Source organism: Chiloscyllium punctatum, chromosome 19 (genome assembly GCF_047496795.1).
Source record: "Chiloscyllium punctatum isolate Juve2018m chromosome 19, sChiPun1.3, whole genome shotgun sequence".
Taxonomy (NCBI): domain Eukaryota; kingdom Metazoa; phylum Chordata; class Chondrichthyes; order Orectolobiformes; family Hemiscylliidae; genus Chiloscyllium; species Chiloscyllium punctatum.
In genome coordinates, this window is record NC_092757.1 from 14,391,588 (window position 1) to 14,463,676 (window position 72,089).

Genomic DNA, 72,089 nt, shown 5'->3' on the forward strand with positions numbered 1-72,089 from the left:
CACTATCTCACTCAATCCCCCACTGTCTCACTCACTCCCACGGTCAATTCCACACAATTACGCTCACTCCTTCATACACGACACCACTTTCACGCTCAGTCCCCTCATCACTCCTCCACCATGTTGCTCAATCTCCTGCACACTAACACACCCTCAGGATCACTCAACCAGACTCTCCCATCATCACGCTAACTTCACCACCCACACTCCAATCATCACACTCACTCCCCTGCAGACCACACCACCGGTCACTCGCACTCACCTGCACACTACCCCAGTGTCACAGTTACTCACAGAGGCGCCCACCATCATGCCCACTACTCCACGCACTCCTGACCATAAAGCTCACATCCCCACACACTCCTTTTGACCCAATCTCACACTCACTCCTACAAATACTCCCCCACCATCGCATTTGCTCCCCGACAATTCCCTAATTTCACACTCATTACCCGCACACTAACCACTTTCATACTCACTCCCATGCACTCTTCCCCCCATTGTGCTCAATTCCCCGTACATCACACCTATGTCATACTCACTCTCCTGCACACACTCCAAATTCATGCTCACTTCATCGAATAACCACCACCATCATGCTCATTTCCCTTCACACTCCCCCACCCTCACGATTACTCTACCACAAACACCTTCGCCATCACTCTCACTTCCCCACACAATCCCGCACTGTCACTCTCACTCTCCCATCACTCCCAAACCGTCATTCTCACTATCCTGCACACTTCCACATAATCACTCTCACTCTCCCGCACACTCCCACACCATCACTCTTACCCCACCACACACTCCCGCACCACCTTGCTTACTCTGCTGCACATTCCCATACCTTTATGCGCATGTGGCTCCTCACTCCCCCGCTGTCATGCCCATTCCGCTGCACACTCCCCCACAGTGACACTCCCTCCCAATACACACTAACTTCTCTGACATCATCGCGCTCATTTCTCTGCACACTCACCCACCACTATGCTCACTCTGCCGCACACTCCCCCACTGTCACACACACACCCCCGCACAAGACTACCATTACGCACACGCTCCTGTACACTTCTCTGCTGCCATGATCACAGCCCTGCACACTGCCCTACTGTCAGGATCACTCCCCCAGACACTCGTCCACCATCGTGTTCAATTTCCTGCACACTAACGCTCCCTCACACTATCTCCTCACACACTCCCTCCTGACCACGCTCACTTTCTCGCACACTCACCCATCATCACATGCACTCCCCTGCACACCTATCCAAAGACACACCCACAACCCCACACACTGACCTACCATCACGCTCACTCTACCAGACACTCCGCCACTATCACTCTCACTCTCATGAATACACATCCCATCATCACACTCACTCCCCTGCACAATCCCTCACTACCAAGCTTACTCTCTATTACATTCCCTAATCTCATCCTCACTGGCCAGCACACTTGGCCACTGTCATCTCACTACCCCGTATGCTTCCCTTATCTCACTCTCAGTTTTTGAAGACTCACCAATGTCAATATAATGATGTGCCCACTCCCCCATCGTGATGCTTCGTCTCCAGCAACACTGCTTAATTGTCATGCTCACTCACCAACACACAACCCTACTGTCACACGGACTTGTCCGCACGCACCTCCGTTGTCACGCTCACTCCCCTCAACACTGCATCATCATCATTCTCACTGCCCCAAACCACATCCCAACTCACTCCCCACACACTCTGCCACTCATTGCCCCACCATCGTGGTCCCTGCCCATCATACACCTCAATCGTTGCACGTACTACCGCACAATCACACTCCACCAGCGTTACACTCCCTGCACTCACGGCACCGTCACACGCACACACCAACAAAACTCCCGCACCATCACAGTCACTCTCTCACACCCACCCCACCATCACAATCACTTCCTTACACCTATTAAACTGTTTCACCCACTGCCGCACACATATTCACGCCATCATGCTCACTCCCACACACGCTCACCAGCGTTACACTCACTACCCCGCACACTCCTCCAGTCTCATGACCACTCCTACACCCACCACCCCACTGTCACATTCATTCCCTCGCACATACCACCACATCACACTCACTCCGCCAGACATACCTTCCGCCGTCGCAGTGACTCCCTGTACACGCCCTCACCATCACGGTTACCCCTCTGCATACTCTTCCACGGTCATGCTAACCCCATGCCTCACGCTCTGCCATTAGTCTCACTCCACCTCGCACTCCCTCACCATTCAGCTCACTCCCCGCAAACACACCCACTATCACACTCATTCCCAACACTCTCACCCAGCATCATGCACACTGCCATGCACACACCGCACCGTCGTGCTCACACTCCTGCACACACGCCAGCGTCATTGTCCCTCCCCCACACACTTCCCCACCATCACACCTGTTCCCTTGCAAAACTCTCCCACTGTCATACTCACGCGACCACAGACATCGCATGTGTCATGCCCACTCATCCACATACTCAACACTGACATGCTGACTCGCCCTCACACAACTCCACCATTGAAGTCATCCTCCACCCACTCACCCAATGTCACAGTCACTCCCCCGCACACTGCCCCACTCTAACACTCACTTGCATGGATTCTCTTGCACCATAATTTTCTTTGCACCACACACTCCACTGCCATCATGCTCAATCCCACACACACATCCCCTCTGTTACACTGTCCCCACCTCACACTCCTCAAGATCACAATCACTCCACACCCTCGCCCACGGTCACACTCACTCCACCAGACTCAGATCCACCATCGCACTGACTCCCTGCACTGTCCCCTACCACCACTCTCACAACTGTGCACACACTCCCACTTTCCAGCTGACTGCTCGCGCACTTCCCCACTTTGACACCTGCTCTCTGCAGACTCAAAATCTACTACGTTTATCAAACTGCACCCACCCACCGTCGTGTTCACTCACCTGCACATTCTGGACGTTTAATGTCACTCACCCACGGGTTTCCCCACCGGCACAGTCACTCCCCTGCAAAAGTCCCTCTTGTACTCACGCTCGCACAGACTCTGTAACCATCACGCACTCTCCCCCACACACTCCCACCCCATCGAACGCATTCCACTACACACTCATTCACTGTCACGCTCTCTTGCTCACACACTCGCACAATGTCACTTTCACTCCCCCACACTCTCCTCCACTCTGATGCTCACTTATGTGCCTAATCCCCCACTGTGTAGCTCGGTCCCCGCATACCAACACACCATCATGCACTCTCCCCCACGTACTTACCCACTGTCACACTCAGTCACCTTCAAAAAATTCAATCATCTCCATCAGGCCCCTGCACACTTCCCCACCTGCACAATAACACCACCATCATGTTCACTCCCCTGAACTCCACCCCACTGTCACACTCACTTTGCACCCACAATCTTCCAGAGTCATGATCTCTCCACTGCACATGAACTGCACAATCATATTCACTGCCTCACTCACTCCCCCATCATCACACTCATTCGCCTGCACACTCCCCCACAGTCACTCTTCCTCCCATAGACTCCCCCACGTCACGGTCATTCCTGCACATAATCCACTACAATCAATCTTAATTCCCCCGACATGTCCCCACCATCACTCTCACTCCCCCGCATACTCACCCAACCTAATACTCACTCCCTCTCACACACGACCACTATCACACTCACTTCCCCACACGCACTTCCACCCTGACACTCACTGTTCTGCACTATTTCCCACTATCATGCGCAGTCTGCCACACAGTCTCTGATCATCATGCTACTCCCCTACACGACCCCACTGTCACACTCAGTCACCCACGCACTCCACACCTGTCGCACTCACTCTACCACACACTCCCTCACTGTCAACCAACTTATCCACACACAACTAACTCCCACACTTACTCCCTGCACACTCGCTCACTGTCACAAAAACACTCCTGTACAACTCCCACCATCACGTTCACTCCACGCACAAGACCCCAGTGTTGCATTCACTGTCCTGCACACACACCCCAACTATCATTCTCACACCACCGCACAACATTCCACCATCATGCTCATTCCACCACACTTTCCCATTGTCACTCTCACTCTCCCTCACACTCCCACACCACCATGCTTACTTCCCGCACTCACCATACCATTGCCACACTCATTTCCCTGCAGACTCTCCCACTGTCACTCTCACTGCACTGCAGAAATCCCCACCATCTTGCTGACACCACTGCACACACCTCTACCATCATGTTTGCTCTCCCACACACTTCCCCACCATAACACCACTCACTGTACATTCGCACATCATCCTCCCTTCTGCACTTACACCCCCACTGTCGTGTTCACTCTTCCACAGAGCTCCCCAACCCTCAATTCCACTCCGCTGAACAGACGCCCACGTCTATCTCGCTCCAACGCAAAATCCACTGCAGTCACTCTCAATGCCCCAACATTTCCCCAGCATTGCACTCATTGCCCCACACTCTTCCCCCCTAACGTTCACTCTGGTGCACACACAGCCACTGTAACAGGAACTCTCCTGCACCCCATCACTCTCGCTCCACCATATGCTCCACCATGGGTTGGCCATCCCTCTACACAATCCACTGCTGTCACTCTCAATACACCGACATATCCCTATAATCACTCTCACTCCCCCGCATTTTGCCCACCTTAAAGCTCACTCCCTCACACACTTGACAACCATCACACTCATACCCCACACTACCCACCCTCATGCTCACGCTGCCCCACATTTTCCCAGAGTCATGCTCGCTCCTCTGCACACTCCCTTCCATTACGCTCACTACACATCACACTTGGCCACTGTCATGCTAACTCTCCCCGCACTCTCCCCCATGGTCATTCTCTCTGCCCTGCACAATCCTCCACTGTTACACTCCTCCCATTGAGCACTCCTCCACCATCATGATCAGTGCCCCACACATGCGTCCAGTATTACACTCACTCTCCCACACACCTCACCACCATCTTCCTCACTTGCCCACACGCTCCACGACTGTCAAACTCACCTCCCTACACACACCCGCACAGTCATACATGCTCCTCTGCACTCTCCCCTACCGTCATGCTCAGTGCCCCGCGCACAGCCCCACCTTCACACTCACTATCCCACCATCACCCACCGTTACACTCACAGACCTCACAATCTGCCACCATCACACTGACTCTAACACACACTCCCCCACCAGCACACTACCCACGTACTCCTCAACAGTCACATTCACTCCCCTGCACAATGCCCCACAGTAATGCACACTACCGCGTGCACTCTCCCATCATCACACAGTCCCATGCACGGTCCCACACTGTCACGGTAATCGCCCACACAGTCCCCGTCACCCTCACCCTCCCGCTCAGTCCCCCACCAACACAATTTCTTCCGGGCACACTCCACCACCATCACACACATTCCCGTCACATTCCTTCACCATCTACTTACTCCCCAACACACCCCGCCAGCCTCACATATATTTCTGTCACAATCAACAACCGTCACACTTACTCGGGGCGCACTCACCAACCGTTAGGCATACTCCACCACACCCACCCCTACCGTCATGCTCATTCTGCTCAGGAGTTCAGGACCTAGTGCCATCCCCTTCCCTGAGGACCAGGACTTGGGGCTGAGTATATCTTTCTCCAGCTCAAAGCCTTCAACAAAAAACAGACAACAATGCCGTTCACTCTGCTCCGCTGCACATTTTAATGAACACTTTGTAGTTTACAAATTGAAGTGATGGATACCGTCAGTGCGAACCTGCTTTTTCTCACTGATCCCGAAGTTGAGAGAAATATTGAAATGTTGTCCTGTAACCAGCTGCGGATTGAGGTTGGACAAACCAGAGCTACGCTCAGTTCTGTTACCATATCGACAACCAGCTCCATCGCTGAAACATTAATCTCAAACAAGTCAATGCTGGATGGATTGATTGATTGATTGATGAATTTGGCAAAGGGCTATTTCAGCACATTCTTCATTTGCTATCTGAATCTAGTCTGAGTCACGGCATAAATTGCGGTGTTTGTGCAGCAACTGAGGAGCTGCAGCATGAAGCCCAATTACTCCACAAAGTAATGGAGAAGCATAGGGGTGTCCAAAGTCCACCACATCCGGTACGATATAGAATGTACAATTAATGTTGAACATAACAGGATGTAATTGGATGAGATCACAAACAGTAAAACGATGGCTTGTTTTGTTGTTTTTTTCATTTCTGTGTAAGACTGAGCGTCCCCATTGCGGTGAGCCCGGAGTCTCCTGCGGGCTCTGCTGGTCACTAAAATGTGTCTGACGATGGAAACATTGAGCAGCAGAATCAGGAGAAATGGGAGAGAAAGGGTTAGAATGTTGTGGAGGATCTCGATTATGACCCAAACACCGAAGAAATCAAGACCTCATGTTGCATAACAAAATCAGGGGGCGTTTCCCAGCCGATACCAATCTGTGAACACAAAATACCAAAAAATGTTATTTAAACATCTCAGCACAGTCACTGCTCCCAGAACCACAGCCGCCGTTTTCACACTGCATTATATGCCTTTCAGCTTCTGACAACAAACGGCCACAGATCGATCAAAGATAAAAGCGACGGTGATCCAGATATAATAGCCAGTGGCTGCATGAAGCAGGATGGCATGGATATTACACACGGGGAACTCCATCGGGAAATAAAACTGCTCCAAATAAATCATGGGAATTTATCTGAGTGCCAGATCGAAGATAATTACCAATAGATCTGCTCCAACCATGAGCCACAGGTAACATCTGGCACACAAAAACAATCCACGATCATTATAAGTCAGGACGCAGATCGTCACTACGCTAACTGTGAAGAAGTAAAACAAACATATGATACATAAGCCTGGAGGGAAAATGACCAGTTTGATTGAGGACAGAATGACATTTGCAAATGTGTCACTGCATTTAGAGATTTATTAAAATAATTGGAAATGGAATAGCAAATGCGAAGATCTGAATTACTGACAAAAATGTGTCATAAACTACCAGAAACACTTCCTCCCCAAACACACAGATACACACCCATAAGAACAGATGGATTCTATAGCATTCCCACACACTTCATCGCTCAAACGTAGACACGGGCCACTTCACCCCAGTTCCTAACACGGAGGGTGAAAATGTTGCTGTCTTTAAGGATTCTCTCCCAGTTCCTTGAAGACAATCCCGAGGTTGGAAATTTCTGTCTTTTCGACTAAATTGTGGCTAATCCTGTGTCACGAAGAATTGGACACGCAGATAAAGCGTTTAACTGCCTGATGGGACTTTGGAACAGTGTCTCCTTGCCCCTGTAACGACATCACTTCCCTTGGGTCTTATCTTTTGATCAATTCAATGATGTCCAACCGTTCACAAATTATTTCAGGGATAGGATGTTCCAGGGAATAAGGTAAACACAATGACTGCAGATGCTGAAAACCAAATACTGGATTAGTGGTGCTGGAAGAGCAAAGCAGTTCAGGCAGCATCCAACGAGCAGCGAAATCAACGTTTCGGGCAAAAGCCCTTCATCAGGAATAAAGGCAGTGAGCCTGAAGCGTGGAGAGATAATCTAGAGGAGGGTGGGGGTGGGGACAGAGTAGCATAGAGTACAATGGGTGAGTGGGGGAGGAGATGAAGGTGATAGGTCGAGGAGAGGGTGGAGTGGATAGTTGGAAAAGAAGATAGGCAAATCGGACAAGTCAAGGACACAGTGACTGAGCTGGAAGTTTGAAACTAGGATGAGGTGGGGGAAGGGGAAATGAGGAAGCTGTTGAAGTCCACATTGATGCCCTGGGGTTGAAGTGTTCCGAGGCGGAAGATGAGGCGTTCTTCCTCCAGGCGTCTAGTGGGGAGGGAGCGGCGGTGAAGGAGGCCCAGGACCTCCATGTCCTCGGCAGAGTGGGAGGGGGAGTTGAAATGTTGGGCCACGGGGCGGTTTGGTTGATTGGTGCGGGTGTCTCGGAGATTTTCCCTAAAGCGTTCTGCTAGGATGCGCCCAGTCTCCCCAATGTAGAGGAGACCACATCGAGAGCAACGGATACAATAAATGATATTGGTTGATGTGCAGGTGAAACTTTGATGGATGTGTAAGGCTCCTTTAGGGCCTTGAATGGAGGTGAGGGAGGAGGTGTGGGCACAGGTTTTACAGTTCCTGCGGTGGCAGGGGAAAGTGCCAGAATGGGAGGGTGGGTCATAGGGGGTTGTGGACCTGACCACGTAGTCACGGAGGGAACGGTCTTTGCGGAAGGCGGAAAGGGGTGGGGAGGGAAATATATCTCTGGTGGTGGGGTCTTTTTGGAGGTGGCGGAAATGTCGGCGGATGATTTGGTTGATGCGAAGGTTTGTAGGGTGGAAGGTGAGCACCAGGGGCGTTCTGTCCTTGTTATGGTTGGAGGGGTGGGGTCTGAGGGCGGAGGTGCGGGATGTGGACGAGATGCTTTGGAGGGCATCTTTAACCACGTGGGAAGGGAAATTGCGGTCTCTAAAGAAGGAGGCCATCTGGTGTGTCCTATGGTGGAACTGGTCCTCCTGGCTACGCCGTATTTCGCTGCTCATTGGATGCTACCTGAACTGCTGTGCTCTTCCAGCACCACTAATCCAGTGTTCCAGGGAATGTCAGTTATCGAATCTCTGGTACAGAATGCACCAAGTCATTTCAGTTGCAGAATGCTGGGTGCAGAATGTTCCCGTGAATGTCAGCTATGGAATGTCATATGCAGAATGTTCCAGGGAATATCTGTTATAAAATGTTGGGAACATAATGTTCCAGTTATCTAATGTCAGGTCCAAAATCCTCCAGAGAATATCGCTTATAGAATGTTGGGTACAGAATGTTCCGAGACATGTTCTACAGTTCAAATAGCACCACTCATCACCTTTTCCTCCACCACATCGACGTCTGTATCGGCGCCATGCCATGCTCACTTGAGGCGGTTGACAGACCATCAACGTCACCAACACATTCCACTCCGACCTCAGGCTCACTTGGACCATCTGGGACATTTCCCTCCCCTTCCTGGACAATATCAATTACTTCCATCGCCTAGCTTGACAATCTCAGACACCACCCTCCCCTTCCAGGCCGATATAGGACACCTGCCTCCCTGCCTCCCTTTCCAGGACTGACACTGGCACCTCCTCCCTTTTTCAGATCATGACAGATACCTCCCTCCCCTTCCCAGATGATCTCAGACGCTAACTTTCCCGCCCTGAACTATCTTGGAAATCTCCTCCCATACCGGAACATCTTGGACATATCCCTTACATTACTAGACAACCTCAGATGCCTCCTCGCCTTCTCAGACCATCTCAAACACCTACCTTCCCTACCCAGAGCATCTCAACCATTTACTTTCCCATCCTGGACCATCTTGGGCACCTCCCTCCCCTTTCTGGGCAATCTTGGACATTTCCCCCACTTTCTGGACCAACGCTGACATCTCCCACCCATTGCCGGATAATCTTAGACCCATCAGTCACCTTTCCAGGTCAGCTCAGCAGCTCCCTCCTCTTCTTGGGCCATCGTGGCCAACTCCCTCACCTTCTCAGAACAACTCAGACACTTGCCTCCCTTTCCCAGACTATCGCGGACACCTCCCTCCCCTTCCTGGATCATCTCCAACAGCTCGCACCATCCTCTGGACCATCTTGGACACATCTCCCCCCTTACTGAACCATGTTGGATACTTTCTTCCGCTTCCCAGGCCATCGCAGGAACCTTCCCCGCCTTCTGAACAATTTCAGTTGCCTCCCTCCCATTCACAAACAATCTCAGGCATCTCCTTCACTTCCTGGACCATTGCAGACACCTGTCTTCCCTTACCATACAATCTCAGACTCCTCCCTCCCCTTCTCAGACCATCCCTGACAGCTTTGCTCAATTCTTGGTGCACCTTGGACGGCTTCCCCCATTTGCTGGACAAACTCAGACACCTCTTTCCCATTCATGGGGCATCTGTGGCACCACCCTTCACTTCCAGGACCACGTTAGGCACATCCCTCCACTTTGCAGGCTACCTCAGAAACATCTACCCCTTCTTGGACCATTTCACATACCTCCATCCCCTTCCTGATCCATCTGGGACACCTCGTTCACCTCCTATATTATCGCAGACACCTAACCTCCCCTTCCTGGACCATGCTAGACTCCTCCATACCATTCCCCGACCAACCCAGTTATCTCCTTCACCTTTCTAGAACATCTGCAATACACCCCTCCCCTTTCAGGACCATATTAATTATATTACCCCCACCCCCACCCCCAGGCTTCCCAGACCATCTCACACACCTCCTGCTCTTTCCCGGACAATCTCAGACACCTCCCTTCCCTTTCCAGAACATTTTGTACTCCTCCATTCTCTTCCTGGACAATCTCAGACTCGTCCCTCGCTTTCCTGGACCATTTGTGACGCCTCCCTCCCCTTTCAGGAACATGTGTGACATCTCCCTCCTCTTCCTGGAGCATCCCTGACACCTTCATCTCCTTTAATAATTTCGGAAACGTCTTCCTCGTTCGTGGTCTTCTTCGTCTCCATTTCCGGCGACGAACTGAACACGGAAACCACTACTAAACACACCGACTCCCACAGCTACTTCTTCCTACCTTGCCTCATACAGAAGCGCACTCCTTTATACCCAATTCCCACACCTGAGCTGCATCTGTTCCCAGGATAACCAATTCCACCTCAGAAAGGCACAAATGGCTTTCTTCTTCTAACACTGTAATGTTTAATCCCACTTGGCCCGCGATGGCCTCGAGCACATCTCCTCCACTCCCGCAACTTTGCCTTCGATCCCCACCCTTCCAGCAACAACAAAAGCTAAACCAAAGCCCCCTGGTCCACATCTTGCTCCACACTAACCTCCATATACTTTGCACCTTCATCCGCCACTTCCACCACCAACAAATAGAATCCACGAAAAGGGATTTCACTACCTCCCCGTCAGCGGTCCAGAGAGACCATTCCCTCCATGACTCCCCCCACGCCACCCCATCAGCACCCCCTACACGACCTGCACCTTCCCTTGCCACCGCAGGAATTCGAAAACCTGAGCCCACTGCTTTAGCCTCACCTCCGTCCAAGGACCTAAAGGGATCTTCCACACCCGATAGAAATTTACCTGTACCTCCACACACATCACCCAGTCAATCTGTTGCACTCGATGTGATCTCCTGTAATGCATGGACACCGGAAACCAAGTTGCAGATCGTTTCAGTGAAGATGTCTGAGACACCTGCACGAACCAATTCCACCACCCAGTGGTTGTACACATTACCTCAACCCCACACGCCGCCAATGATATGCAGGTCCTGGGACTACACCATTGCCAAACCCGCCGCCTGGAGGAATACCGCATCATCTTCCGCCATGGAACATCGCAACTCCAAGGGGTCAATGTGGATTTCACCAGTTTTGTCAATTCACTTCCCCCCACATCATACCAATTGCTCCAGCTCCAGCCCCCTCTCATTCATCTCTCACCCTCCCGGCCCACAAGGCCTGTTTGGAATCTCCCACCAATTGTGGCTGCAGGTACTCACCATCGCCTGGATGTCCCTGTATATTCTCAGATCCCTGGCACTGGTGCCGACTTTAAATGGCCGATGGCACATGGTTGAGCTTTCTCAGTTCAGAGCTGCGCTGCAAAGTTTAACCCGACCAAGGCACATAATGGGCAATTATAGCACGGATATGTGGACAGATGCACGGAGATTCTGGTGCATGGGATCGTATAGAGGGGAACCATTCTTTTCGCGGAAGTGTCCACAATGCCAGACTCGCCAAGCGTGGTCTGAATTCACCATTCAGCTCAGTGTAGTATCTGTGGTTTGAAGAAATGTCCAGCAATAAAGGACAAGCATTAATAACTTTCCCAGCTCTGCCAGCATAAGGGTCACCATCTGCTCTCTGCTTCCTCACACTCACTGTCTATCTTTTACAGCATCGATCCCCGAACAAGGCTCATGCTCCTCAACTCTCACTGCAGCACGCAACACATTCCCTCTCTCCCTCTCTCTCCCCCCCTCCCCTCTACTATACCCCACACTTATAACACTGCACAGATACAACATTATGGACTGACACCCTTCTGGCCCCTCACAATATCTCCCCCACCAGCAGGAACAGCATGGCCACCGAGTCCCACCTTCACTCCCTCCGTCTGTTTCTCCCATTTCAGGAGACAATTCCTGGAATAGGACAGGCAGGGTGAAGCCAGATTTTGGACAGCCCGTTCTCCGCATCAGGGCCTCCCGCTGCAATGTCGGGCGGACCCTGGTACGAGCCAAATATGTTCGGTATGCCTCGTATGGAGATTCTGAAACATTCACTTCCCACCAAGCGAATAAGGAGCAATGTTTAATGAAGCGTAATTCTCACTTTAAACACTCTGTCAGTGACGTTTCTCCACAGTAAAACTAAGAAACAAAAGGCCCTGATATAATCTCTCTTCTGCATCGAGCTGGTAGAAACTGAATCCCACGAGGGTGGGCAGGAGGGTGGGCTCAAAATACATTGTCTCTGCCACCTCTGAGGAAGGGAGCATGGACACTCCATTCTCCACCTCCTCTTGTAAACAGCTCAGATACTGAAACGACTCTGCGATATTCACTGTTCTCTGCACTTGTCCTGACAACTTCAATAATCTGTGCTCATATTTGACTAGACTATGAAGCGAGTTGAGCTTTTCTCTGCATTTAGTTTCCATTGCCAGAAGGGCTGAACGCCTTGTCCTACAATTCCTTTGTCTGAAAATGTGTGTCTCTGTGTGGAACAGGTCTGACAGTCTCTGCAGTGCTTTAACTAATGCAATGACACTCACTGCTGGACTTCCCACGCCACTGGGCAGACATTCGCAGAGGTTCATTTATAGAAGGAGATGGGGAGACCAGGTGCTCACACCACCATCCACACTGATTTCCTATCCATGCACTGGTCTAAACGACTTTCAATCGTTGTAACTGTACCTACTTCCTACAGTTCCTTTGGAAGTTCATTCCACAAGGAATCTTCAGTTGAACCTAATTGCCTCTCACGACCTTTGTGAAGCTTTGCACTCTCATCTTAACGTATGCCCCGGCTTTAAACCACCACTCAAGAGAAATGACAACTGCTCTTCAACTCTCCCGTAATCCTCGTGATTTTACAAGCCTCTGTAATTTCACCCCTGAATCTCATCCTCTCCAGTGAAAAAAAAGTTTTAGCCTATCCAGCCAATCCTTATAGCTCAATACCTCCATTCCCAGCAACATCCAGGTTAATTTATTCTGAATTCTCTTCAGCATAATAATATCAAAATTATTAATATAGAGTTGAATAGTCAAGGTCTTTTCTAAGAGTAGGGATGTCCAAAACTAGACGGCATAAGTTTAAGGTGAGAAGACAAAAATTTCGATGTGACGTAACGGGGAACTTTTGCACCAGAGAGTGGTTTGTATATGGAATGTGCTGACAGGGCGACGAGAACATGACAGTGTTCCAGAAGAGAACCTCACCAATGTCCTATACAACCTAAACATGACATCCCAATTCCAATACTATAATGCTGACCAATGAAGAGAAGTGTACTAAACGCCTTCTTCACTATGCTATCTCTATGTGGTACAAATTCTAAAGCCTTATCCTGACGGCCGAGGTCTCTGCTGTACAACACTACCAAATACACTAATTTTAATTGTACAAGTCAAACTCTTGTTTGATTTGATAAATCCAATACCTTGCATTAATCCAAAAGAAACTCCATCTGCCTCTCCTCAGCCCAGTATGTGATAATACCGCCTGCTCACTCTCTCCCTTCAATATTAAAAGTACCCAGCTCATTTCAGGAAACCTGCTCACTCCAGCCTTGATTTTCACACAGGTCCTCAGCCTGGTTTGTCTTGCGTGGTTGGGTGAGGAGCGACAGATTGCAGGCACAGTCAGTCGGGAGGAGAAGCTGGACAGTAATCAGTTGCCTTGTAAGGGTTCGTGGTTTTGGGAAGAGTGAAGTCACACACCAGCGGCTGGAAATAGTGAATCCGTGATTTGGGGCCAGAGATTATTGTCTTTCTTCGTGTCTGGTGATCAGTAAAAATATCTCGTCAAGACCCTTGATTGTGCAGATAGTGTCTGCAGGATTTTCCTTTAATATTTAAATTACAGAAAATAGCGATTTACGATTGAAATCATAGCCAAGAAATTAAAGATGATCGTGTTTTATCTCGGTGGCACAGCACATGTGCTCACATCCGGTCGTTGAGAGAAATACCTTACATTTCCTTAACAATTAAAAACAAATTCGTTTAGTTCAGTAATGTTAAACAGAGTTTAATAAATCCACGCTGAGCTGAATGTTGGCACGTAAATGGTGATCAATTTCTCGGCATGGTTAAAATCTTGTGTCGTGGGTAATGTCCTTGCCTCTGAGCCAAAACTCTGGATTTGGTATGAATTACTGAAAATGAATGGTATTCTGACCAGCTAAAGGCCAGACGATCTGGTGCTGCATGTTGTGGAGGTGTCTCACAGCATGTCAGAACAGGCTGATGAACAAACACATAAGAGAATAATATTGCATTTTTAGGGGCTATTGCCGAGTAGTGGCAGTGTCCCGATCTCCGGGCAGAAAGTACTCATTTCACATTCCACAGAAGTGTTTCATACTATGTCATAAAAAAAACTGATGGAGAAGTAAATGTTGTCAGTATTGAATTTCAGATTTTAGGCCCAGGGTGACTGAAAGCAAAGTCATTCGTATTGATTGGAGTCACATTTCGCAGCAGTGGAAGTTCATAAATTGAGAAAGTTCATAGATAAGGTAAGTAGGCATATTTTTTCTTTCCTAGGATCGGGACGTCCAAAGCAGGAGGGCATTGGTTGAAAGTAAGACCAAAAGGATATGGAAGAGGCTTCACGGGGCAACTTTTTCATGCAGAGGGTGGTGTGTGAATGGAATGAGCTATCAGCGGAGGCTGGTAAAATTACGGCATTTAAAAGACATCTGGATACTGTCAGAGTTGTTGACCTTTTCCAGCAATTTCTGTTTTTGCTAAAAGAAATGCATCATTTTAATTCGGGTATTCTGAATATATTAAATATGTTATTTTTAATTCACACAGGCACCAATAAACACATCTTCAAATCGAGTGGGGCCATTTTAAGCTAATGAAATGGCGCTGTGTATGACAGCAGTAACGATGCACCTACATAGTGCAGGGAATGTGACGGAGTCATAGTGTACAAGGAGATGTCACATCGTCCAGTTTGGGAGCAGATGTCATTATTGTGTGTTTGAACGCAGAGAGGAAGAAAATGTAATCTGCCCGAGAAGGGATGGCCTATTTTACTCTCTCTGCTTCCTTGTTCCTCTTCACAGCAAAATGTGAGAGCTAGAAAAAACTCCTCAGTCATCTTTACGTTTTTTTTTACAGAGTCTCTACAATGTGGAAACAAGCCCTTCGGTTCAACAAGTCTACACTAACCTTCCGAAGAGTAAAACTCCGAGACCAATTCCTCTGTTCTATCTTTATCCTTAAAGCACCTAATCCAGAAATCCCTGAACGCTCTGGACAATTGGACATGACAAATCCACTTAACCTATGCATCTTTGGACTGCAGGAGTTAACCGGAGCACCCATTAGAAACTCACGCAGATCAGGGGAGAATATAGAAATTGCACACCGACAGTCGCCTGATGCATGTCCCTGGCGCTGTGAAGCAGCAGTGCTCACGGCTGAGTCAACGCGCCGCCCTCGTGTTGGATTCCTGACCAGAATTCATTGTAATCTCTTTGCTGACGAAAGCAAATGGAATTCAGCCATATTCCGCTGTTTCAGGATTAAGTCCCATTTGCGAGCACCTTGTGTGAACAGAATATCTTCAGAAGTAGAATACCATTTTAGACAATCTCTCAATTTTTCCTTTTGTCATGAGCTAATATTTGGACAACGTTCTTTGAAGTTAAATTTGCAGAGATTTTGTAATCAGTTTGTCTGTGTGCATGTATGTGTTTTTGAGAAAGAGAAATATGATTATATATTTTCATAATCCAAATAGTCTGCCATTCATGTTTTCATCATAGTTTGAATGACATTGATTTAGATCATAAATGTGTTGCTTTTGGAGATTAAAGACACCAAACGAATTTGTTCCTAGATCTGACCCTGACCCATTCTGAGACCTCTACCATTGGCCATATCACCAACCTGTTTGCTTTTAACGTTTGTTGTGTGCAGTATAATACAAGGACTAGAAAAGGAAGCAGTAACCCAAAAAATCCGGGGGACGATAGACCGCTGAGCCTGATGACAGTGATGGGTAAGTTGTTGGAGTTTCCCTGAGGGTGTGGTTTTACTTGCCTTTGAAGAGGCAAGTGCCGATCAGGGGTGGTCAACATGGTTTACAACGAGAATTCATGTCTCATTACATTGAATGAGTTTTGTGAAGAGGTGACAAAGAAAGTTGTTTAATGCAGTTTTGCAGACGATATGGACTTCAGCAAGGTTTTCATAACATTTTGGTTGGTCGACAGATTAGTATGGTTAGGTCACATGGCATACATAGGAAGCCAGTCAATTGAATTCAAAATTGGCTTGAAGGAAGAGGGCTTTTTTTTCAGATTGGAGGCTTGTGACCAACAGTGTGCTGCAAGAATCAGGACTGAGTTCATGGGACTTCATCATTTAGAGAAAGGAGTTGGGTGTGACCATCGGAAGCATAGTTAGTAAGTTTACAGATGACAGTGGTGTAGTGAATTATCTCAGAGCAGTACGAGACCACAATTATATGTGCCAAAGGGGCATGAAGTGGCAGATAAATTTTATTTTCCTAACCATGAGGTTTTGCATTTTTAAAGGCAAATCAGTTCAGGAATTATATCAGTGCAGGTAAGGTCCTGGGGCATCTTACGGAACCAAGAGAACGAAGGCAGCAGGCGCATAGTTACATGATAATGGATCTTTGATAGAGAGTGTTTTGGATGGCCATTTCGCTCTCCTCCTCTGCAGCAATTTTTGTTGGATGGCAGTTGGTCTCCCTCTAAAGTTCAAAGTACCGGGTTTATATAGCCCCATGACACTTTAAATTATCAAATGTGATTAGTTTCGAGATTTTAAAGCAATTGCATGCAAAGTCCATTGGCTTCTGTTATCCTGATCATTATTTAAACTGTTGGGTTGTATTCAATTGTTGTCAAAACAGCAACCAAAACTCAGGTATCCATTTAACAGCCACTTCTTACATTTAGAACAGACTGTCCACTATCTGGATACTGCGGTTGTACTTTATCTTGAGCAAAACACTTGCAGTTTTAACGCGACAAGACATGCTTTCAGCTTTATGACATCTCCCCCACTTCAGATAGAAAATAAATAACTATCAGAGTGAAGATTAAGCTTTCCCGTCTCTAATTCTTAATCCCATTACAATGAATTAGCTATGTCATTAATCTTCATTATACCTTTCCCATTAACTCTGCACAAGGACATACCATTGGGATAAGCCAAATCTCTCCAATACTGTTTCCATTAATTCCGCGGTAACTCATGTGCTTTCACATTTTACGAATGCAACATGTACATTTTGCAATTTGAAAGCACGTAGCAGAAGGCTCCAATGAAATATTGTTATATTTCAGTCTTCATTTCGTTCCAAATTTGCGAGCGGATTGTCATTATTGGACACAACCAGCTCTGACACTGTGCTTGTTACATGAACATTAAAATGTTGTCATGCCAGTCCCAAATTCAATCATTCTTTATCAATAGTGGGTTTTTTTTTCTGGCAGATTTGAGTTTTTTTTTATCAAGTCGCCAATGTGCCATTTCATTCAATCATCATCTTCCTGTATCAATATATCTCCAACCTTTACATCGCTAGCATCAAACGCCATTTTGAAGGGTTTCAAAATATTTAGTGAACTAAAACTGTTGCAGTGGATAGTATTGATTTTAAATTCTCAACTGCCTCTGGGCAGTGTTCTGTACATCAACATTTTGTGTTCTTCTTTAGTTAATCCATCAATTGCGACACAACACTGTTGAAGTTTGGAAAAATCTTCCGATAGAACGTCAACTCTGTCTTTGCAAATTCTGTTGTCTTGCTCTGCCAACTGTTTCACGTAATCTTTCAATCAATCAGTTCGCAAGATCACTACATCATACAGATAAGCTGCACAATGTGTTCATCTGAGCATAACATTGTTCATTAGACTTTAAATGTTGCTGGTGTATTATTCATTCAAAGGAGCATCACTTTGGATTAATGCAGCCCATTTGGAGTTACAAACGCCACAACTTCTTTCACTTTCTCTGATAATGATGTCTGCCAATAACCATGCTGTAAATTGACATTCGTAATGCGTGTAACATTTCAAAATTTCTGTTTGCCGTCCGCCAATCTTGGTGTTGCATAGGAGTCTGATTTTGTTATCATGTTAACATTCAGATAGTCCTCATAAAGTTGTTGAGTTCCGTTAGGTTTGGGAACTGACACGATCAGCCAACTCCACTAGTTTTGACTCGGCGATGATATATTTGTTGAGCATCACATCTCCTTCCATCTGGACCTATGTGGCTTTGAGAGGATTAATCTTGTAGGGTTGTTGCTTTATCAGAGCAGCACCCCTACTTCCACCTCATGCACAGTCGTGACATTTTTCCCATCTTTTTTGCTGGATATGTCCTCATCTTATTGCAACAAACAAGAAATTGCGTTCTTTGCTCCTGCAACATATAGCTCACTATCTTCTCCATCGGCTCAAGATCTTCCTTGTTATTTAAAGTATTTTGACGCACATCACACACCATGACAACTGTAATTTATTCCTCACTCTGCGGGGCACTTAGCAAACACTTGTTTCTCCATTCCCCTGTCTCTATTAGAGTAAGGCTTCAACATATTCTCATAACATATCAGACAACCTTTTGGTAACCGGTATATTTACGAGATAATTTAACTGACTCAACTTGTTTTCAATTCGGAAGCGACCACTAAACCTTCCTTTGAAGGGATTTCCTTCCTGTGGTGACAATGCTAATATATCATCCCGGCGAGAAGACGTCAAAGTGCCAGACTTTTTATCTGTCACATGCTTCATTTTATGCTGCATCCTCTTCATGCACTGTTCAGTTAACTAAACTACTCGATCTTATCTCTCTCTCAATTGCAATGGACCTCTCAGTACTGGTACGATTATTAACTTGAAGGGAGAAAACTGAGTAGTTCCCTTTGGGCATCTCTAATGTCGGACAATTTTATGGGATACCTTTATCCCAATACTTCGGGCAATCTTGACAGTACGCTGTTAACATAGTCTTCAGTGTCTAATGCCAAATTTCCAATGCTCCCTGGGATTCAGGATGGTGCACACTTGGTTTGAAGTGTTGTATGACAAGCTATCCATGATTTAGTTAAACAGCTGAGCAGCGAAATGAGACCCTTGGTCTAATTGAATCGCTCTGGGTAGTCCATACTGAGTAAAGAAAGCTACCACCCCTCCACCAACGTTATGACATAACACTCTGTAATGAAATTGTCTCGAGAAATCTGGTTGAAACATCCATTATGGTCAGCAAATAATGTTTTCGACTTTTATTTTAGAAAATGGACCAACCGACAGAGGACTTGGTTATTACCCGCGTGAAAGTCTTGTCATATGAGGAATTCGCGAGAAAGGTGTTGGTTTTATTATTGCATGTGGTTTACCTAATATTTGGCATGTGTGGTATGTACGAAAGAAAGAAACACGTTAATGCGCACTCCAGGTTGACAGATTTGCTTTTGTACCTTCGCCTGAGACTTCCTCACAACGAGGTGACCTCCTGCAGGTAGTTCATGTGCAAGCCGGACCACTTCCTGTATGCTACTGGCAAAACAATCTGGTGCACTTCTGCCCATTTCCCTTCTGCACTCGCCTGACATGGTCTCCATTTTCATTTAGAATTCTATCTTCAGGTTAATAACACTCGACAATATATTCTAATTCCTGACATACATTTCTGCTGTAAGGACTGTCGCCTTTCAGGGCTAAACATGTCTGCCTGACCTGCCTGATCAGTCTTTCTTTCCACCGTTATATCAAACAGGATGTCAGCTCATTCCTTTTTCTTTTGTTTTAGTTTTTCCTTCTTGCTGTAAATTATTACAGTGGGTCGTGTCATTAGACAGTCTGGAAAATTCCTGGATATTCTTCTTTTATCACCTCAGTTACCTGGTCTTCATTTGAATTCATCACCACAAGGGATGTCAACCCAACTTGGGTCCTGCTAAATTGTTCCGAAAAAAAACTTCATTCCTGGAACTGGCACTCTGTCACTAGCACTCATTATTACTTCCTCAGACTTGACTTAGATCTCCAATATGATGTTACACAAGGATTGAAACATTTCTTTCCCCATTCCACAAATCATCACCCGCTCGAGTAACATGTCAGAAAGCGTGAAAATACCTTTGTCTCTTACTATTAGAGGCTGAGAGAAAGGGAGGACTGCAGATGTTGGAGATCAGAGTTGAAAAGTATGGTGCTTGAAAAGCACAGTCTACCAGGCAGAATCGGAGGAGCAGCAGACTTGACATCTCGAGCACAAGCGATTTATCAGAATTGTAGGCGTGGAGGGGAAGGGGAAAGGGGGCTGAGGGAATTAATAGATGGGTGAGGGTGGAGAAGGGTGAAAGGTAGCTTGGGATATGATAGGTGGATGTAGTTGGGGAAGATAATGATGTGCCGGAGGGGAAGGTGAAGTGGATATGTGATAGGACGGCTGGGGCACTCAAACCACACGGTGCCAATGTGGACTTCACCAGTTTCGAAATCTCCCATCCCACTACGATTACCGCACTTAGTTTGAAGTAGCATTTCTCGTAAATTCTTTGAGCACTCAGATTGCCCAGCCAATTTTTCAAATGAATTAAAGTAGTCTACGACAAATTTCTCATCAAACTTTGGAATAGTTTTAACATATTTCTGTACATCACTATCTTCTCTCTTCGTCTCCGTCCTGTGCTCTTGACTTTCCTGACCAATTTGCAACTTCTGAAGTTCAAATTGTCTCTCCTTATCTCTTTCTACTCTTTTCCTCTCTCTTTCTGCTCTCTCTTTGCTCAGTTAAGAATCTTCCCTCTCCTTTTCCTCTCTCTTTATCATCTAACTCCATGTATTTCAATTGCGATAAAACTTTTTCGAAGTCTAATTCTGTGATACACCGATGTGCTTGTCAAAATCGGTTAAAATTTCAAATTTCCTTTTCTTCCAGGTTAAACCCAACCTATCTGCTCATTCTACAAGTGTGCCCTTCCTCCGTCTTTGTCACATTTCTTTGCAAATCTTCAAACCCCAGAACTTCTTTCACAATGTCAAGATCCACTTCTATCACTTTTTAACTTAATCATCCACAAGTGTCCTAAATTAAACACATTTTCTTACCTAACCTTTACTCAACGACCCAGGACAATAACTGCCAAGTGTTGGATCTGCTGGGATCTTTTGTACCACAAGTCTGTTCACATCTGTCTAAATCACGATAGGCCTCCAAACAGTTATGACGTCAATGCCGAACCTCTCTGAGAGTAAAAACCAAACACCAAAAAAGCTCAGCTCGCCTCGTAAGCTAGTAAACATTGAGTGACAGAGAACTCCCAATGTCCACCATTAAAGAAAAATGGTGGATCAATTTACTTTCTGAAGTCGAATAGTAACAATAAACGGCGATTATTCACAACTCCAAGCCCCCTTTGCTTAACTGATTACTATCTGACTCCAAATGTTTAAAATACGCTGTTCCAATAACTCATTTATTAAATATTACATTAGATTAATCTCAACACCACACAGTCTCTGTCTTTCTCCCTGACTTCAATATTCCAGCTGCTGGTATTCCTGCATAATGTTATTTATTTTATTTTACTGCAAGTATGTTTGACATGAGAATGTATCTTTGATAGACTTTTAAAAATTTTAGTTAAGACCAAGATGTTAGATGGCCAATTAACTTTCTTTCTTTACAGCAGTTGCTCTTGCTGTAATTTTTCAAAAGATCCTGTTTAAATTCTTCCCATGACACATTGAGTTCTGATAATTCGACTGGTTTCAACGTGTTAAATCAATAAAGTTCAGCTTCCATTTGCTTTCTGATATCCTGGGCATGATTAAAACTAATTGGTTAAATTCGACTTTTTTTGGCAATGCAGCAACGAAAACTCAGGTATTCATTTACCAGCCAATTTTTACATTTGGAACGGCCTGATCTGTAGCTGCAGATTTCCATGAAATTCAGCAAAACCCATTGTGTCCTCACGTGACCAGATAGGCTTTCAGCTTCATAAGAGTTGGGTATGCAGGAGTTTACGTGCTCTAAGAGTCGATGACTTGAAGACCCCTGGATGTATTCTCTTTCGTGTTTCAAGACCAAGGTCCTTTAATAACCTCACAGCATTTAATCAGTACAAAATGAGATTTATGCTATTTGTTACCCACATCGAAATCATGCGTCTACTTTGCAAATTGCTGTTGGACAATAATGATCCGGGTGATAACCCGTGAGTAACGGCTTTCAGTCAAGAAACGAGAGTGCTTCCTTTAATGTCTCCGCGAAGAACTTCGCAATCCATGTAGTATATCAACATTTTCTCATGGACTTTCGCTCACCTGTCATCAACCACGTCGAAAGTATTCTGCTAAATCAAATGCACCCCTTGACTGAGTTCTCATTAGTGGACGCCTCAACTGCACTGGTTTCCCAAAGATTATTTCCCTTTCCTGAAGATAAGCTGATTCTGCCAATTCATATCTTGACTCCGCAACTCTCTAGTTATCACATTCCTTATTAATGTTTACAATAATTTCGTCAGCACTGGCATCAAGTTGTCCAATATTTAGATTTGATTTTTCCACCCTCTCCCTACCGTCTTTAACATTTCGGTTATTAAAAGGTAGTTTGCAGTCGGCAAGAAGTAGAATTTTCAATATAAACAGTTTTGAAGGAGATTCAATAATGATTTCTTGTGGTTACAACACTTAAAAAAACATGAAAATGAAAGGTTTGGAGGTATATGGGCCAAGCGTCGGGAGGTGGGACTCGGTTAGTTTGGGATTATGATAATCTAAGGAGAAAGTTAGGACTGCAGGTGCTGGAGATAAGAGCTGAAAAATGTGTTGCTGGAAAAGTGCAGCAGGTCAGGCAGGATCCAAGGACCAGGAGAATCGACGTTTTTCCTAAATTAAACCGGGAGTGAGATTGAGACTGAGATATTACCATGGTGCTAATGGATAAGAATAGTGAATGGAGAGGATATTGAAATTTTAAATCTGTTCAGGACTAAAAGGGTTCCGGAGTTTGAGAAAAGTTTGGTTCATCATCGCATATCGGTGAGTAATTTGTAAATAGTAATTTGCCAGTACTAATTGCAAAGAATTGATTTTTGATTGGAACTGAATTATTGACATCCAACTTTCGAAATTTTAAATAATATAAGCAGCAATTCTCTTCAGCCTGTTTTAATAGACAGATGGAAGACGTACCAGGCACACCAATTATAGCAAGGATGGGATCGTAACCACCTTGAATAAGCATCAGCACACTACGAATCCGGCATGTTAATTGTATCAAAGAATCATGCCCATTGCTGGAACATTCCAGTCTATTGTTTTAAGATTCTGAACCATTGTTGGAACTTTCCAGTCGAATATTCTCAGAATCAGATCCACTGTTGGAACATTCCAGTCTATGGTCCACAGATTCTGATCCTTTGTTGGAACCTTCCATTCGAACGTTCCCAGATTCTGATCCATTGTTGGAACAGTCCAGTCTAATGTTCTCAGATTCAAATCTCTCGTCTCTCTGGAGCTTTAAATCTCTGTTAATGCTGGAAGTGTGGCTCCCGCTCATAGTATTGAATAACACATTGAACCAATTCCTTTATTAATAGAATATGCAAACCTGCAGTGAATAATATACGATTGACGGAAACTCACATTAATCACATTCGGTGAACAAAACCTCCAGTTACCCATTTCAATTCAATACTGTTTTATTAAAATTCAAAACAATGATTGTAATTTACACATTCTGGATGGGAAATGCGAGGGTGACACAGGGAAGGAATGTTGGGGATGGTAAATCAGTTGTGTGTAAACATTCAAACTGCCTCGGGTATTGTAGTAATACCAGAAGTTTTCGGAAAATGCAGATGCTTCTCTGTTTTTACATAGAAATATAAATCCTGAACCTACTGATACTAGTAAAAATTTGAGAAATCTTTTACAGGCCATGATCTGAGGTGAAAATGCGCTGAAGACAACGTGGGGTTGTAAGAAACAGACGACATGGTAATGTTAATCGGGACTTGTACCTCGGAGACAATTGGGCATGCAGATACTGGAGTATTCTGCACAGAAAAAGATTGGACATGGAAAAGGCACAGCAGGTCATGCAGAGTCCGAGAAGCGAGAGTCAACATTTCAGGCAAGACACTTCATCAGGACTGGAGAGGCGGAAGGAGGCTGAGAGATACATGGGGTTTGAGTTTGGGTCTGGCTAAAGTAGGCAACAATTGTGAAAAGATAGGTGGTGATATCGAGAGGACGGAGGTGAGTGTGGAGTGGATAGGTGAGAAAGAAAATGGACTGGTCGGTCTCCTGTAGAGGGCAGATCTGAGTCGGAGGGATGGATATGGATGTGTCTGTGGATTGGCGTTTTGCAAACGGTTGAATGCAATGTTCATCACAAGTGTTTGTCGGCTTCGGAGATGGAAGATGAGGTGATACTGCTAGAATCCTGGAAAATCTCTTCTGAACCCCCTCCAGCGTTATAATATCCTTCTGCTAACAAGGTGATCAGAACTGCACACATTTCTCCAGAAGAGGTTTCACCCATGTCCTGCACAAACTCATGATGACTTCTCTACTTTAAACTCAATCGACTAAGCAACAAAATTACCTTAATCATCCTGCGTTGCAAACTTCAAAATGTTAGAACTGCATCACTGTTTCCCTTTTTTCTACAACACTAACAAAGCCCGACCATTAATTGCATTAGCCTTGTTTGTTTTACCAAAGTGCGATATCTCGCATTTATCCAAGTTAAACTCCGACTGCCTCACCTCAGCCCAGTGAGTGTTATTAATACCGACTTACCCTCCGCCTTCAATTTCAAAATGTGTTCCCCTGTCCAGAAGCCCGACAAACACCAATCTTGATTTTCCCAAAAGCGCAGAGCTTGGTTTGACTTGCACAGGCAGAGGGAGGAGTGGATAAGGAGAGGCTATAAAGTAAACAATTGCCTTGTGTCAATGGATGATTTTTGGAAGAGTGAAGCCACATGTTAGAGTGTAGGAATCGTGACAGGTATTGTTTTTTTTTTGGCCAGAAATTTTTCGTGATCTCTGGTGTTCAGTAATAGTATGTATTCGAGATCCTTCATAATGCAGAATGTGTCTGCAGGATTTCTGTCTTTCATATTTCAGACTAAAGATAACAGCCATTTTAAGTGGCAAGTAGAGCCAATAAATTAAAGATTTTCGTAGTTTATCTCTTTGACAAGACACATGCACTCAACATCCTATAGTTGAGGGACATAGCTTGAGTTGGATTAGTATAGTTTAGTAATTTTAATCAGATTGCAGCACATCAAAGCAGAGCTGAATGCTGACCCTTAAATATGATCCAAACTCTGGACATGTTTTAAGCTGTATGTAGTGTGCACCACTCAAGCCTTTTAACCAGAATTCTGGATGTGATTCGAGTTCATGAACATAGGATAGTGCCCCTATCTCTGATGCACATGGTCTGGTTTCAAATACTGATGTCCCAGTGGTGTCTCGGAGCATGTCGAACAAGCTGATGTACAAACATGCAGGAGAATCATGTTGCAGATTTTGGGGCTAATGCTGTGTCATGTTAGTGTCCCTACCTCTGAGCATTACTGTTTGGATGCAAACCCAACAGTGATGTTTCATAATGTACCTGAATACATTGATTATCTGTTAGAATCGTTACTTGATGAGAAGGAAGACTTGTCAGTGTCGAATTTGAGAGTTTAGGCCGAGGCTGACTGAAAGCACTGCCATTCGGAATTATTGCCGTCAAACGTGCACATTCTGGAGGTCGATGAAATCTTGGATAGGGTGAATGGTCGACGTCTGTTTTGACAGCATTGGGGAGTCCAAAACGAGGGGACATGGGTTTAAGGAGGGCAAAGAAAGATTTAAAGGGATCTAAAGGGCAATTTTTCCTTTTGTAATCTTAGATTGGTAACCATTACACAATCATTGCCCAATATTCAACCAACCTTGATGTCATCCGCAAATCTGCTGATCTTGCCTTCTATAATTATCATCTAAATCATTTATATAATTAACAAACAAAACCGGATCCAACGATCTTGCCTGTGGATCATCGCTGCTCACAGGCTTCCAGTCCGAAAAACACCCTCTCCACCAGCCTGTCCTCTGCCATTAAACAGATGTACACAGAAACACACATACCCGTGCACGCACGCACACACACACACATAAACACACAGAGAGATATATAGAGACCCAGCGACAGTAACGTCTTCAATACAGAAACAGACCAGTTTTGATTAAACAGTGGTCAAGACTTACAATGAGAAAGCGAGACAATTGTGTTCATAAACATTTCAGTCATGATCGAATAGCTAAGTAGACTTAACTGGCAAAATGACCGAATTGCAATTTCCTATATTGTATGGCCTGAAGGTATCAGGAATATTTTCCCAAAGTTGTGGTGGAGGCTGAGTTTGATAAATTCTTTACTGAACAGAAAAAATAGCACTTTGAGATAGGTTTGAGGGGCTCAATGTTCTACTTCTATTCCCATTTGCTGTGCCTTTCTTTCTCAAAAGAGGAGGTGACTTGCTGTAAGGTTAACACACTTTAAAATTAAGTGGTCTCCTATTTACCTTTGATATAAGTTTGCTCCTTTTTCCTTCGGACTGTGTGATCTGTGGTGCTGTCATTCACAGGGAACAGTGAAGACTGGGTCATTGAAAATATTCAAGGCTAATCTTAAATGATCTTTATTTCATGGAACAGTCAACATTTATTGGGAACAGACATTTGGGGGGTGCTCAATAACAACCAGATAGCCATGATCTTTCCAAATTGGAACAGAATGGCCAAATGCTGTTCCTACCCCACATGGCTTTCTCTTAATAAACCTCTCAAGGCAGCAACAGAGGGGCAGGAATATCCGATTCAGCCACTCAGTATAGTTACACTGTGGCAGGAGGATACAATTTTGCCCCCTTTGGTGTTAAACAGGAATAGAGTGAAGTTGTCAGTCATGTGAGTAAATTACACAGCACAGGCAGAGGCCATGTCACTGTTTTAGGATGTTACATAGGACTTGTGGAGCGCTGTTAGTTGACAAAGATATACAGATGAGATAATTGCTTATTTTCCAAATGGAAATTGGTAAGTCGTGGAAATCATCAGGAATCAGAGTGAGGTCATCAACAGTTTACAATCTCGATTAATTATTTGGATGAAGGGGCTGAATGGATTGGCCCTCAGTTTGCTCATACACCAGGTTAGTAATCAAATACAATGTCATAGGAGACAGAGTGTCTGCTATGGCATACAGACAGGAGGGTAGTGAGCAAACCTTCAACATAAAAGCAGTACAACGTGGGTGTTGGGAAGTTTGTGTTTTGTACACATGACAAAACAGCAGAAAATTACTTAAATGGAAGCAGAATGCGGAAACCCGTGGTACAGAAGGTTTTTTTACGTCCTTCTACATAAATTACGTCAAGTTACTCTGCTGGTGCAGTCACGTGATGTGAAGGAAGACTGCCTGATGCTGTTTCGTGGTCGGGGTGTCCTGTATGATCAAAGGGATAATTTTCTGCATCAGTATAGGACATTGCTGAGATCCCATCTGATGCATTGCGTGCAGTTAAAAATCCCCAAACTTAATAAGAGCATGAATTGTGATCCAAAACTTCCAGATATATTTCAATGTTCACGTTCTTGAGATGAAGTCATCACGTAATCAACGATTAACTGTTTAGGCCTGAGAATGAGAGGTGGCCGAATTGACCACATAAGATCATGAAGAGGATGTAGCGAGTGAATACTTGATGGATATTTCCTTTTGTGTGAGAGAATAAAACAGGGGAAATAATTTAAAAATAGGAGAGGTTCTTGGGTTAAGGTCACTGGACCAGAAAGTTTAACTCGGATTTCTCTTAATATATGCTGGCAGACATGCAGAGCTTTTCCAGCAATTTTTGTACTTAGTTTAGAATTAGACACCTTCATTTTAATTCAGATATTGTGAAAACATTAAACGTTGTATTTTTATATTCCACAGGCACATATTAACACACCTTCGCATCCAGTAGGGCCATTTTTCTAAGTAAACGATTCTATGCACGACAGTAGTACTGATGCATTTATTTGGAGCAGAGAATGTGTTGGAATCATATAGTTCCAACAAAGTTCGAGAAGTCCTCACATGGTCCAGTTTGCAGTCTGATAACGTTACTGATTCATCTTAGAGAGGGAAAATGTAATATATTTGAGAATGAACAGTCTATTGCTTCCTTTCTCTTTCCCTATCCCTCATCAAAAAAATATGTGCGAGCCACAAAATAAAGCCAATTCGTCTTTACCACTCATGAAGGTTTCTGCTGTTTTATCATTACCCCAAAACATAAACTTCCCAACACTCACACTGTACATTTTTTTGTCGAAGGCTTTCTCACTACACTCCTGTCTGTATGCCATTGCACGAAGCAAAGAAATTCAGCCAAATCCAACTGTTTCAGGAAGGAATTCCATTGCCAGTAGCTCGTGTAGGCACAATAACTTCAAAAGTTATCATTCAGAAATGATAGTGAGAGGACTGACAGGAGATTCCGTGGCTGCAAACAGGAATCCAAGATGGTGTATTACCTTAAGGTGCCACGATCAAGGATGTCTCAGATGGACCCCAGAACGTTGTTTAGGGGGGCGGTGAGCAGGTAGAAGTCATTGTTCATGTTGGTGAAACGACAGAGGTAGAAATAGGGATAAGGTTCTGCAGAATGATTCGGGAGAGCAAGGAATGAAGCTAAAAACCAGGACCACGATGGAGGAAATATCCGGATTCCTTCCAGTGCCACGTGCTAGTGAGAGTAAGAACAGGAGTAAATGACAGATGAATGCATCGCTAAAGAATTGGGGAAGGGGATGGATATTCTAATCCTTACTGCGGCAGAAGTGACCTGTTCAAGTGGGACGAGTTGCACCTGAACTGGAGGAGTCAAATACCTTGGCGGACAGGTCGGAAGGTGCTGAAAGGGTGGGGTTAAGGGTTTAAGGGGTGAGCGATAGTGGGGCGTGGGTTCATTAGCAGCAGTGGACAAAGCGCGGCTGGAAGGAGATACATAATCAGAAATAGTAAGGTGAAGTTAAATGTCAGGTCAGGCTGGAACACGACAGAGATCAATAAATGCCTTTTGGATTAAATTTCATCAATTCCATTGCCAGATGTCTGAAAGGTAAGACCAAGGAACCAGGGCATGGATAGTTACGTGGGACTCAGATATTACAGACATTTCTGAAAGACGCCTAAGGAAGAGACGGGACTGGCACTTTAAGGTGCCAGATTACAAGTGGTTCCGTTGGGACAGAAATGGTGGAAAGAGGTGAGGGGGAGTTGCAGTTTTGATTAAGACGAGTATTACAGCAATTATCAGAGATGAAAGAATTGAACGATCATCCAGTGATGCTTTGTGGTTGGAACTAAGAAATAAGAAGGTGATGGTGACGTTATTGCGATTGTCCTATCGGACCCCCAAATAGTCAACGGGAATTAGAGGAGCAAAAATATATAGAGAGATTTGGGAGACTTGCAGGGGCAATTAGAGAGTTATAGTCGGACGTTTTAATTTTCCCAGAATTGATTGCAAATGGCATACAATTAAGGACTTAGATATGATGAATCCATTAAGTGCATTCACGAAAAAAATCCTCAAGCAGTATGTCGAGGGTCCTACTCAGGAAGGGGCAAATCTCGAACTAATCTTGGGGATTAGGGCAAGACAGATGACGGTGGTGTCAGTGGTGGAGCACTTTGTGTCTAGTGATCACAGTTCTATTACTTTTCATATGTTTATGGCGAGGGACAACAATGGTCAACAGGTTGAAGTTCTAACTTTGGGCAAGGTCAATTTTGATGGAATTAAACAAGAGCTTGCAGGAGTTGGTTGGAGTAGTTTGTTTGCAAGCAAAGGGACCGCTGGCAAGTGGGAGGAGTTCAGGAGTGTGATAGCTGGACTTCAACGTCTATATGTTCCTGTGAGGGTAAAGAGCAAACTTGGCAGGAAGAGGGTACACTGGATGACAAAAGGTATTGGGGATTTAACGATAAAAAAGGAGGTGTGGCTCAAGTCCAGGCAGCTGGTCAAGGGAATCCCTGAAGGTATACAGGGAATAGAGGAGTATACTGAAGAAAGAAATCAGGACAACGGAACTGGTATACGACATCGTTTGGCTGAGATGATTAGAGTGAATCCAGTTCTTTCAGTATATTAAAGAAAAGAGAATAAGTATGACCCCTGAGGGACGAAACTGGTCAAGTATATGTAGAACTGTAGGACATGGGCAATGCTCTCACTGAATATTTCTCCTCGGTGTTTACTATGGAGAAGTATTTGAAGACTTTGGAGATTGGGGAGGTTAGTAGTGATATCTAAGATACAGTCGATATCACAATAGAGGAGGATTTGAATGTATTAGAAGGTATAAAGGTGGATACATCTCCTAATCATGACTAGACGGTAAGAGGCTAGAGCAGAATTTATGGAGACACTGCTTGGTATTCATGCATCATCATGAGCCATGGGTGAGGTCCCAGAAGACTGGATGGTGGCGAATGTTGAGCCTTTATCCACGAAGGAAAGCAAACAAAAAACGTGGGTACTCAACCTGATAGACTATGGAATATCAGTTTCTCGAGAAGATTTGGAGATAAGATATACGTGTATTTGGAAATAAAGACATTTATTCGGAATATTTTATTTATTTTAATAATTATTAATAGTAATTGAAATGAAACTGCAAAGACTACGTACCTTTGTGAATGAGAGATCATGCCATACAAATTTGTTTGAGTTCTTTGATGAAGTGACCAGGAAGGTTGAAAAAGGTAGAGTGGGAGATGTAGTCTATAGGGATGTCAGTAAGGCCTGTGATAAGGTTCCACGTGATAGGCTGCCCTGGAACGTTCGATGGCAAATTGGATACGTAACTTGTTGATGGTAGGAAGCAGCATGTAATAGTGGGACGATGCTTGTCGGACTGGAGACCTGTGAATAGTGGCGTGCCACAGGGCTGGTGCTGGCCCCATTACTGTTTGTAATCTATATCAACGATTTGGATGAGAATGTGCAAGGCACGATTAGTAAGTTTATTGATGACAATAAAATAGGCAGTATCATGGCCAGTGAGGAAATTTCTCAGAAATTGTTGCAGGGCCAGGATCAGCGGGGGAAGTCGACCAAGAATTCACAAAGCGAGGTTAATGTAGATAAGTATAAGATATTTCATTTTGGGAAGAAACATAAAGGTAGGAGTTTCATGTGAAGGGTAAGGCCTTAAGGAATGCGGAATAGAGGGACCTTGAAGTTCGGGTGCACAGTTTCCTGAAAATGAAGTCACAGGTATATAGAGCAGTGAAGAAGGCTTTTGGCACACTGGCCTTTATTATTCAAGGGATTGAGTATACAGGTTGGGAATATATGTTACGGTTATACACAACTTTGGTAAGGCCTCACTTGTAGCGTTGTGTTCAGTTTTGGCTACGTTGCTACATGAAGCATGATATTAAAGTGGAAAGCTTTCAGGAGAGATTCTTTCAGGATGTTGCCAGGACCTAATGGTCTGAGTTGCAGGGAGAGCTTGGACAAGCTGCCACGTTTTTTCTTCAGAGCATAAGAGACTGAGAGGGCTTCTTAAAATAAAGTGTACAAGATCATTAGAGGCATGCATGTGCTGATTGGAATCAACCTTTTTTTCTCGGGATTTTGAGAATCGAGTATTCAAGCATCACTGTAAGAGGGATAAAAATTAAGGAAACCTGGGGGCCAACTGTTTAAATGGAGGGTGGCACGCATATGGAAAGGGTTGTCAGTGGAAGTGGTAGAGCCGGTTACATTCACAATATATAAAAGACACTTGGACAAGTTCATGGATAAGAAATATTCAGATGCAAGGAAAGTGGGGTTAGTGTGTTTGGACAATTTGGTGAGAATGAATGAGTTCGCCAAAGGGATTGTCTCCATGATGTATGACGCTATAACTCTCCCACGAGAATAGCATTTAAGTAAAACTCTCATATTCCCTTTTCTCATGAGTTTGAATAATACTGCAACAAAGTTCTTTCAAGTTAGCACTGCAGAGATTTTGTTTTACAGCTTGTAACCAACTGTGTGTGTGCGTGCATGCGACTGTGTGTGTATGCGTGCGCCTGTGTGTGTGTGCATCCATGTGTGTGTGCGTGTCTGTGTGTGCGTGCGTGTGAGTGTGTGCGCGTGCGCGCCTGTGTGTGTGTGCGCGCCTGTGTGTGTGTTCCACACTATTTTTCAACTGGAAACGTCAATGCACATATTTGTAATAATTACTCGACATTCTTCTTTCCATCCTAGTTTTAATAACTTTGGTTTGTTCATAAACGTGTTGGTTTAGCAGATTAAAGAAATCTGCCTGACTTGTTCCAAAACCGACACTGACATACTCTGAGAACCATGCCATTTGCCATATTTCTAAACCAGTAATATTCTTGCGACAAGTGGAGGAGTGGGATTAGAAAAGGGAAGAGTGCTCTAAAAACAGAGGAAATTATATATTCCGTCAGCCTAACGCCAGTATAGGGTAGGTTGTTGGAAAGGATACTGAGAGATAGGATTTACGTGCATTTAGAAAGGCAATGACTGATTAGCGGTATGCAACATGGCGTTGTACGATGGAGATCACGTCTCATTCACGTGATTGTGTATTTTGAAGAGGTGACAAAGAAGATTGTTGAAGGCACGGTCTCATACAATGTTTACATTGGTTTCTGCAAGGTGTTTCATAAGGATTCGCGTTATAGGCAGATTACGAAGGTTAGGTCACATGGCCTGCACGAAAAGCTAACCAATTGGATGCATAATTGGCTTGAAGGTAAGGGATGGTTTTCCAGAAAAGAGGCCTGTGGCCAGCAGTGTGCTGAAAGAATCAGTACTGAGTTCATTCTTTTCATCATACATATAAATGATTTGGATATGAATATCGGAGACATGATTACTACGTCCACGGGTAACATCAAAAAAATGGTGCAGTGGAGAGTGAAGACGATTATTTCAGAGCACAACGGCACCCTCGACCAGTAACCGACCAAGGCTGGGTGGATGAAGTTTAGATTAGATTAGATTACTTACAGTGTGGAAACAGGCCCTTCGGCCCAACAAGTCCACACCGCCCCGCCGAAGCGTAACCCACCCATACCCCTACATCTACATCTACCCCTTACCTAACACTACAGGCAATTTAGCATGGCCAATTCACCTGACCGGCACATCTTTGGAGTGTGGGAGGAAACCGGAGCACCCGGAGGAAACCCATGCAGACACGGGGAGAACGTGCAAACTCCACACAGTCAGTCGCCTGAGGCGGGAATTGAACCCGGATCTCTGGCGCTGTGAAGCAGTAGTGCTAACCACTGTGCCACCGTGCCGCCCACCGTTTAGTTTAGCTATTTGTGAGATTTTGCATTTTTTTAAAGTTAAATCAGTGTGGTTTCCTGTGAGATGTTACAGAAAAAAGGAGACCTTCAGGTGCAGGTTCACAATTCGTTGAAAATGGAGTCGCAGAGAGACAGGGTGGTGAAGAACACGTTTGGCCCGCTTTTTTAATCGGTCAGAACATTGATATAAAGTTGACGTGGAATGTTGCACCTGTACATGGCGCTGGTGAGGCCACTTTAGAATACTGCACACCATTCCGTTGGCTGTGTTGGTGGGAGGATGTTGAGAGGGCGTAGAACAGTTTTACAAGGATTTTCGGATGCAGGACGACTTCAGCTTCAGGGAGAGGATGGACTGGAAAGTTGGAGAGTGAGTGCTGACCTGAAAGTGGTTGATAAAATCATGAAGGGCATTCATATTCTGAATGGCCAAAGTATTTTCCCTATAGTAGGGCAGTCCAGGACTGGATGGAATAGATTGAAGGTGAGGGGTAAGATTTAGAATAGATCTTTTTGAGTAACCTTTTCACGCAGAAGGTAATGTGTGTACAGGAAGTGCTGTGAAGGCAAGTGGTTAAAGCAGGTACCGTTACACGCTCAAAATATAACTGGATTGGTACATTAATAAGAATGATTAAAATGGGCATGGGCCAAATGATGACAAAATGGGACTAGATCAGACATGTCGGCGTGGGCATTCTAGAATAAAAGGTCTGTTTGCATGCTGTATGACTGTGTGATTCTATAAGAGGGATGAGGAAAAATTCTAATAAACAGTCTTCCCCAGAAGTTTTGTTCACATTTGTTTCTTTGTTTGAATTTATTCAAAGCTGAGTTAAATATTTGACAGAGAAGTGAGCCGTGGACGAAGGGATACAGACAGAGATCATTACCTGATGATCCACAATCCTAGTGACTGGTGAAGACTAAAAGTGCCTAATAATGCAGTCCTGATGCTTCGTACAGTATCCCGATGTTCCATTCAGACCCTCAAAACTGCTCGACTGGAACAGTGGGAGGCCACTTACTGCTATCACTTGGTGCACAGAAACAGAGGAGACCATTCAGCCCTTCATAACAGTCACACATAGTTTGGGAGAGTTGGAAAATGTAATTTGAAAAACAGATTGGGTGTGAAAGACGCCGCTGATTTCTTTACAGAGCTTCCCCTCTCTGCAACTTGTGCTCGATTTGTTGCTCATGTTGCAGTCTCAGATCCACTGTGAATCCAGATCCAAACCTCACCCAAAGATGGCTCACAAAATCTCTGATCACATTAACTGCAACATTCAATAACAGACCTTCCAGGAAAATAACACCGACTAATTTTCCAATGACAGAGTGTGACAACATTAGAAAAACGAGCATTCACACTCCCAAGCCTGCCTTACCTTTCAATAAGATCATTGCTGAACTGCAGACAGTTTCATATCCTCTTTAATGCTCGATTCTTCATAGCCCTCGCCTTTCTGAAGGTCAAACTCCATATGCACCCAATTTAAATCCTTTCATAAAACATTAGACATAGAACAGTATTCATCCCATAACATCCACAACATTATCACTTTTCGGAACCTCCCATCTCCAATCGCCAACCTCAGGGTCGGGGAACCCTGCACCACCCGGTTTTACCTCATACCTAAAATTCACAAACCTGACTGCCCTGATCGACAGATTATCTCAGCTTGTTCGTGCCCCACAGAAATTGTGTCGGCATGCATTGACACTGTCCTGTTCCCACATATATTCAGGACCACACCCACACACTCCACCACTTTCACGACCTTCATTTCCCGGGCCTCCAACTGCTACTCTTCACCAGTGCAGCAGCAATGTTCTTTTTGGACTTGATGTGCTTGGACTGTACGTGTTGCTGCTGGGCCGGAACAGAAGATATTTTACACCATTGTCACCCCCCAGTGCTACCTCCAAATGTTGGCCAACGCAGAGGAACACAGATTCATCCGCAGCAGATTATGTGGTCACGGCGGGGGTGAGTGTTGGCTGTACCTGGTAATCAGCAGGATATTGTCTTGACCATATAAGACCTGGTGCAATGATACATCCAGGATTCGTTAGAATGTTTGAAGACTCCCAGGGCAGTGTCCTCCTCACTGTTTACCCCTGTGCTGTTCTCTCTGCTAAGGGAATGTTCTTGATGAAGGGCTGTTGCCGAAACATCGATTTTCGCCCTCCTCGGAAGCTTTGTTACCTGCTGTGCTTTTCCAGCACCACTCTAATCTGTTCCCTCTGCTGTGTCCATCCTGTTGTTAGTGGATGGAACTGAATGCTTTGCTGGGCCATTTCTTTGAGAAGTTCAAATTCAGAAACGTGTGAATTGTAGGTCCGGAGTCATCCTTTCGGAAAGGATGGTAGAATACAGTCCCTAAAGGGCGTTTATATTTAAAACAATGTTGGATTTGGATCTCACATTTGGACTGAGTTCAAATTTCGTCGTCAAAATTTTTATCCTGAGAACATTATCTGCTTGACTCTGTCAGTGACAGTAAAAGTACACAATTACCTCCTGATAAGACCAAGATTTCAACAGTCTGTTTCAATTTGAACAGATTTCCAGAAACAGAGATGTGCTCGGACCCACGGAGAGAGCACCTTAACCCAATCTCACAGAGAGAGCATGTGTTACAAGTCACGCAGAGAGAGCACCTGAACCCTGTACCACAGAGGGAGCATCTGCATCCAGTCCACATCAGAGAGCAACTGCACCCAGTCCCACAGAGGTTGCACCCGTATGCAGAGCATAGAAAGAGCACCTGAACCCATTCCCACATGGTAAAGCACCTGTAATCAGTCCCACAGAGAGATCACTTAAACCCAGTATCACAGAGATAACAACAATACACAGTCCAACAGAGAAAGCAACTGAACCCAACCCCACGGAGAGAGGCGATGTACCCAGTCCCACAGAGAGGACACCTGATCCCTGTCCCACAGAGTGTGCATCTGAACCCAAGAGAGAGCCCACATACTCAATCCAACAGAGTGAGCACCTGAAAACAATCCCACGGAGTGATTACATGTACCAGGCTCCAGAAGGAGAGCAACTGTACCTCGTCCCACACAGAGAGCACCTCTACTGAGAAGCACAGAGAGAAAACTCGAACCCGTCCCACAGAGCGATCACCTATTCCAGTCCCACATTGAAGCACATGAACACAGTCGTACAGAATGACCACGTGTAGCAGTGACACACAGAGAGGACCTGAACGCTCTCACCTCACAGTGAACAAATTAGTGGAACATTAGGTAAGTGGAGGAGTTATAACATTTCACATCGGCTGGGCAGTTCAGCGCCTTTTGTTAATAGGAGCAAGTTGCTTCGACATTAGGTCACTGGGAGGTTAATAGCACATCCCACGATTTGTATATTTGGAAAGCTTCCCCTCTGTGTGAAAACTTTGATGGGACATCAAATCCCTAGAGATTTTATAACATTTTCCACATTTTGGCATTGAAATGGTCTCACCTTAGTGTGAACATGTTCACGGCTCAACAGTCACGCGAGGCTGCACTTGAAGCCCCGTCCCTTGTGCTCTGAGGTAACAATGCGAACGACTGACACAAATGCATAAGTGAAAGGAAGGTCTCAGCAGGTCTGGCAACATCTGTGAATCGAAGTCTGAGGTACTTTTTCGGGTTTGGTGACCCTTCCCCAGTTCTGCAGTACTGAATTGTTAAGCATGATTTCTGTTCACAGATGCTCCCAGACCTTCCACGTCTTTCCTGCAACTTCTGATTTTGTTTCTAATTTGCAGCATCCACAGTTCGTTTGTATTAAGTTTTAGGCTAACAACTGAGCCGCCGCTCTGGACTATATAGCTGCCATTTTAAATGCTCAACATTGTTGCCGTTCAGAGTGAAAGGAATCTTTCTATTTATTTCCTACAAGTACACTTGATCTATACAATGCTGATAAAAGAGAATAAAATATCCATCTGTGCATGACTGATATAATATCACCAAGTCTGATGTCAGGCCACACAATCAACGTAAAAGTCACCAAACTCTTTCTGGACCGATATTATAGGGTAGCAACAGCTGGTGGTTTACCTTGAGGGATAACAAACCACAGATGAGCGGAGGGGTTGAAAAGGAATGTCATTACCTGTTATCTCACAGATGAAAACCCACACTTATTGCATCATGTGGAAACATGGCAAACAGCTTCGAGATCACGTTTGGCTTTCAGGATCGTCTTCAAAGAGAAAAAAAGTAGAGTTCATGTTCAATCAAACAGCAATGTTTCTAGTCATTAGTTGAATGAGCGGTTTTTGTTCCATTGACGGCCTTAAGACATCGAATAGCTATTTCGTCGAGCAGTTACAACATTAGAACAGAGCACGCCACAGCCCTGCAAACTGAGTTTAGAAGTAAGATGTTTGGTGACAGGCACTGACATAATGAGCCGAAGGGACTGTCCCAAGGTTGTTAAAATTCAGGGACTCTCTATCATTTTGCAACTGAACAAAAAATCAAAAGCAGTGTCAAGAAGAAAAGCTGCAAGCATTGTGTGTTTCTTCTCTGGTTCTCTCGTTATAGTGATTCACACCTCTCACTTCTCTTTCCTGATGTTGACTCCCAGTAAGAGAATAAGGATTTAATCTGCCTGTACAAAGTCTGGAAAATGAACATGAGTTAAGTATATCCAAAGCTTAGATCGTCCGATTAATAATTAGTAAAGATATGTATAGTTCGGAAGAAAGGCACGAAAGGGCAGGTCAGTATGGGAAGATCAGAAATTAGCTCTTTGAATTGCGGAATTGGTCCCTTTCTGCTCAGATAAAGTATGATCTTAATATGAGGCTTCAAAACTGGCCTGAGCAAAGTTGATGAACGAAGAAATGAGTGGTTCCCTTCGGCGCACTTAACCAAAGCTGAAATGTGCAAACGACAACACACAAAGTAGAGTTATTATGGTGATACAGGAAAAGCAGTCTTCAACACCCTCACTGAGTCGGGCTCCATGAGGCCCACAGTCACCTGTCACAAACCACCATTGCCCTATCCTTCTCTGCCTTCCCCTTTGTTCTTGTTTGAAACCGATTGCACGTGAGGCAATAGCATTTGGCATTACTGATGTGGGATGCGAACATACCAGGAATTCATTCGGACTGTGGGATGGCATGATCCTGCTTCGAATGATCAGTCAGTATTTCATATTTATACTTGAAATATTAACAATTAACAGGCCATGGAAGTGAACGCATTGAATTCTTTTGAGTAGACTAGATAGGAAGACCTCTGTTTATATCACTACAAACACTGACTGATTCAGCATTGCATTCTCCCATCTTTCTGGTTATGTTCCCTTTGCTCTGTCGCGGTTTCGTTGCAACTTTTAGATTAGATTAGATTACTTACAGTGTGGAAACAGGCCCTTCGGCCCAACAAGTCCACACCGCCCCGCCAACGCGCAACCCACCCGTACCCCTACATCTACCCCTTACCTAACACTACGGGCAATTTAGCATGGCCAATTCACCTGAGTGTGTCACCTGAGTGTGGGAGGAAACCGGAGCACCCGGAGGAAACCCACGCAGACACGGGGAGAATGTGCAAACTTCACACAGAGAGTCGCCTGAGGCGGGAATTGAACCTGGGCATCTGGCGCTGTGAGGCAGCAGTGCTAACCATTGTGCCACCGTGCCGCCCATAAACGTGCTTTAAAATACACAGTCCATGCAGTTATCTATTAGGTTTGGCAAATTCAAAGTCGCGTTTGAGTTTCGACCTGATTTGCTTTGGTGATCGCACTTCTGTTCCCTGATTTAGTTCAAGCAGTCAATGTTGTTTCTTCTGAACAATTAACTCAATCTTGAGTAGCTTGCGGTTTTCCCATAAGTACTGCTGTTTCTCCTTCTCTTTCCTTTTCCCTGCTTCATCCCAGTTTGTTGCGAGTAGCGAGGTGAGGCAGGAAACACTGCAGATTTGCCGTGGCATGTTGTGATAACGGCGCAGACACCATGAGGTTACTGCAATCATTCTCTGCTGTCACACTTCATTCATTTTACACCAACAGTAAATACATCATTGTGCTCTGATAGATGTAATGCAATTGCATTTTTTTCTGGTCGATTAAGAATTCTATTTCCAACTCGAAATTTGTTGAGTAACATATGTGTCCTTACGTTAGGTAGAAGTGACAGATGCATGATCGGAAGAATTTGATCTCCGTTCTACACAGTTCAGCAAGCGGGAAAGAAACCCTCTCAGCAGCTCAATTCAGAAACTGCCTCCGAGAGACAGGGTTTCAAAGAGCAAAAATTGTAAAAGAAGGACATGAACAGAGAGTTGAAGAATGTGAAGGAGGTTCAGCTGGGTACTCAGAGACATTTGAAAAATTGGTGACGCAAATGGAGTGGTTCAAGGATTTATGGGGAACGTTTGTTCAGACTAAACTGGGAAGCAGAGCCAAAGATGTCATTGCCACGATGTCAGATGTGGTGACAAGAGATGATGAAACGTTTAGATAGCATATTTTAAGGGTTTATGAATTGGTTCCAGACGTATATAGACAGCGGTTCAGAAACACAAAGAAGGAAAAAGGTTAGACTTAGGTTGAGTTCGAAAGGTTTAAACATAGAAATTTTGAACGATGGTTGCATGCTTTGAAAAGAGATAAGACATTTGAGGCTATCAGAGAGATTACTCTGCTGTAGAGGTTTAAATAAACTCACTTCCAGAAATGTTAACGATTTACGTGAAGGAAATAGAAAGCTCAGGATGTGAGAAGTACAGCAGAATTAACAGATGAGTACGTGTTGCTGCAGCTTCCAGGAGGAATTTCGACCTGTGAAGGATAGAAATTGGGAGAATGAAATGTCCCACACGACTAAAACAATAATGGATATCACTGGTAAGATTTTTCCCCAGGTTAAAGCAACACAAGAGAATGGACAGGAGGTGAAAGCCCTCAGGTATTTCACTATAATGGAGTGGGACACAGAAACGTATCGGGAAATGGTATTCCACTGCAGAAGTTGGGGCATGTAAAGACACACTGCTGGTCGTGAAAGAAAGGTGCTGTGATAAAAGAAGCTCAGCCAGTGGCATTAGTGTAGGTATTAAAGGAAACCTCATCGTACAATAAGGGCTGAGGAGCTACAGGAGAGTGCACAGCTTAGGCAGTGGCTTGGTGTGGAGACAGTACCTGACCTCTGTAAAGAATACGCCACGGTGCGCAAAGTTTAATCTGAAAGAACAGGGGGAGGACGACAAGAAAATATAATTTTGAGCGATAAAGGATCTAGCCAGTCGCTGATAGTAAGTGAGGGTGGGGGTGTGGTGTCCCAAATATGCACTGCTTCTTATTTGTTACCCGGACGAGTCGTAATTGGTGGGATATATTGACAGAAATTTAGATTTTCCATATGTAAGATCAGGTTGGCGTGCCAATTTAAGACTGGGGAAGTTACAGTGGAAGTTATTGTCGGAGTCAAGAATGTGTTGCTGGAAAAGCACAACAGCATCTGAGCAGCAGGAAAAGTGGACGTTTCGGGGAAAAGCACTTCATCAGCAATGGGGCTTCGAGCCTCTGGAGTGGAGAGATAAATGGGAAAGGTGGGGCTGGCGAGAAGATAGGTGAGAGAGTGTAATGTCAGTTTGAGGAATTCAGCTTGTTCTTGGGAATGAATTGGCAGGATCCAAAGTGGAAATGACATCCTTTGTTGTGGAGAAGCCCAAAGAAGACCAAGAAAATCAGGAGTTAAACAGAATTATCCTGGTATTTTACCAGACTCTGTGGCAACCTGATTCCACCATCATAAGTCACAGCACGAAGTGAAAACTAAAGAGAAAGATGAAGAAGTCGAGGTTCATGAAGCAGAGACGCTGTATTTGTATTGGTGCAGGATAAACCTGAACAGGCAGAGCGTCAGGCAGAAGTGTTTATTTCTGAAAGCTGAAGAGACTTGCAATAACAAGACAAGACAATAAAAAAATACATGTTGATTCATACGCCGGAAAGGAAGCAGACAATATTCCAGAGGATTATTATTTAAAAGGTAGAATCCTCACACAGACATGGAGACGACGGCAGGTTAGTTCAGAGGAGAAATGGGCTGAAGTGCACCAGATTCTGTTGCCGATAGCATACTGATAGGAAGTATTACAGGTAGCACGTGAACTGTATGTAGGTGGTCACCTCGGGTAATCGATGACTTAAGCTAAGGTACAAATATATTTGCACTGGCCTGGAATGCACAAGGATGTGGTTAACATTTGCCGTACTTGCCATACATGCCAAATTTAGGTACGCCACAGTCTGTAAAACAACCAGCACCTTTTTTTTTACCAATTCCATCGCAAGAAACTTTCACGTGGGTTATCATTATTGTGTAGGTCACCTCCCGAGAACTAAGTTGGGAAACAGTATTTGTTAACCATGATTGATGTGTCTGCCAGATTTCCGGAGGCAATTCCATCACTGTGTAAGAAAGCAAAAAGAATGGTAGAGGAATTTGTGCATACGCTATGGGCGACACAAAGAGATGGAATCGCACCAAGGATCAAATTTTACTAGGAGCCTGTTTAAGGAGATTATGGATAAGTTATGTATATTACACTTTAAATCAAATGCAAATGGTGTTGAATCCCAAAGAGCTTTAGAGTCGTGGCATCAGACCTGGAAGCCCATGTTGAGAGCATACTGTGAGGATTGCACGAATGATTGGGATACTGGTATCCCATTCGTATTGTTTGCCATTAGAGATGCCCCACATGAATCTGTTCAGTCCACTTTCTTTAAATTAATAGCCGGTCATGAAGTGAGAGGTCAGTTGACGTTATTTAAAGAAAAATTGACAGGACCAAATTCGGAGATCTCACACTTTGAACATTTATCGGAGGTGAGGGCGAATCTAAATCGAGTTGGTGCGATAGCTAAATAGCAGCTGGAGAGTGTAGAATGAAGAAGGGCTCATGCCCGAGGCGTCGATTCTCCTGCTCCTTGGATGCTGCCTGGCCTGCTGCGCTTTTCCAGCGGCACATTTTCGGTTCTGATCTCCAGCATCTGCAGTCCTCAATTTCTCCTCCAAGCTAGTTACATCCCCAAGTTTTACTTAATGCATGTTTACTGGCAGTATCTTTATCAAATACGCCAAAATACATTTCTCAGTTTTTAACCCGAAATGGCCAATAAAGTGACGGCCTTTGGAATGAAGAACGCGCCTAGCACATTCCAAAGAATCATTAACAGAATTGTGATTGGGTTAAGAAACCGTTCACTCCATTTGGACGACGAAGTGATCTTTCATAAGCCCTCGAAAGATCACATGGTACAGTTGTCAGCGCTCTTTGAGCCACTGTGAGAAGCAAAACCGGTGATAAACATTAACAAAACTGTATTCGCGAAAGCAGAGGTGACGTTTTTTGGGACATAACATCGGTCATGAATGTGGGCCCCACTGAACACAAAGACGAAGGCCAATGAGGTATTTCCACTACCAATCCCGAACAAACAATGCTTCGAATCTGAGGTCTCAGCAGATCCGATCGGAGGTTTGTTCCAAACTTCAGCAGTGTATTGGCCCCGTTAACCGATTGGCTGAAAATGAACACAAAGTTTCATTGAACAGAACTATGCCAGAAGTTATTCGATCATTTTAAACCAACACAAACCACCAAACTAGTTTCAGCTTCACCAAACGTTTCGAATCCTTTTGAAGTCACCATCGATTCCACTGACAGTTGAAGTGGAGCTGTATCCTCCTGGAAAATGAGGATAAGATTGAACTTCCAGTTATTTATTTTTCGAAGAGGATCAACATCCATCAGAGGAAATATTCCAGGATCAAAAAGGAACTGGCCATCCAGCATTCTGCTGTGTATGTCACAAACAATATGCTGGTGATGATTGCACTGAACACAATTCGCTTGCGTTCTTAGAACTGATTTAAGATAAGAACATGAGACTATTTCATTGGAGACCAAAGTTACAGAATTTTAATTTAGAAGTCATACATGTTGCAGATCGGAAGTATGTAATCGCAGACTCGATATCGTTTCTTTTACTGAGAAAGTTTACATGAGATTTGTATTTGTTTTATAACACATTGTATGTATAGGCTTATGGGAAGATGTAAAAGTGAACTTACATGGACGTTACCGGTATGTCATGGTAATCTGTTTAAAAGGTAGAAAAGCATGAAGCCATCTTGGCATAATGACAGTTCACTTTCTCCTTTAGGGGGTGTTATAAAGATGTGGGTGTACCTTTAAGAAAGTTAAACGCAGCCCATCTACCGATCAGCGCTCCAAGTGTAATCAAAAAGGTAATAATGTAACATTGAGTCGAACAACATGATTAGTTTGTTGCTTGGAAACAAAAATAAGTTCGAATTCGGCCAATCAATTTAAATTCGAACCGAAATATATGAAACTCCAATCAAGTTTGAATTGAATATATTGACAAACTTGAAAGCCAATGACACAACCTAATAGTCTGGAGTATATTTATGTTTTTCTTCTGATAAACGTCTGGCATTACTTCCATATCCAAGGCAGATTGCATGGTTATACACAACCGATCTAAAATCTCCAACATTTCTTCCCTCAGCTATCCTCACATATCCAATCCAAAACGTGGACAATTTAAACAATATTTTGCATTTTATAAAGATAGTATTGAACGGAAATGGGTTAATTGGAGCTATTTGTTCAGCGACTGTGATTGAAATCCGTCTCGGTGGATCCTAAACGTGTCACTAGAGAGTTTGCTTCTTGTATTAATTAGAGTCTAAGTTCAATAAATTATTTCATAGTTTGAGTGGGAACATCACTGACTGCACTAATAAGCATCAGCAGTTCCAGAGAGGAGAGGAGAGATCAGAATCTCGGAACGTTAGACTGGAATGTGTCAACATTGGAACAGAACTTAAGAACAATGGACAGGATTTTATCCGAGGGGCTTTACATGCTTTCTCAGCCTTGGATAGCATTAACATCGCGGATCTATCATTTACTTATCATTATTCAAGCTGGTTATTTTCCGATCCTCGCTATAATTGGTGTTCCTTGTAAGTAATTATATCTGTCGCTGAAACCAGGTGAAACTGATTTGCTGTTCGTATTAATTAATATTTTTAAACTTGGAAGTCAACGTTTCCAATTCGAATATAAGATTCCACTCTTTACGAATTGTATGGAGCAAAGTATTGATGACAAAGTCCTCAACAATGTGCGAAACGGAAATTGAATGTAGTAAAACTTTATAATCCTTTTTTGTCATGAACAGATGTGCATTTCCATATCATCCCCACTCACTAATCATGCCAGGTACCGCCATCAGTGCAACTTCTAAATCAACTGTCGTTTCTGACTTTGTTAATTCCACATACAACTTTTCCAAGTCCCTTCTAACCAAGTGTCCATTATAGAATAATTGCATTTGTGGATTTCTAACTTGTTCTCTCTTCTGATCTTTCCTCCACGGTGCTTAAGCCATTGATACATGATCCAGAGCCAGAGAATAATAATCTGTTCATATCTGCTTGCCTCATGTATTTTAGAGAAGTCAATGAATCATCCTTCCCTGATCAGGTCCCTGATTCTCTGCAAACCCACAAAAATGTGTTTTATTCTTTAATGTCGTATGGAACAACTGAACCAGTCACTCAGTTCAACATGGGCACAAGATTCAGGCCTGATCAGGGCTGCACATATCAAATGAGGGACAACAAAAGGAACGATTGTTCCCTTCCTTTGCATGTTTCCAAATTTCCTGAAGGCCATTTCCATTCAGGTAGGTGACCATTCCCTGTTTCAAGCGCACTCTTTCTGATTGAGTCTCTCCCGAAGTGTGATGTTTATCTCCACGTTACCTCTGGTGCTCACCGAACTGATGCTCAAATACAGATGTGAGGAACTTTCAAATCCATGTCAGTGGCAATGCACAGAGAAACAATTGGCTTTTATGTCTCAAGAAAGACACAGAGATGGGCAAGTGAGGGCATGTAATTATTGTGACCATTCGTGAGAGTGTTTTGAGGCTGTATTTGGGATATCATGGACAGATTTTCTCTCCTTTAAAAAGAATGATCTCGTTGCAACAGAGGCATTGTAAAGGAATTTCACCAGACTAAGCCCTGTGATGATGGAATCAGAAGGAGTGAAGATTAGTGTGAAGCGTTGTGAGAAAAAAAACAAAAGGCAATTGCATTGATGGGTGGCATGTTGGCACAGTGTTTAGTACTGCTGCCTCACAGCACCAGACACCCGTGTTTAATTCCCACCTAGGGCAACTCTGCGTGGAGTTTGCACATTATTTCTGGGTCTACATGGGTTTGCTCTGGGTGTTCCGGTTTCCTCTCACAGTCCATAGATGTGCTGGTTCGTTGAATTGGCCTTGCCAAATTGCCTGTAGTGTTAGGTGGAGGGGTAAACGTAGATGAGAGGGTCTGGGCGGGTTGCTCTTCAGAGTATTCGTGTGGCCTTGTTGGGCCTAAGGGCCTGTTTCCACACTGTAAGTAATCTATTGAAACTTGACGGTGATGGACAATCACTCATTGTGTTCGAAATAGAAACTGAGAATGTGATAAATTCCATCGATTGTAATTTTTAAAAGATCGGGATACTTTATTCTGGATTTTAAGTGCATTTGAGGTTACAACCGTCATTTAAGTTATTGGCTTAATATCAGGGTCATTCACTCTTATCAATGCAGTTGGGCTTACGTTCTTCGTTAATGTTAATAGGTTCTAGGAAACGCTTTCTTCTCACAGAGGGTAGGGAATGTTTTCAATTCTCTGATTTAGCGAGTGAGGGAAGTAGAACACTGAAAGCATTTAAAGAGGAGGTTGATGGATATTTGACCTGTGCGGGTGTAAAGAACTGGACATTAAAGGGAGGTTAATACCAACAGTATGTCACCCATGATCTTATACAATGGTGTGATCGTCCGAGTTACCCACCCCTGTTTCTTCTGTCCTCATATTTTGTAATTGGAAAGTTGAATGGATTCATTTTCCTCAAAGTTGTGGTATTAAATGTTGAGTTCAGTGAGAGAAAAGTATTTTGTGAGCCGCCTCTATGCGTGGTATGTGGCCGATGTTCGAAGGCAATCTGGATCTACAACAGGACCCAACATTGAAACACCAGTTGCAGAGAGGAGAAACACTGTAAAGAGTTAGGAGGCCTCTTTCGTATCCAGCCTGGATTTGCCAATCACATTTTCCAACGCATACCAAACCATGTGTAACAGTCTTGAGGAACTGAATGATATCCTGTGTTGCTGCGGACTAGGTATTTGGAGGAAATAATCTCCATCTGCTTCTGTGCAGGCAGTTCTATGGGACTGAATGGAACATGGGGACTGAGGAGCAGGAGTGGTTCATTAGACACGTTTTTAATACACCACGAAGAAGGAAGACAGAATATGTAATTCAGTTGTAAGATTACAGAATGAATAAACAGAAGTTGTTCCTTTTAGTCAACATGTCAGCTTCCTTACGGTTGCAAACCTGGGAATGTAGACTGGAGAGAAAGGAAATAACAGAACTATGATACAGCAATTTGAGTACTGCCTTCACAGGAAAAATACCTCATTATTAAAGCGTTCCCAGCAACAGGAGAAATCCTAAGTCTGATGAGAAAAGGAAATCGAATGAAATTAGTAAGTACGTGTATTTGGAAAACATTTTGGAAAAAAAAGGAATGGACATAGGAAGCGTTGACATACATTTATGAAACGGGAAAAATATTTAAGTAACCGACTGGTAGATATACTGTGGAGGAGCAATAGAGGTAATGAATTTGATTTTCATAAATAGTTTTGATAGTCTTCTAAGTCCAATGTGCAAAGTAAAATTATATTGTTTTGCGGATGATGAATGGACACAGTGTTAAAATGGGAGAGCTGACAGGAAACAGTGAGTATGAAAAAATGGATGCTTGTTTGGAGTGGAAGGCATCGCAATGCTCGATTCTTGCCAATTCTTCCCTAGATTTTGCCAATGCATATCAATCATTTGTTTGAGGGTATCAAATGCAATATTTCGAAAGCTGTTGATGGCTATTACCAATGTCGGATTGTCAGTGGGTGAGAATCCTGCGAAAAAGCTCAAAGTGACAGAGACTAGTGAAGTGAATGGGAAAATACGTGGCAGATGAAGAGCGTTGCGGATAGATGTGACATTGTGTATTTTGCTGGGAACAATAGGACAGCATCATCCAATTGAAAAGGGATTGATTGAGAAATGTTGACCTCTGAAGGGCAGTAAGTTCTGAAGGGCAGAAGTCAATACCGGGTGGGCATCGAATTACTGAACAGTGTACATAGTCTCAGCAAGTGGATATCTGTAACACTGAAAATAATCTGGATTGGCTTGTACGCTAGTCACTGAAAGCAATGTTGCAGGGGCACAATGCACTTAGGAATATAAGTGTTGTATTGACAAGCAGTTCATGGAGATTAGAGCACAGGAGTAAAGGTGTCTTACTGCAACTATACAAGGCCTTGTTTAAATCCCATTTCGAACATTGTGCAATATTGTGCCCAGTTTTCTTCTCCTTACCTAATAATGGACAAATTTGACATTGAGGGAGTGCACTGAAAGATGACCACACTGGCCTCAGGGATAAAAAGGCTTGCTGTAGGAACAGAGATTGGGTCGAATGCGTTTTTATTCTGTGGAGTGTATGAAAATGAGTGGACATATCTATGAAATATGTAGTGCTATGATTGGGTGAAACAGATTGGAAGCAGGGATGACAATTCTTCTGGTTGGGACATCTAAAACAATGGTCCATAGTGTTATGTGCAGGCAGGTCATTCTGCATTCACATTAGTATAAATACCTGCACTCAGAGATTCGTGAATCTGGTGAATTCTCTACAACAGAAGTGTGCCGAAGTGAAGGCACTAAACATAAATAGACACTACGCTAATGGAGAGAGAGGAGGAGAATGCTATCGGGACTGACGATCCACAAATCACGGCAATTACTTCCCCAATGATGTGGTAACTGTGATCATTTTGAAGACTGTGTTCTTGAAAATCGTACAATATCAATAATGGGACTTCTGGGAAAAATAAGTTAAAGGGTTAGCCCCCCAAAAAAGTGTGACACCAACATGGTCAGGCACTTATGGGCTGCGTTGTTGAACTGCTAATTGTATTTCTGTTTTTTTCCAATTTTTTCTACGAAGGGCTATAATGGTTTATAGTTTAACTTCGAAGCCATTACTTTTCTGCTTTGTACCAAGATACCGTGCCTTGATGGGGGAGGAGGGGGAGGATGGAGATGATTATTGTCAATGTACCTAAGATATCGTAACATGAGGCGACTTGAAAACTGAGGGCATGTGACAATATACCGAATAAACATATTTAATCTCCTATGGAACCACATATAGATGGCTCTTCAATTTTTAAGAGGCCTTTTTTTCTCGTTAGTTACGCTTTTGCACTTCATACAATTGCAGGCGCAGTCTTCAGAACACACCCAATCCTGTCTCCAGACCACACTGGACACTCTTTTCACACTGCACTGTTCTTTAAATCTCGACACATTGCCACCCCACACCAGCCTCCTGTCTGGTACACATCTCCTCCATTCCTGTCTGAATGACTTAAAAAGCTAATCGTTTGTGAAGAAAAATGCTCCAGAAAACTTAATAGAAAAGAGAGACAAATAGAACGGGTGGTGCAAAAGGGGTCCACCTGGAATATTCCGGCCCTTCTGCCATCTTTGGGATATTTAATGTTTGTTTCCTTCTTCATGGAATGACTTTGGAGACTCAGAGTACTTTTGTCAGATTCCATGTAATACTGTCCCTGAAGAATTAACAGAATGAGAAGAACATGTGCATTGATGGCCCAAATGCTGCCTTTGTGTTTACTTCAGCACTTTCTAATCCATTCTCAATTTAATTTGGAAGACTGCATCGAAAAAGATCATTGAAGATTAGAGAAAGTGCCAGAAATATCATCTCAACCTCTTGATACGTGCTTCACTCATTGAAGCCTGGATGCAATTGTACTGCTTTGGTCTTCATAGCTCCCGGTGCAGGACAGAACTGACATGGTCTCCGCAATTTTCTGCATTCGTAAGATTGGCGGGTTGGACCAAGCAGAGCTTGAACCATGAAGTACTCTGTGTTCAACAGATATCTCCTCTGAGTTAATGGTTCTCTGTAGTGGATTGAGAATTTGATATAACTAACGATTTCATCTGATCTGGCAATGCCTTTATTTCTCATTCTTCTGACTTGACCCTCCTTCACTCACTCCACTAATGTTGCAGTGTAAGCATACATCGTTCATCATGTTGGTGACAACACACTGTCCTCGTAGCAGTCATAGCCTCCTCATTCAGAGGCAGTCAGCCATTCCCATCGTGCTCGGGACTCCACATAAAAAGAAAGGATGCCCTCTCTGATAAAGGCCGTCCCCTTAGTTGACATCTCACAACACCCTCCCCCTTACTACTCTCCATGGCCAAACGACCTCATCAAGTATCCCTTATGTAATGAGAGGAATTGGGCCATTGGGAATTTCAGGTAGCAGACTGTCAGGGAGATGGACCGGTCAGACTGAATCATGTCTGCACCGGTCGGACTGAACCTTCCACGACACACTGTATGACTAAGCCCTCGATTGCCTCGCCATATATGTAACGTACTGCCTTCTATTCTTCCTGAAAAGTTCTCAAATTCGCGGTTAACTACGCCATATTCCAACTGCCAAGTTGTCGCCCAATACTTATCCAACTGGAGATTCTCTACCTCGTCTTGATAACTTCAGTTCCTTCATAACTTAGCTGGAATATATTTGTTCCATTTGTCTAAAATGTTGGTATAGTCTGCAAATAATTGAGGCCCCGGCATTGCTTACTGTGTCACTGCAGTCATGACTTTGTGTTGCACTGATGAAGACTGAATTATCGCTAATTTATACCTGCACACCGTTCGGTAACCAGTCCTCCCTGTATTTCTTGTGCAGAATCTTTAAAAGGCGGAATATTCAAGCATGAGAGATTAAAAGTTCTGCTCCAACAGCTCAGTAAATGCCTCAAATCGCTGAATGACTTCATGCTGTTCCTGTTGAAAAATCTTGATGGGCTACGTGGTCTGCTTTAGTGCAGGTGTAGTTGTTGCTGGTACTGAACATTGTGGAACCATCAGTGTACAGCCCACTTCTGACTTTATTTTTCAGGGCAAGTCATTAATGCTGCAGATGCTGATAGCCCACAGTGACTCATGAATGCCCAGTTTCCATTTGTTCGGTCTTTTGGAAGTATGCCCTACTTCACAGAAGTTAGTCCCACACAACACAATGGGCACTGTCTTCGATCTGAGGCTGAGACTTCCCCTCCGCCAGGACTGTGCACTGGATGCTCCTAAAGATACTGGTAGGGAGAGGTTCAACTGTGACACCTACTTTGCGAAGAATGTTTCCCTCCTGTTGGATCTCAAACCACCTCCTACAGTCTGTCTGCTGTTTTTGAGGCAATGTATTTCTCTGTCAGTGATGAGCCTGTGGAGATTTTCTTGCTGAGGGGAATGAAATTCTCACATCCAGAGTGCATTCTGAATCTTTGTCACACACGGTCGTTCCTCAGATTTGTTTTCACACAGGGGTGATGTGGAGGGCAGTAGATGTCTATCATCGGGAAAGTTTCTTGAGCTTTTTTCAGATGTTATCATGAGATTTCCCAGATTCCGAGATCAGTATTGGAGAATTCCGGTATAACACATTTTCTAAATGTATCCTATTGTGCCCCCACCACTGATGGGTCTGTCCTGCTGGTGGGATAGGGTATACCCAAGGGTGGTGATGGGGCTTCATTTGTCATTACCCATCAGGCATGATTCTGTGAGTATAACAATGCCAGACTATTTCCTGTCCGGGTCAATATGTGGAATAAGTGTGACAATGGAACAGGCAATAATTGGTTATAAAGCTGTATGAAATTTGACTTTGTGTTGTATTAACGAAACAGAGTGAGGAAATGAATGCGTACGTTGAGGGAAACCGATGGGGTTTAATGACATTAGATAGACAGAGCGACAGGGTGATATATAGGGAAATGAATATTCAGCACATTTTATATTTGGGATGCGAGACCGAAACAAAAAGGAAGTGGGGGAGATCTAGAAATAAAGGGTGGTCTCTGTATGATTATAAAACAGGACAATACTTCAAAAGATTCAGACATTGTCTAAACTGTATTGTTGTTGATACAAATTTCCAATTGAGGTGAGTTTGGGTAGAGTTTTCCACCGTGGGGCTGAGTGAGTCTCAACAAACTCAATGGGCAGAAAAGCGTGTAGTGTGGGTCTTTATGACCCAACCGCAGTCTGTATCTGACATTCTCCAGAACATTTTATACCCGACGTTCGTTGGAACATTCTATACGCAACATTCACTGGAATATTCTATACTCACCATTTCCCAGAAGATTTTACATCCAACATTCTGTAACTGATATTCACAGAAATATTCTACAACTGACATTTCCCACAAAATTCTGAACCCAACATTGTATAACTGAGATTACTCGGAACATTCTATCATTGACCTTATTTGTGAGGGGTGGGACATCAGTGAATTGAACAAAGGTAAGCTCACACTGGAAGTGGTCCTGTTCGAAGGAGAAGGGGTCACTGAACAGAAGTCCCCTCATTCAGTAAAAGGTATGAATACAATTTACCTGCAATACCTTTCTTCACATCACACGATCGACCACAATTTAGACTTAAAAACAGAAATTTCGAAACTCCACTCGTCGTCAAAAAACTGGGAGAATATCCTTCAGCACAGTGATGTTTTCACACTCAGCATTTGATTCGGAAAGAAGCGACCCGCGTCTGCTTTCTCGTGCTCAAGTATATGTTAATGTTCCAGAAATAATCTGTTTTGATGGATGTCTCTACGTTTATTTGAGGATGGAAGGATTCTTGTGTGTTATGACACATTTTTGTCAATAATTCTGACCTTCACATTTATTATTTCGACGCCAATTATTTTAATAAATTTCTGAATAACATAACACATTTGAAAATCTAACTAGGTTCTCAATTAAACTTCATCCCCAGGACATCAATGTGAACTTCACCAGATTCTTCATTTCCCCTTCCCCCACCTCACCCGACTTCCAAATTTAAGTTCAGCACTTTCCCCATGACTTGTTCTACCTGCCGATCTTCCATTCCACCTATCTACGCCACCCGCCTCTGACCAATCACGTTCATCCCCATCCATCTACCCATTGTATTCTTTGCTACTTTCCCCACCATCCTCTCTGACCTATCACCTCCATCCCCACCCCCATTCACTTATTGAAATAGATGCTGATTCTCACCCCCCCAGCCTCCTCTCATTCATCTCTCCACCCTGCAGGCCCTCTGCCTCTATTCCTGATGAAAGGCTTTTGCCCGAAACGTCGATTTCCCTCCTCCTTGGAAGCTTCCTGAACTGCCGTACTTTTCCAGCACCACTCTAATCTAGAATCTGGTTTCCAGCATCTGCAGTCCTTGTTTTCACCTTTCATTTGAACTGGCCACTTTACCTGTAAGCTGATCTATGATGTATTTTCCTTCTTGAAAGTCAACGGAGTGACGATATACATCCTGCTTTATAAAGATTGTGGATTGTCTTCATGTGTTAGACGTTACCTGGCAGCCATGGCATTGGCGGATCTACTGGTCATTATCCTCGACCTGATACTGAGACACATTCCCATTGTTTACCGGGAACAGTTTTATTTCCTGTACTCAATCCCAGTGTGTAACATCCACGCCGTCCTGGTTTATGCAGCAACTGACTGTTCTGTCTGGTTCACTGTCACGTTCACCTTCGATCGTTTTGTGGCCATTTGTTGCAAAAAGCTGAAAAGTAAGTATTGCTGTGAGAAAACTGCGGCTGTGGTTCTGGGAGCAGTGACGGTGCTTAGCTGTTTAAAAAACATTTTCTGGTATTTTATGCACACACCTTGGTATTGGCTGTGGAATGGCCCCTGGTTTTGTTGGGTAACAGACGAAGTTCAATCCTCCCGTGTCTGGGTCATAATCGAGTTTATCCACCACATTCTAACTCCAGCTCTCCCATTTCTCCTGATTGTGTTGCTCAATGTTTTCACCGTCAGACATATTTTAGTGACCAGCAGAGCCCGGAGAAGACTCCTGACTCACACAAATGGAGATGCTCAGTTTGACACAGAAATGAGAAACCGAAAAAAATCCATCATTTTACTGTTTGTGATCTCGGCTAATTTCATCCTGTTGTGGTCAAAGTTCATGCTGTATGCAATATGGTACCGCATGTGGTTAATTGGGTATGAGTCTACGTATCCGTACCGGTTTGTACGGGAATTGGGCTTCATGCTACAGCTGCTCAGTTGCTGCACAAACACAGCAATATACGCCGTGACCCAAACGAAGTTCAGACAACAGCTGAAGAATATGCTGAAATTACCCTTCAACCGAATTCCTCAATCATGCAAATCCACTCAATAATCGGGATTTTGTCATTTGAGTTCAGTGATTAAGCCGCCTGTCACTATGGTTAGAGACTAACGTTCGTGCAGCTTCGTCCAACCTTATCACACAAGGTGGTTGCAAGGATACATGTCAATGTTTCTCTCAGCTAATAGGTCAGTGAGAAAAGGCACCGCACCAATGAATGGATCGATTACATCAATTTGTAGTAAATAAAAATGTTCATTAAATTGTGCTTAGCAGCAGAGTGAACGATATTGTTGTTTTTATTGATTTTGAAGAAGCTGAGAGGAAGTGGCAGACTCATCCACATGTCCTGGGCCTCTGGGAGGGGGTTGGTACAGGCCTTGAGCTCAGGAGTTGGATTGAAGTCACTCTGTCCTTGCTTTAAGCTCTGGGTCCCCGAGTCCAATCTGGCCTTTGGCAAAGTTATCCTCTCTTACACGATGTCACCATCTCCACTCAAACGCACCCATCTCTCTCTGTCTCTCTTCCTCTATCTCTCTCTTCATTCTTCGCTCTCCCTCCTCCCATGAACCTCCTCCCTTACACTCTCACCTAATTTCCTCATTTCTCTCCCGCCGTTACATAATCTATTTCTCTCCCAGTCTCCCTATCACTGTCTGTCTTCACCTCAGCTGTCTCTGTCTAAACCCTTGTCCATCCACCTGCTTCCACACGTATTCCTCATGCGACATTTCTTCCTCACTCTTCTGTACTCTTCGTCTGTCTCCCACTTTTAAAACTCTCCCCAATTTTCTCACTTCCTCGAAACACCCTTCCACAACACTCGGTCCTCTCTGCACCCCAGTCTCTGTTGCTACCTCCCTTCTCGGTGTCAGTAAGAGGAAAGTGTGAGACTAGGTCAGATAGAGAGTGAGTGAGGGAGGGTAAGCGATTCAGTCAGACAGAAAGGGTTCGGGAAGAGAGCGGAGAAAAATCTAGAACAGAGAGATAGAAGGATATATTGAGAGATAGTGGACGAGAGAGAGAGAGTTGGAAGAGGGTAGGGAGACTCTGAATTGGACGTGGTTGAGAGAGAGAGAGAAGGGTAGAGAAAGAGAGTGGCAAGGAACCGAGAGAGAGTGTGGGTGGGCTTAGAGACAGAGAGAGTGGGAACGTTGCCGAGAGAGTGCAAGTTGGGAGTTGAAGGGGGTAAAGAGAGAGTAGGCGGATGTCAAAAGAGACAAGAGAAGGAAAGGGAAGAGAGTGTGTGGACATTGGGGAGAGAAAGCATAGAGTCATAGTCACAGAAATGTATAGTATTGAAACAGACACTTCAGTTCAACACTTCCATGCAGACCAGATATCCCAACCCAAAGCTGCCCCACCTTCGAGCACAGAGTGGTTGAGGAGGATAGAGAGAGTGGCAGGGGAAATGCCGAGAGACAATGGCAAAGGCCAATGAGACAGAGAGAGACAGGGAGACAGAGCAATTTATTTAAAAAGTGAGAGGGGGAGTGGGGTAGAGAGAGGGAGGGGGTAAAAGAGATTGTGAGTGTGAATAGTTACGGAGAGAGAGTGGGAGTCAGTAGAGAGAGACATTGGGAGAGTTCAGAGAGAGGTTGAGTGGGAGGTGGTAGAGAGAGAGAGACTCAGAGGAGGGTAGACATGAAGCGAGGGAGGGAGGAAGGCATTTACGGAGAGTGTGAGAGGGGCGTAGAGAGAGATTGCGAGGGAGTAGTGAGAGACTGACAGTGGGAAGGGGTTAGAGAAAGCGGGAGGGGTCTATGAGTGAGAGACGGGGTCTGGGAGAGAGACGGAAAGGGTGTATAGAGAGGGAGTCGGAGTGGTGTGGAGCAAGAGTGGGACAGGGCAGAAAGACACACACAAAGTGTGAGTGGGTAGACAGAGAATGATATAAAGATACAGAGAGAAGGAGAGAGAGTTGGACAGACAAAATGATCAGTGGGATGTAATTCGAGAGAGATTTGGAGGAGGATACGGAGACAGAGAGAAAATGAGTGGCGGTGAAGGAGATTGTGAGAAAGAGAAGAGAGACTATGAGAGTTAAGAGAACAAGAGTGGGAATGGGGGAATGAGAGTTGGGCAGAGAGGGAGAGAGAGTGTGTGGGCAGCATAGATTCGCAGGGGTGTAGAGAGAGATAGTGGAAGTCGGTAGAGAGAATGGGAGAGTGTGCAGAAGGAGAGTGTGGGAGCGGGTAGAGAGAGAGAGATGGGAGTTGATAGAGAGACTGTGAAAGCGGGTAAGAAAGAGAGGGTAGGAGGGTGTAGTGAGAGTGTGATTTGGACTACAAGAGAGAGAGTGGGAGGAGCACAGAACGAGGATGGGAGGTGATAAAGAGAGAAAGAGGCAGGGGTGTAGAAACAAATCCAGTTAGACGTGGGTGAAAAGCGTGTGGGTGATGGAGAGACAGTGGTGTGGAGAGAATGATGGTGGGGCATAGTCAGATATTGGGGAATGGGAGAGAGTGTAGGGGAGGGAGAAAGTGGAGGGGATGGAGAGTAAGTGAGAGGTGTCGAGGGAGAGGGAAAATGTAGAGAGAGAGTTGGATGAGAGTAGAGAGAGAGGGGGAGGCGGGAGATAGATTACGAGCGGATATAGAGTGGGAGGCATACAAAGAGAGAGGTGGTGAGAGAGTGGCAGGGGTTAGAAAGAGAATGTGCGAGAGGTAACAGAGAGACTAGGAGAGCATAGAGAGAGAGTGAGATTGGTCGAGAGAGAGAGAGGGACACAGAGAGATGGAAACAGAGAGAGACAGAGCGAAAGAGGGAGAAAGGTGTTCCGAAAGTGAGTGAAGTATAGATAGAGATAGAGTGGGAGGGAATTAGACAGAGTGACAGAGCTCTTGGAGGTGGAGAGAGTGATGGAGTGCAAACGAGTGGAGAGAGAGATAGAGACCAAGATTGTGTGCGGGGTGTAGAGACAGAGAGTGGGATGGGGAAGAGAGGTAGTGAGAGAAAGCGTGAGGTGTTGAATAAAGAGGGAGAATGCGAGAGAGGGTAAGTGGAAAGTACTTAGAGAGAGAGAAATGGAGGTGGGAGACAGTGTGGGAGGTGTTTGGAAGAGATAGTACTGCAGATCGAGGGAGAGGGGGAGTGCGAATGGGTAGAGAGAGTGGGGGGCAAAGAGGGAATGCTGGGTCAGAGAAAGAGAGCAAAATCGTCAGGGAAGGGTGAAAAGTGAAAAGGGGATGGAGAAGAGAAAAAGTGAGAGAACGAATGGCGTTTGACTAGAGATGGAGAAAGCAGGATGAGAGTTTGGGGAGAAAGTGGGAGGTTTGTAGAGAGAGACCGAGAGACAGAGAGATGGAGAGAGAGAGTAGTTGGGTAGAGACACAACATGAGACAGTGAAGCGTGAAAAGGGAGAGAGAGTGTGGAGGAGGGGTAGCGAGAGGAGGAGTGCCAGTCATAGAGAATGGATAGCTATAGACAGAAAGAGAGATGGGAAGTGGTTTAGAGAGAGAGTTGATGGTGCTAGAGGCAGAGTACGAGGGTGGAGAAACAGTGTGATATGGGGCATAGAGAGAGTGGGAAGGGCAGTAGATGTAATGAGTGAGGAGAGAGAGAAAGACGGGGACGGGGAAGAGAGAGAGCGGGAGGGAAGCAGAGAAAGAGAGATAGACTGATTGGAGGGGGTAGAGAGAAAAAGACTGAGGGGTAAGAGAGAGAGTGTGAGCGGAATAAATAGAGATACACTTGGAGTGGGGTTGAGAGACAGAGAGAGAGAGTGGAAGGGGAACAGTGAGTGAATGGAAGTCTCAAAGGAAGAGTGAAAGTGGGAGGATTTGCAAAGGGAGTATGGTGGGAATTGAAAGAATGAAATGGGATTATCCGAGAGAATGGCAGGGGGAGTGAGCAGCGGGACAGTGTGGACGGGTGGTGCATAGAGTGGGAGCATGAGCATTGGAGGTTTTTCCATTTAAAGCAAACGAGAGTGGGAGCGGAATTGAGAGACAGTTGGAGGAGTGAAGAGAGCAAGAGTGGCAGTGGGTTGAGAGCAAGCGAGTGAGATGGAAGTAGTGAGAGACAGAGTATGTGGTATGGTAGAGAGAGACAGAGATAGAGAGATAGTGGGTTATAAGTAAAGGGAAAGAGTGGGATAGGAGTAGACAGAGACAGTATGAGGTGGTAGAGACAGAGAATGAAAGGGGTAGAGAGAGAGTGTTGAAGGTGTTAGACAAAGCAAGAGTGGGAATTTTGGAGGGGGTTAGCGAGAGACAAGGAGTAGGAAAAAGAGAGTACAGGAGGGGAGTGAGAGATAGGTTTGGGGATAGAGAGATTGTGGGAGGGAGCATAGAGAGAGAATGGGAGGATGGGAGAGAGAGACAAAGAGAGAGAGTCAATGGGCATAAAGTAGAGACGTAGTGGGAGAGGTTGAGAGACAGAGAGTGGGAGAACGGTCGAAAGGGAGAGTGGAATGTGTTAGAGAACGCTAGAGAACGAGAGTGGAAGAGATTTTGTAACACAGATAAGGAGGCAGGAGACAGAGAGATTCGCAGGCCGAGAGAGAGGGATGGGGAAGAAAGATTGAAAGGAATGGAGGGCGTAGACAGAATGAGAGTGGGAGTAGGGTAGAGAGAGAGTGGGAGGGTGTTAGGGAGAGAGACAGATAAATAGAGATGAAATGAGAGAGCCAGAGAGAGTGAGGTATAGACAGAGGGGAGGTCAGAGAGAAAAAGAGAAACAAGGAATGGGGTGGGGAGAGAGTGTTGGAGGGGTGTCATGAGAGAATGTAGGGGCAGAAAGAGCAGGAGCGGGCTATTGAAAAAGTGAGTGGAAGGGGGCAGAGAGTGAGCAAGAGGGACAGGCGGAAGTGATTAGAGAGAGAGGGAGAGCGATTGGGCTTGGATTACAGAGATAGGAGAGGCAATGAAGACAAAGTGTGTGGCAGGATTGTAGAGAGAGAGTAATGGAGAGAGAGTAGGAGGGAGAAGAGAAAGTGGGAGGGTGTAAAGCGATAGAGGCAGGGGGAATAGACAGATAAAGTGGGAGAGGCATAGAGACAGAAAGTGGAAGGGGTAAGAGAAAGAGTGAGAGTGTGTGGGGTAGAGAGGGAGAGTGAGTGACAGTGGGACTGGCGGAGTGATAGAGTGTGTAATGAGAAGAAAAAGTGTTTGGGAGGCTATAATGAGAGAGAATGCGAATGGGGTGGGTAGATGAACAAAGCGGGAGGATGGCAGAGAGAGAGGGATGAAGTAGAGAAGGAGAAATAGAGTGTGAGATTTTTACAGAGTCAGAGACTGGAAGCGGGGTAGCGAGAGAGTGTTGGAAGAGACGCTGTGGGAAACGTGTAGTCAGAGGGAGTGGTAGGGAAGGAGAGAGAGATACTGTGAGGGTGGCAGTGAGAGACAGCAAGAGACCTAGTAGTGTTTAGGTGGAGAGACAAATAGAGTGTGTGGTTTCAGGTAGAGAGAGACAAAAAGAGAAGTGGAAGAGGGTAGTGGGAGAGCTTGGAAGGGATGTAGAGAGAGACATTTTCGGATGGGGTAGACAGAGTGGGTGGAGGTAGACAGAGAGAGTCGGAGGGGTGTAGTGTGTGAGAGACAGTGGTAGGGTAGGGTGAACGAGAGAGAGAATGGGCAGGTTGTAGAGAGAGAATAGGGTAAGAAAGAGAGAGAGTGTGGAAGGTGGGTAGACAGAGTGAGTGGGAGGGCGGTAGAGAGGGAGACAGAGGGAGCTGCTTGTGGTAGAGAGAAGAGGTAGGTAGAGGGCGAGAGAGTGGGAGATCTGCTGAGAGAGCGTTCGTCTGTGGATACAGACAGCCGAGGAGGAGGTTGTAGAGAGAGAGAGAGAAAATGGGAAGATTTTGGAGAGAGAGTGGGAGGGATCAGAGACAGAGTGGGATGGGTTTAGAGAAAGGAAAGAGATTGACATGGTAGAGAGGGAGAGAGAGTGAATGTTGAAATGGGGTAGAGACAGATAGAGTTGGGAGGAAGAGATACAGAGAATGCGGTAGCAAGGTAGATGGGAGGGGGAACGGGTCCTGGGAGAGAGCTGGAGAGGTGTACAGATGCAGAGAGAGTGCGGGGAGTGGAGCGATAAAGAGAATGGGAGTGTGGCAGAACGATACAGAGAGAGACAGATCAAGAGGTAGATCAAAAGAGAACAGGAGGGGTTGGAGAGAAAGACTGAGAGGTTTAGTAGAGAGACAGAGAGAGGGCACAGAGAGAGTGGGAGAGTTTAGAAAGTGTGGGGTGGGACAGAGAGAGAGGAAGTGGGATGGGGAAGAGAGAGGTTGAGAATGCGTAGGGGTAGAGAAAGAGTGAGAATGGGAGGAAGGATTAGAGAGAGAGAGTCGGAGTGGGGTGCAGAGAGACCGAGAGAGACAGGGTAGAGAGGGAGAGAGAGTCAGAGAGTGAAAGAGAAGGAAAAGGTGGAGAGAGAGGGTATGAAATGAGAGAGGGAGCGGGTTGTAAGGAATGAGTGGGAGGACGGGAGAGAGACAAAGAGAAAGGAATTGTATTAAAGAGGCATGGGGGACCTGGATAGAGAAAGAGAGATGAAAAGCGGGAGGTGGGAGTTTCAAAGCGAGTGAGAATGGGGCGGCGAGGGGATAAAGTGAAATTGGTGCATGTGGGTACGGAGAGAGTTGGGGGTAACAGAGAGAGGGGAGAGGTAGAGTGAGAGAAAGTGGGTAGGAAGGAAGTACATACAGAGGAAATGGGAATGGGGTAGGGAGATATAGTTGGAGGATTGGGGGGAGTAATGAGGGAGAATGAGAGGAAAATATAGAGAGTGGGGGGTAGAGACACAGAGTGAAAGAGTCAGAAGGAGAGAATGAGGGCGACAGAAGAGGGGGACAGAGGGAGGGGGTGAGACAGAGAGAGAGGGAGGCGGCAGCGACAGTGGGTGAGGATAGGGAGAGGGGGAAAGGGACAAGAGACAGTGGAATCGAGAGGGAGGGTGAAGAGAGAGAAAGAGTGCGAGGGGATAGTGAATGAGAATGGGAAGATGAGGCGATAGTGGGAAAGACTGTGGGAAGGTGTAAGCAGAGAGTGAGAGAGGACAAGAGCGAGCGAGAGTGCATGTGGAATGGAAAGAGAGTGGGAAGAATGAGTGAGATTGTGAGGGGACAGTGAATGAGAATGGGAGGAGGAGTTTAGAGGGAGAGAGGTGTATGTGGGTAGAAAAAGAGAGAGTGGGAGAGTGGAAGCGAGAGACAGAGATGAAGAGAAAGATGAGTGAAAGATGGTTGGAGGGAAGTGGAGAGAGTGGGAGGGGTAGAGAGCATGTGAGAGTAGGAAGAGTGGGAGGAGTTAGAGAAAGCGAGACAGTGGGTGGGAGGTCGAGAGAAAGAGTGAGCGATAGTGGTGGTGGGGACAGAGAGAGAGGGTAAGAGAGTGAAAGAGTGAGAGCAGTCGCAAGACAGCGCGGGAGGTCGAGCGCTTAGAGGGAAGCATTGTAGGGGCGTAGAGAGAGAGGGTGGGAGCGTGGCAGAGAGATATATAGAGAGAGATATTAGCAGGTCAATGTCGAGAGCGAGAGAGTGGGAGGTCAGTCGGTCGAGAGAGAGTGGGTCACGTATTGAGCGGATGAGTGTGGGAATGGTGCGGGAAAGAGAGAGCCGGAGACAGTAGAAGGCGTGGAGTGTTTGAGAAGGTGCGGCAGGCTGAGAGAGAGACATTGGGACAGTGTAAAGAGAGAGATTTGGAAGGGTGCAGAGAGAGGAATAATGGTTGGGGTAAAGAGATAGTGAAATGGGGAAGGGAGAGAGTGAAAGAATGTTTGGGGTGGAGAGAGAGTGATAATGGAAGGAAGGCAGAGAGAGTGAGAGGGAGTAGAGATCGTGGGATACAGAGAGAGATAATGGGAAGATAGTAGGGAAAGAGAGAAACTGGGTGTGAGAGAGAGGGGGAGGGTAATAGACAGAAAGAGAGAAACTGGTACTGGAGTATTGAGAGAGATTGGGGAAATAGAGAGAGATATGCAGAGAGTGGGAGGGATAGAGAGAGTGAGAGATAGATTAGGAGTGGAGTAGCACGAGAGTGGTAGAGGAGTAGAGAGAGAGTGCGTATGGGAGAGGGTGGCGAGAGAGTGTGGGAGTTGCATATATAGTGGCAGACAGAGATGGTGGGCAGGGTGCAGTAACAGGGATAGAGATTTTGGGAGTAGGGTACAGAGAGTTGTGGGCTAGAGAGAGAAAATGTGGGACGGGGTGGCCAGAGTATTTGTGGGACGGGTTTGAGAGAGAGAATGCGAGAGTGTACAAAGAGACAGAGAGTGGGAGGGCGTCGAGAGAGTGGGGACTGGACAAAGAGAGAGAAGATGAGGCGGAAGAGAGTGTGGGAGAGGGATATATAGAGAGAAAGTGGAAGTAGGTTAGAGAGAGAGTATGGACGGGGAAAGAGTGGGAAATATATGGAGAGAAGAAGTGAGAGGTGTAAGGTGAGATTGAATCTGGGTGAGAGAGCCACAGATTGGCATAGGGAAGAGAATCATAGAGAGTTGTGGGGAGTTGCAGAATGAGGCAGTGAGAGAGAGATTGGAAGTCGTTTCGGGACAGGCAGTGTGGGAGCGGGGAGGAGAGAGAAAAGTGGGAGCGTGGTAGAGCAAGGGACAGGAAGTGTACGAGTGGAGTCGACAGAGTGGGTGCGGCCAGAGACAGAGAGTGGGAGGGTGGTAGAGAGACAGGGAAAGAATGGAAAATGGTTAGAGAGAGGAAGTGAGAGATTGGGTTTTGTGCAGAGGAAGGGCAACAGAGAAAAAAGGCAAAGAGAGAGACTACAGAGCGAAGAAGAGGGAGGAGTATTGACAGAGAGACAGGGAAAGAGGAAGGTAGTTAGAGAGAGAGTGGGAGCGGGAAGAGAGACAGTGTGGAATGGACGGAAAGTGAGAGTGGTAATGGAGTAAACACAGATTGAGAATGCATAAGAGAGATGGTGTGGGAACGTGTCAGAGAGAGGGAAAGTGAGAGTCGGTGTGGTCTAGAAAGTGTGAAGATTTGTAGAATGAGAGCGCGAGAAAATTGGACAGGGGTAGAGAGAGGGAGAGTGATTGGGATTAGCGTAGAGTGGTGGAGGTAGCGAGAGATGGGCAGGCGTGCGCAGAGACTTTGGACGGGACTGTAGATAGGTAGAGAGGGAGTTCTGTAGAAAGAGACAGGTACGGAGTGGAAAGGGTTGGAGAGAGAGACAGACAGAGTTTGGGATTGGTTAGAGAGAGATTAGAAAGGGGATGGCGAGAGCGTGCGTGTGTGGGGATGAGGTACTTTGCGAGAGGGTAGAGAGACGGAGACCCAGAGTGGGAGGGATTAGAGACAGAGTATGGAAGGAATGCGGACAGAGACAGAGAGAGAGAAGAGAGGGTACAAGGAATATTGAGTGTGAGAGTGACATAAGGAGAGACAGATGGAGAGAGAGACGAGGAAGAATGAGAGAGCAGAACACCTTTACAGAGAGCGCGACAGCAGTAGGTGGTTCGTGACAGAGAGTGTGGAAGGGAGAATGTGGGTAGAGTGAGATTGTGAGGGGTGTAGAGAGAGAGAATTGTGAACGAAAGAGAGAGTGGGTGGGGTAAAATGATTGTGGGAGACAGAGACGGCGGGACGGAGTGGAAATCCAGCATTGAGAGAGAGATTAAGAGTGGGGTAGAGAGTGTGGTTGGAGGTTGGAGAGGGAGAGAGAAGGGGAGAGAGAGGGTGTTAGTACGAGAGAGACACGTAGGCTGTAGAAATAAATAACGGTTTGGAGTGGGGAGACTGAGAAGGGGATTGCAAAGAGAATCAGAGTGTAGGAGGGGGTACACATGGAGGGAGAATGGGAGGAGTCTAGAGAGAGCGACAGCGCAAGGAGGAAAGAAAGTGTGTGACGGAGTAGAGAGAAGAGATTGGGAAGGTGATAGAGAGATAGGGGTAGAGAATGTGCGAGGGCGTTGAGAGGGAGTGGGAATGGTGAGGGAAAGGGAGAGAGATGGAGTGTGAGGGGGTTAATGAGAGAGTAAGGGGATTAGGAGAAAAAGTGGTTGATTGTTTGAGAGAGAGGGAGAGCGAACGACAGACAGAATGGGAGGGGTTAGAGGGAGAAAGTGTAGAGGTCAGGGAAAGAGTTAGTGGGAGGTGATTATAGATCTAGAGAAAGGGAGAGGTGAGAATGAGATTCAGAAAGTGGGAGTGTGTAGATCGAGACTGACAGACAGATACGGGGAGAGACTGACATCCAGAAACAAAGAATATGGGCGGGGGAAGAGAGAGCAAGACAGGGAGAGAGAGAAAGGGACGACGACAGAGTGAGTAAAGTAATGTAGACAGAGAGAGCGTGGAGGTGTGGACAGAGCAATGGATACAGAGTGGAAAGTGGGTAGAGAGAGACTGAGAATAGGAGTGGTGCAGGGAGAGGGTTGGAAAGGGTGTAGTGAGAGAGGGACTGTGTGGAAATTAGAGAGTGGTAGAGGGTAGAGAGAGTGACACAAAGAGGGAGGGTGTAGAGGGAGAGAGTGGGAGGAACGTAGAAAGTGGCACAGACAGACAGAAAGATAGATAGAAAACAGGAGAGAGTGGGAAGAAGGCAGAGAGATACAGACAGGGACAGAGAGTGGGAAGACGATGGAGAGTGTGAAGGGGAGTGGGAAGGATAAGAGTGTAGGAGGGCGTTATAGAGAGCAAGAGTAGGACGATGTTAGTGCGAGAGAGAGTTGAATAGAGAAAGAGAATAGACAAAGTGGCAGGGGTAGAGAGAGAGAGAGTTGCAGCTGATAGATGGAGAGTGGGAGGGCGTGAATGAGAAAAAGAGGGCATGAGACAGTGGAAGGCCAGTATTGATAGAGGGAGGATTGCGAGTGGGGTAGATATGTAAAGTAGAATGGGTTAGAGAATGAGACAGAGGAAGAGTGGGGGGTTTAGAGAGACACAGATGAAAACGAGTGAGAGAATGTGATTGCAGGAAGAGAGAGAGAGACAGTGGGGCGCTTGGAGTGAGAAAGAAAGTGGAAAGGTGTTAGACAGAGAGGCAGGGAGGCGGGAGAGAGAAATGGTAAGGGTGGAATGACTGATAGGGGCGTGGGAACAGAATAAGGTTGTTGGAGGGTGTAGACAGAGAATGGGAGAAGATTATAGAGACAGAATGGAATGACGAAAGAGAGAGTGCGTATGAGGCGGGAGAGAGATATATTTGAAAGGTGGTAGACAGATGGAGAGAAAGAATGGGAGGAAGTAGATAGAAAGAATAGTGGTGGTTCGATAAAGATTGGAAGTGAGAGTGTGAGGAGGTTGATGAAAGGGGAGGTGAGTGAAAGATTCGTTAAGTATTGGAGAGGGAGGGAGGGAGAGACGCATGGGTGAACAGAGAGAGAAGGAGAGAGACAATGCGAAGGGATTAGTGAGAGAGGGGGAGGGACTTAGAGACAGAGAGTGGCAGAAGCGGAGAGAGAGTGCCAGAGAGAGAGAGAGAGAGAGAGAGAGCGAGAGAGAGAGAGAGAGAGAGAGAGAGAGAGAGAGAGAGAAAGTGGGAGGGCGGTAGCGACTGTGAGAATAGGAGGGGATTAGAGAGAGAAAAAGGGAGGTATTTGGATAGAGAGTGTAGGATTGGGTAGGGAGAGTTTGCGTGAGGATCAGAGAGAGGGAGAGAGTGGGAAGGGCGCAGAGAGAGAATGGGCAGGGAGTACATAGAGAAGAGAAAGTGGGAGGGAGTAGTGAGAGAGACACATGGGAGAGAGGGGCGTGGTACAGACAGAGGGCAGGGTTTAGAAAGAGTGAGATTGTGGGGAGAATAGTGAGAGATTAGTAGAGGGAGAGAGAGTGAGATACGGTAGAGTGCAATAAAGTGAGAAAGAGTGTCGTTGATGGTAGAGTGAGACAGGGATGTGGTACAGATAGACATAGTGGGACGGAGTGGAGAGAAAGTTGGACGGTGTAGAGACAGACAGTGGTAGAGGTTTAGAGAGAGAGGCAGGGGATAGGGAGAGAGAGAGTTAGTGATAGTGAAGTGGAGGAAGAATGTGAGGGAGGGGTGAGTGACAGAGTGGTGGGGAAGCGGCAGAGTTTAGGAGAGGGTGAGAGACAGAGTGGGGTGACGAGCAAGAGTGGGAACAGCAAGCGAGAGAGTGACTGACAAAGAAAATACAGATCGAGACAAAGGCAGTGAATCTCGGATAGAATTTGAGAGTGGAAGGCGATTAGAGTGACAGACAGAGAGACAGACTGAGACAGAGAAAGTGGGAGGGCAGAAGCGATTGTGAGAATAGTAGGGGATTAGAGAGAGACAAAGGGAGGTATTTGGACAGAAAGTGTAGGATGGGGTAGGGAGAGTGTGCGTGAGGTTTAGAGAGAGTGAGAGAGTGGGAGGAGAGTGTGAGAGAGTAGGGTTTAAAAAGAGAGTGGGACATGGAGCAAGACAGTTTGTGAGGACTGCAGCAATAGAGAGTGGGAGGAGAAAGGGTGTGGGAGAGAGTTTCAGGAGATGGACAGCGTGATTGGGTGGGCGAGGTGGCAGGGAGAGAGAAGGTGAGGGGTTTTACATAAAGAGTGTGAAGGAGAAGGGGAGAGAGGGAGCGATCAGAGGGAGAGAGAATGGGAATTGGAAAGACAGAGCGAGTGTCAAGGATTCAGAGAGAGAAAGAAACTGGAAGGAGGTAGTGAGAGACAGTTGTGGAGAGAGAGAGAGTTGAAGTGGGACAGAGAGAGGAAGAGAAAGGGGAGGCAGTAGAAAAGAGAAAGAAGGAAGTTGTTAGAGAGAGCGAGATTGAAAGTAGGTATCGTGTGGATACACATTTCGAGTGGAGTCGAGAGGGAGTGGAAGGGTTAAGGGCGAAAGTGATTGGAAGTGGGTTAAACAGAGACTGGGCAACGGGACAGAAAGAGATACAGAATCGGGGTGGGTACAGAGGGAGTAAGAGTGGGAAAAGTGTGGATGGAGAGAGTGACAGACAGAGATAAAAACTGAGAGATGGACACACACAAACAGTGAAAGAGAGAATGGGGTTAAGGACACAGAGTGACAGAGAGAGAAGAACGCAGTTAGAAAGAGAGTGGAAGGAGACAAGTGAGGGAGTATGGGGTGTATAAAGAGATTGAGTAGGAGTGGGGTAGAGAGAGAATTGGAAGGGAATAAGAAGGAATGAAAGGGGGAGACCGCAGGGGTTGGTAGGGAGAGAGAGAGATTAGGAGTGGATGAGATAGAGAGTGGGAGGGAGGCAGAGAGAGAGAGAATTCGATGGTGGTAGAGAGTGAGTGTGTGTGGGAGAGAGGTAAAGAGAGTGGCAGTGCAGTAGAGTGAAAGAGGGGGTGGGACGGGGTAGAGAGTGAGTGAGAGTGGTTAGTGAAAGAGGGAGATTGAGTGGGTGGGGGTTAATGAGAGAGATGGAGGTGGCCGAGAGAGTGTTTGGGAATGGAGACGCGGTGAGAGGTGGAGGGGTGTATAGACAGAAGGAGAGAGGGTGGGGGAGTCAGAGAGAGAGTGTGTAGGAGATGGAATGTTGTAGAGCATGCGAGGAGGTTAGTGAGAGACAGAGAGAGAGACAGTGAGAGAGGGATGGATGTGGCAAAAGGAGAGAGTAGGAGTGGGTTGGAGAGCGAGAGTAAGATGGATTAGAGAGAAGTGTGGGATTGGGAGAGAGAATAGGAGGGGAATGAGAGGGAGAAATAGTGAGAGGAGCATGGAGAGAAAGTGGGCGGAGAGTAGGGAAAGAAGCGCGATTTGGAGGAATAGAGGGTGTGAGGTGAAAGAGAGAGTTGATTGGAAGAGAAATTGAGAGAGGGAGAGGAGAGCAAACGTGTGACGCGGTAGTGGGATACAGTGCAAAGGGGTAGAGCGAGAAGGAGGCAGGATGTTAGAGAGAGAGAAAAAAAAGTGGGGGTGAGATCATGATCTGGATTGAGAACGGCTGCAGAAATCTCAAGAGCAATGGGACTTTGTGAGTCCATGTTTAGGAATTCTATTGAAGGTAAACATGCAGTTTTTCTTGATACGTTGGAGGTTTCGAGTCGGTTTGCAAGAATGATTCCAGGGCGTGTCATACAAATAGCAGTTGTGGACTCTGGGTCTGAATTCGACGCAGTTCAGAAGAATCAGGGCTAGGATATTGAAAGGATAGAAACGGAGGCAAAAGTGGAGAATGAAAACATTACTGCTGTAACTGCAGAATGTAACTCTAAAAAGAAAACCAGCCAGTGAAAATATATGATTTTCAACGAGAAAAATGAAAGGAATAATCATATTGATGGGATTGCACCGTCGACCGCCAATAGTCAGAGAAAAACTTCGAAATGTCAACAGGTTCAAATATTTGTATGAGGATAGCAAGGTTGTAAATGTGGGTGATTTTAACTTTCTACACATAGACAGTGTACCATTGTGCTAAAGACTTGCACGGTGAATAATTCGTTAAATATGTTCAAGAATTTCTTTTCAGACTGGATGCTTGCGACCAGGGTTGTTTAACCGGGGTCAATTCTGGGTCCTCTTTGTCTTTTTTAAGTTAATCGTTTGGAAGATATTATGCAATACATATTTAGTAAGTTTATGGATAACACCAAACTTGCTGGCACAGCCAGTGAAGATATTTGTGATTCTGCCTCCGTCCAGTACTTCTTCGGCCTGTGATTCCACAAACAATGAGAAAGGTTATCTACAATTACAAAGGGATCTTGACAAAAGCGGTTTTTGGTCCGAGAAATGGCAGATTGAATTCAATCTGAATAAATGTGAGGCATTGCAAGTTGGTAAATAAACAAACAAGGCTAGCAATTACACAGTTAATAGTATACTTTGTGTAGTGTTGGAGAATAGAGGCCCAAGATTTAGAGGTATATAACTCTTTGACGTTTGCGTCACACATACACAATTTGATTAAAAAGGAGTTTGTCACACTTGCCTTCATTGCTCAATCATTTGTGCATAGGGGTGGGATGGCATTATGAGGTTGTACAGGACATTGGTGAGGCCTCTGCTGGTCTACAGTGAAAGCAAGTTATTATTAACTGGAGAGGGTTCAGGTAGATTTACCAGGGAGTTGCCATGTTTGAAATTGACGAATTGTTTAAAAAAACAGACAGTTTCACTCGTACTTTTTACTCCCGAATGGAAGAGTTTGAACTGACCTTATGGAAGTTTTTGAAACAATGAGATGTACAGATTAACTTAATGGTCGTTGCCTTTTCCCAAAGATGGGGGATTTCAAGTAAAGGGGTACTTTTTAAAGGTGAGTGGAGAGAGACTTCAAAATCTTCATGAGTGCCGAATTGGTGACACAAAGGGTTTGAGCATGTAGAATGAACGTCCTGAGGAAGTAGCGAATGTAGGCACAATTAGAATTTCTAAAAACATTTCGATAAATGCATGAACAGGAAATGTTTGGAGAGATATGGATCAGGAGCAGGCAAGTAGGACTAGTTTAATTGGGATTAGATATGTCATGGATTGGTGGGACTGAATTATATGTTTGTATGCTCTATGAATCTATGTAAATGCACCTACTGGAGAAGGAGTAAAAATTTACTTTTTGGGGAATAAAGCAGAGAAAGTGACTGACGTGATAGCACCGGAATACGTTGGCTCTCGTTATTATAAATTTATTAGTTTCAAAACATTTATATAAAAAGATAAGACTTAAATAAAAGTAACCTTTTTAACTTGAAGAAAGGCAGACTTTAACGGTGTGAGCCAAGTACTTCCCAACTTTGATTGGAGTAGAGTGTTCACAGGTAATTCTGTTCAGTATGGATCAGTTGGATCAAAATACCAAAATACCAAAATACCACTTATGTTACAACTCCATGACTCTATGACACCATAACTGGTTTTATGGACAGCGGAGTGGCAGATTGAATTTAATTTGGATAAATATGAGGCATTCAATTTTGGGGAAACAAACAAGGAGGGATGGGACCAATGCAACTAAAACTCAGACATTGTGTAGTGCTGCCGAACAGAGAGGCTTCGGTTTCAGTGACCTAATTCTTAGAAATTTCTGACAAGTAGACAGTTTGGTTAAGGCATTTGGCACACTTACCTATTGCTCATATCGTTGTGCACATGTGTTGAACCGCGATGTTGGGGTTGTATAGGATATTGGTGAGGCAACTTCTGGAATATCGTGTCCCGTTCTGGTTGCCCTGTTATATTAAGGATATTAACCTGGAGAGGTTTCTGCAAATATTTACCAGGGTGTTGCTGAGAAGGGAAGGAGTAAGATCTAAGGAGAGGTTAGTTAGGAAGGCACTTCTTTCACAGGACTAGGGAAGATTGAGTTTGACCTGAGGTTTGTACATTCCTGAGGACAATGGGTAGGGGAAACAGCAGTTGACTTTTCCCTAGGATGGGGTGTTCAAGACATTGGGGTATAATTCGAATTGAATAAATTAGTTTTCTTGTCACACGTACTCACATGAGTACAGAGAAATATTTACAAGTCACTGCTTACGGCACCATCTTAGGTAAAGAGAGTTACCTCGGTTCAATGTTAGTGAGTAACACTACCATTAACGGTATTGTCCTGCCATTGAGGGGGTATGAATAATACTAACGGCAAGTGTATTTTTCCTAGGCTGGCGAATGTAAGGTGAGAGGAGAAACACTGAAAAAAGATGAGAGGTAACTGCTTTTACACACAGTGATAAAATTGTGTGGGATCAGCAACAAGAGGACATCATGGAGTCAGAAACAGTTACACCGTTTAAAAGAGATTTGAACAAGTACATTCATAAGAAATGTTCAGAGAGATTTGGGTCAAGTGTAGGCAGATGCGACTACTTTAGTCTCAGAACATGTTCACCATGGAGTGGTTGAACCGAAGGTTCTAATTCAATACTGTGTGATTCTGTCTGCGATTGAAACCTAGATGGACATGGCGAAGATTTTTCAATTTAGTAGAAGAGACCAAATCCCCAGGACACAGCCACACAATAGCGTGATGACAATTTAGAACTGGGATGACAAGGAATATCTTCAGTCACACGGTGGTGATTTTGTGGAGCACTTTGCCATAGGGTTGTGGAAGACAAATCATTGAGTTTGTGTATGACTGAAATTGATAGGTTCCTGATTGGTAAGGTGAATCAACAGTTTTGGGAGAAGGAAGGAGGGTAGGGTTGAGAAGCATATCAACCATGATTAAATTGCAGAGCTGATTGGATGGGCCAAATAGGCTATTAATGCATCATTATCTTGTGGTCTTTTGGTTATTATGGGTGATTTTCAATCTGCTCATCGATTGAGAAAATCAAATCAGTTACAATACCATGGAGGGGACATTCCTGGCGTGTATGACATTATTTTCTGGTTTGATACACTGAGGATCCAAATCGAAACAAACCACGTTCGAATGAGAACAATATGACGTTTGTAAGTGGGATAGCTTAGTTCGGTCGACGGATGTTTTGTGAGTAGCATCAACAGCATTTGTTCAATGCCTGTAACAGCTAAAGTAGCCCCGAAGGTCTCACCTTCTTAAACTTGTTCCTTGCCTGAGGCACAGGCGCTCACAGGGTAAAGCACCATTGGTCACCTCTCTCTCTCTCTCTCTCTCTCTCTCTCTCTCTCTCTCTCTCTCTCTCTCCCTCAAGAGAGATAGCTGTACGATGGTTTCTGGGGATACGGCAACTTTAATTTCATAATTTTATTTGTGTAATGAAAGTGGAATGATTGGTAAACTGTCTGTGTGAGGGCTCTTGTGGATGATTGAAGAATTCAATGATAGAACTTTTCATTCAGATGGAGAGTGGTAAAGTTGATTCTGAGAATAGGGGATGAAATCTGAACAGAGGAGATCACGGTTGTATAATGAGCGAGCAGGTTGCAATCATTTGGGGAACATAATCTTACTACGTGAGAAACATGGTGGCACAGTGGTTAGCACTGCTGCCTCACAGCGCCAGAGACCCGGGTTCAATTCCCGACTCAGGCGACTGACTGTGTGGAGTTTGCACCTTCTCCCCGTGTCTGCGTGGGTCCCGTCCGGGTGCTCCGGTTTCTTCCCACAGTCCAAAGGT